This window comes from Equus quagga, chromosome 2, assembly GCF_021613505.1.
Source record: "Equus quagga isolate Etosha38 chromosome 2, UCLA_HA_Equagga_1.0, whole genome shotgun sequence".
Classification (NCBI taxonomy): Eukaryota; Metazoa; Chordata; class Mammalia; order Perissodactyla; family Equidae; genus Equus; species Equus quagga.
Window position 1 is genome coordinate 14,913,076 of NC_060268.1, and position 72,089 is coordinate 14,985,164.

The 72,089-nt window shown below is 43.8% G+C and overlaps 1 protein-coding gene across 1 annotated transcript; it reads left to right on the forward strand.

Moving 5' to 3' along the window:
• The first annotated feature begins 5,991 nt into the window (after positions 1-5,991).
• EGLN3 (egl-9 family hypoxia inducible factor 3) lies at positions 5,992-33,583 on the forward strand. The gene is made up of 5 exons (XM_046653919.1): positions 5,992-6,701; positions 26,894-27,013; positions 28,542-28,678; positions 30,428-30,501; positions 31,331-33,583. The coding sequence occupies exons 1-5, from the start codon at positions 6,345-6,347 to the stop codon at positions 31,360-31,362; spliced, it is 720 nt and encodes a 239-aa protein (XP_046509875.1). The 5' UTR covers positions 5,992-6,344; the 3' UTR covers positions 31,363-33,583.
• Positions 33,584-72,089: the final 38,506 nt, after the last annotated feature.

Sequence of the window (72,089 nt, forward strand, 5' to 3'; positions counted from 1 at the left end):
AACTATGTACTGGGGGGATTTGGGAAGATAAAGCAGAAAAAACAAAAAAGATTGGCAACAGTTGTTGACTCAGGTGCCAATCTTAAAAAATAAAATAAAACTGTTCTAAAATAAAAGTTATTTTAAATACATTAAGATGTGAAATTCTAATAAATATATATAAAGCCTGTGGAAAAGGCTCTATAAAATTAAGCATGAAAGATTCTTTAAAAACTCTATATTAATAATTTGACCAATTGTTTTAGGAAATGCTACAGATAAATTTATTAAAGATAATCTGTTTGCCTGAGTAAATAGCCCACTTACCAAACAAGTTTGCTTAGCAAGACTTTCTTCTGGAGATTTTGTGCAGCCCCAATTAGCTCCCATCTTGAGGCACCAGACTTAGAAAAAAAAACCCCCAAACCTGTCCATATTAATATAAATACACTGCTGTATTTTTGTGATCTATGTCATGTTTTTAGCCAGAGCAAATAGTTTTTAGACATTTTCAGCTTTAGCAAGAGTTGAATTGGAAAATATTAATGAAGATTCCTGATATGTCACACTCCCCAGAATCTGCATGCGGCCAGAATGATCAAACAGCACATGGGAGGCTTAAACTTGTTCATATGCTCAGAAATAATTAAGAACCGATGTAGAAAGCCACTTTCTTTTTGTCCCCTTATGCCTGGAAAGGAGTAGGAAGGCTGGACCCCGTAGGGAATGGGACATAATCAGATGCATCTTTCTCTAAACCCAATTCATAGGCATGAGCTCAGGCATGAATTCCCTTCAGCATTCTCCTCTTGCTTCACCAGCTGCATTTAAATTAAATGCACTTCCTGTGTCCTGAGGGGTGAGCCATGCAGCCCAGTGGACTGAGGTGTGGCTCATTACCAACGACTACTCTCAAGAGACTGTACATCACCAGGTTTACGCAGGATTCCTGGAAATACTGGGTCGTGATTGGAATGGAGCAAGGAACAAACCCTAATTTGTAGTTTGGAAGGTTACTCTTAACATAGTCAACGAAATAATTTATGGTAAGTTTTGCTCATCTCCCTTCTGTACCAAGTATCAGTAAGGAAACCAATAATTAAAATTGTCATTGCAGGTGAGAGTGTTATAATTAAGAGTTACAACAAAAAAGAGTACTTAAGGCCAAAAACATTGCTATACCAAGCAAGTGGCTCAAAATGATGTTTTTCCTTTGATCTTACTACATTGGAATCTCTCAGATTTTGTCAGCATTGTTATACTCTCTCACCGAGTGACCTTGGACAAATTCCTTAGCCTCTCCAGGCCTCATTTTTGTCATCTTCACAATGGGGAAGAATAATAGTATCTATTTCTTGGCAGTGTCATAAGAATTGATAGAAGTAACATTTGTAACACTTTTAGCACAATGCCTGGAATATGGTGCTACGAAAGTGTTTGTTTGATAAATCAATAAATAAGATAGCCCTAGCCCATACTAAAGTCATTCACTGTAATGGTAAACCTCTTGGTGATATGGCACGATAAAAACACAAAAAAGAATATTCACTTACAGCTAGCAAGGAGGGAACCTCAGCCATGGCAGGACATTGAAGGGTCAGAAGAAATGTAGACAGTTTTCATCAGACATCAAAAAGGATGTAATGGAACTCTCCCATATTATTGGTGGGAATGTAAAATGGTGCAGCTGCTGTGGAAAACTGTTTGGCGGTTCCTCAAAAAGTTAAACATAGAGTTATCATATGACCCAGAAATTCCACTCCTAGATATAAACCCAAAAGAACTGAATGCAGGTACTCAAATACTTACACACACACATGCTCAGAACAGCACTATTCACAGTAACCAAAATGTGGATACAACCCAAATGTCCATCAGCTCATGAATGGATCAACAAACGTGGTATATCCATACAATGTAATATTATTCAGCCATACAAAGGAACAAAGTACTGATACACAGTACAACATGGATGAACCTGGAAAGCGTTACACTAAGTGAAAAGGTCACAGAGCCTGTGATTCCACTTATAAGGAATATCCAGTATAGGTGGATCCACAGAGACTGAAAGCAGATTGGTGGGTCCCAGTGGCTGGGGAGTTGGGGAGTAACTGCTCAGTGGGCACAGGGATTTCCTTTGCAGTGCCAAAAATGTTTTGAAACTAGAGAGTGGCTGTGATTGCACAACATTGTGAATGTACTAGATGCCACTGAACTGTTCAGTTTAAAAGGGTTAACTTTAAGTTTTGTGCATTTTACCTCATTAAAAAACATACATACACAAATAGGACAAGAGTGAGGGCTCTCTTCATTCCAGTTGAGAAGACAGAACTTTTCCACTCACCACAGACTCCTTACTTAGGAAAGGTTCCTGCTGTCCAGCCCCTCTGGGCCCTGGTTTCCTCATCTATAGGAAAATGACATTGGACTAGGTGACCACTAGGATCTCTTTCAGTTCAAATTCCAAGGCAAAGAAATGCAGCATCCTTCTTTCTCCCCATCTCATCACAGGCTTGAAAATGACTGCATCTGCACTGCAGATGTACACTGGAAGACAAGGCTGGACTTCAATTACAGGGAAATTAATTTGTTTTAGTTATTAATATGAAAAGTATTTTAATATTCATTATTATAATGACACAAATTAATGGGCAAATAACTAAAACAAATGCACTTTAACAATTAGCTTGGGGCTTGCCACTCTGATGCTCAGCCTCAGAGCCCCTGCACGGCTCCAGCTTGTCTGTGTCCCTCTGTGTCATCACACGCTGTGCTTTTTGCCAGTTGCGGGAGCTCAGGCTCTTCTGCCAAGTGCGGTGCTGGCACCCCCACACTCATTTGGAGGCCCTTGATTGACTAATAGGTGCCCTTGGCAAGCAGGGATGGCAGCGAGGGATTGAATGCCCTTCTAAACTACTCACACTTTACCACCAAAGTAATCTAGAACAGCTTAAGGCCATGAGTGACAGAACCTGTGTTACAACTAGCCTAGTTAGAGCTTTACTCTAAAATCATTGAAATATTATTTGAACAGCAAGCCACGTTTACTCAGCCTTGGATTTAAAGTCCTGGGTCAACATATTCATTCCAGGAGGTGGGTACAAAATTTTCTGTATTTTACTGACCACCACCTCCTCCACCTGCTACTGTAGATTTCCGTTCCCCTGTAAATTCCCTCCTAATTATTCCTAGGAGTGTCAGGCATATCTACAAAGAACCTTCAGCTAGAAAAATTTCAGCCAGCGGCTAAGGTTTATGTCATTTCTCCCCTTTTTAATTCTAGCCCTCTTCAGGGATGTCTACTTCTGAGCTGCAAAAACCAAGCCAGTGGCTGCCCGGGTGGACCCACATTCAGGCTGCCTCAGACCACGCTTCTCCTGGTCATGCCAGTATTCCCAGTGCCCCCAGAGGAGCTCACTAGAGGGGCCAGAGCAGTTCCTGGCTATGCGGGGTCCAAGCAGAGGTTCAACCCCCAAAGGAGCTCCTCCTTTATGGTGTTGCATGTCCAGTTCACTCCTTGCTGCCGATGAAGAGTCTGCAGCGGTCACTTTAGGCCTCCTGCTCCTACCACTCAGCGTCCACCGTGGCTGGATAGGGAGACAAAGCCACGAGACAAATACCCTGCAGGGCACTGAACTGCCCCCTTCACTGGCCTTTCATGTTTTGTTCTGGGCCAGGCTGATCTGCCTGACACGCTCTTCCAGTGAATTCTCTCCAGGGTGGATCCCCAGCCCCTCATGCAAATAGACCCTTCCTACAGGCTTCCAGACAAGCCCAGACATGTCCGGATTGCACGTGGAGGTTGCCAGGGCTCAGGGTCAGACACGAGGTTCCCAGTAACTGTGTATTAAGACCTACTAGGTGCTAGGTGCTGGGGGCCAAGGATGAAGGGCTCCTGTCATCCTGGGACAGGAGCTGTGGGAGTGGAGATGACAGCTCCTTGAGGCTGGCCAAGTTCAGCCTTCACCCTAGTGGGTGCACCTCCTGCTGAGAGGTCGTACTGATGAGGATTTTAGGCTGGTTAATTTTTAAAAACTGCAGATGAGAAGCAAGCTCCGAGGACTGGAATTTGCTTGCTCTTTGAGAGATATTTGCATTTGTGAAGGAAGGGGGGATGACCTTGTAGGGACCTGAAATTGGCCACCCCAAGATATGTCTCTTTGGCATCGGGATTGTTTGGGGCTGATTGCTTTTGATAAACTGGGACAGGGAGGGAGGCTCTGGGGAATGGAACTTGCCCTGGTTGGAACACATTTACATTTGTAAGGTAAATCTCTATCTGTAAAAGGTGCCTCCCTCTCTGTACCAGGAAGAAGAGGAGAGATGACCTTGTCCCTAGAAACTCTTAATGGGGAAGGCAAGAACTTAGGTTGGTTGCTGTCTGGCAATCTCATGTAACTGGTTTAGGGTGGTGGCTTCTAACCTTTCTAACCTTTACTTAATCCGATTTGATTCTTGTCTAAAAGTCATGGGATCACCCAATGACCAGACCCCACCTGCACTGATACCATTTTAACTTTTTTTTCATGTTCTTTCCTTTGTCTTGTAAAGAGATGAATCATATACCTATGCCTTAAATTTAGCTCCAACCCCCAACTTGGGGCAGCAGAAGCTCTGACTGCCCATGGGTCCTGTCCCCATGCTACACTGTTCTCTAAATAAAAGAGCACAACTGCCAGATCTTAAGAGTCTAAGAAAGTTTTCTTTCGACTCCTCGGCTCACCGACACCGCATCAATACCAGTGGTGCTAACTAATCACCGTCTTAGCGGAGAACCTCCTCTCAATATAACTAGAAGTTTCACCAAAGTGTCACTCCTCCTGAACATTCGTCAGCTTCTTACGCGACCGTGGGCCTCTGTTTGCTTCTTTGCATCATGCAGCAGGAGGGTCCCCTTCCTATCCCGCTCTTCATTCTTGGCCCCGACTTCCCTCCATTTCTGCCTCCCTATTTCTCCCCTCAGATACAGAGAGGAGAGGGCGGTGGGAAGGAGAATAAAAGTGGAAAAGCTGTCCGGGATTGTGTCCAAAAGAAATGATACCTGTCAAACCTGTCCATTCATTTGTTCCACTTAACTCAAGAACCTGCATGCAAACTAATGTAAAATTAAAAATACGTAAATGGTTTTGTATGCCATTTGTGAATCTTTTTTTTTTTTTCCTGGTTCTGATCTCTGGTGTTCCATAGTAAAAGGATTAAACAAATCCATAAAGCCGTCAGCTTACCTCTGGATAACTACAAATTCTCCTAGATGGTGGCCATCCCTCCCACTAACTGCAGCTTCTTGTGGGAAAAGTGGGGAGAAACCTAGAATACAGTCTGCCTTTTGGGGGACACAGCTATACTGGCTGTTCACGAGCACGGGAGTAATTGGAAGGCAGACTTTCAGAATATCACACTTTAGTAAGAAGCTGGAAAGACAAGTGGATGAAAACATCCAGCAAAGCAAAACACTGCGTTTCCAGGGTTCAATCGGGTGACATCCAGTCTGTCTTCATAGCGCACATGCCCCCTCACGGAGCACATGGGGCCTTGCACGCAATGGGAGTTAGAGAAATGTTTGTTAATTTTAGTTAAAACTGGGTTCCACTCAATCTCTCAGTGGCTTAAACCTCCTGACCCGGGTCAGACAGCAGAGGAAAGGGGAATAAGGAAAGGCACCAGGTAAAGCTAGAAGGAGATCTCTGTTTGATATATATATTTGTTCCTGGGTTTATTATTTTGTGACCAGCCCGGAATGTGGCAGTCAACTATGCTGGTAATTTTATTTACATTTTCAGGTTGGGATCCAGGTTTTCAAGTTTGTTGTGTGATTTTATGCAAAACATATGCAAATCGCAGCATTCTAAAAATTCCGTCTGTTTTCCAGCCCCTCCCCTCGTCGTGAACAGACCAGGCTGGCGCCGCGCTCTCCGGGCTCCTCTCGGAGCGCGAGACCCTGCGGGGCCGAAGGGCCGGGGGAAGGGCTGACCCGGGGGCGGTCCCGGGGCGGAGCCTGGGCGGGGCCGGTGACGCGCAGAGTCGGCCGGCTCCGGGGCTGGACCTCAGCCTCTCCCGACCCGGGCCGCCGCCGCGCCAGTGGTGGCTCCGCGTCCCCAAAAGGGGCCCTCCGACTCCTCGCTGGTCCAGTCCGGCGCCGGTTCGTGGAGCCCCGTACAACTCCTGCTGGTCCCCAAACGGGATCCCTCCTTCCCCGAGTTGCGAGCAACTTTCCCCTCTCCCTGTCGCTGCGGTGGCTCGGGGACCGTAGCCGCCGCAGGTAGCTGAACCCGGGCCACGCTCCCCGCGCCTCGGCTGCGCGCGCGTCGGTCGCTGCTGCTGTGGGTGCACGCTGGGGGTCCGGCGCGCTCGGCTCTGCGGGCGAGATGCCCTTGGGACACATCATGAGGCTGGATCTGGAGAAAATCGCCCTGGAGTACATCGTGCCCTGTCTGCACGAGGTTGGCTTCTGCTACCTGGACAACTTCCTAGGCGAGGTGGTGGGCGACTGCGTCCTGGAGCGCGTCAAGCAGCTGCACTGCAGCGGGGCCCTGAGGGACGGCCAGCTGGCCGGGCCGCGCGCCGGCGTCTCCAAGCGGCACCTGCGGGGCGACCAGATCACGTGGATCGGGGGCAACGAGGAGGGCTGCGAGGCCATCAGCTTCCTCCTGTCCCTCATCGACAGGCTGGTCCTGTACTGCGGGAGCCGGCTGGGCAAATACTACGTCAAGGAGAGGTCCAAGGTAGGATGTGCGCGGTTGCCGCGCCGCTCCTGCAGCCCGCGGGGACCGGGGGCACTCGGAGTCCGTTTGTCTCCTTCGCAAGGCTGCAAGCAAACTTTAGCTTTTAATCAAGAAGCAAGAAGTTAGTCTGATTCTCTTTTCCCCCTCTCCTCTGAGCGAAAATCCATGCTAAGGGTCTCAGGTATATAATTATAATGGCCTTCTCTGTTAACTTTGAAATAATGGCTCTGGTGGCTGGTACAAGCCGGACAAGCTGTGACTTTTTGGTCGAAGATATGGGAGGTTCTCGAAGGTCCAAACGAGAGACAGGTGATTAGAAACATTGTGTATTATCCGAGACACACGTGAACTCGTGATCTTAAATGTCTACTTGAAAGTCACATAACATTGCCCTTCAATTACGTTCAGAGCTGATGCCTACAAAAGCACTCTTAAAGAATTCTGGAGACGGTGTGCTTTTGCGAAGTGGCATTTGGTTTGTGAAGTTTGGCAGGTGCGGGAAGAGTTTGACCCGTGAAAGAGTCAAGCTCCTCTTCACTTTTGAGAGCTGCCCTTGGCTTGTTGCACCCAGGACACTAGTTAGATCATCTGCTTGACTGAAAATTCTCTCCTGCTGCTGAGCCCTACATCGCGCCACCTTCCCTTTCCTAACTATCAGTTGATGGGAAAATCACTCAAAAACAGCCAGTTAAGTGATCAGGAGAGGGTAGTCAAGTACCTCTGGAAAGAAACCGTGTTTTTGTTCACACAGTCAGAAGTGACTCTCTGGGTGGTAGTTTATCTTGGAAACGTTTCCAGGTAGATTGGCAGAAATATGGGAACATGTACCACCGTGATGTTGGTGCGTGTACATTACTTTGGCATAGACTAGCTGATCACTGTCTTTCTCCATATAATCCAGCCAGCTTTCCAGTGGCAGTTCTGAGTAATTTGCACTTCTTTTATTGTGGACTGGTCAGGGGGCCCTCAGACCTCTAGGAACTTTAACACAATGAGGCAAAGCCTACCAGTGTGAGAAGGAAGGTGAACAGTCACCTATGTACCATTCTTTAACAACGTTTGTGGTATTTCTCAATTTAAAATTGATCTTGTGATAAAACATATTATTCTTCTGTCTTTTGTCTCATAAGCTGCGAGGAACACTCTTTATTAGCGGCAAGTGGTGGAGACTGGACATGTGTAGAAATGAAGGGGTGGGAGTGGGTGAATGGGGAGAAGTAGATTGCTGTGCACCTTTCAAGCCAGGAGGGCATGAATAGAATCCCTGAAAGCATGCTATTAATCGGATGAAAATAGACTAAATCTTAAAAGAAAATGTGGCTTTCTAAATTTTACTTTGATTTGGGGAAAATTCAGTTAGGTGGACTCTGTAGAAGATTGATGTTAAAATGTTTCTTTACTCTTCTTCCATCGTTTTGGTGGTGGCTAAGAGCCATTTGTCTTGATTAGTTTTGTTTTGCATTAACTGACCTTGCCTGTCTCGGGCAGGCTGGGGGAGGGGAATGGCTAGCCTCTGTGTGGCGAGGTGCTTGAGGGTTCCAACCTGGAAGAGCAGATGGCTTCTTATCAGTTTTTTAAAGTTTCTTTTAAACTTAAGTGTTAGGAATTCCACCCCCCACGCCCTCCTCCCAGCACTCTAGGAACAGAAGTTGCTCTGAGGGAAGTCAGAATGAATCGGTAGAAAGAGGTCACTAACATCTGAAAGTTAAGGATTTCCATTTAGCTTTGACTTAGTAGACAGTGGTAGGGTTTTAGGCTAGAATTTAACTCCTCAAATTGAATGAAAAGCCCTGCGTATGTCGGGCTAAAGAAGAAAAACGATCCGTAGATAGGACTCTTCAATTATGGCTTATCTTCCCGGTAGAACAGATCACTTTTCAGCTAACTTTTCAGTTAACCCTTTCAGCAGGTGACTGTAAATTGAAAAGAGAAAATTCATCTTTTGTCCACTGAAGAGATTTCTTCCATACCCAGATTTCCAGCTTTCCTTCGGCTGTTTTGGCACAAAGCTCTTCATTCCTGCCCTTTAGAAAAATCACCTCTCGATTGGGATCTTCCCTGGCCAGCTAAACCAAATGCAAGCTAGGTTGAGCAAACAATTATTACAGTGAAAAATAAGAAAAAGCTTGATTTGTTTGTATAAAGAAGTTTCCTTAGTAATGTCTTGTGGCCTTAGGTCTCTTGTATGAAGTTCATTATTAAAGCATTGCAGAAACACTTCCAGATTTATGTGAGTTTCACCCTAATTTAACCTTCTTATTTACTTCTCTGCCCTCAGCTGAGCGCCTTCCTCTGTGCTGCTTCCTTCAAGCAGGTTTTCAGTAAAAACGAAATTTTTAAAAGGCAGAATTTGTGCATTTATTTAAAAAATTTGTTTCAACTTTTTATTATGGAAACTTTTGACGTAAGTAAATGTGGAGGGGCTGGTATAATGAGCTTCCATCACCCATTTTCGTATACATTTATTTTAGACCAGTTGTTTTTAGGTACTTTAAATTTCTTGGGGTTATGATTATTAATGTGTTGATCCTAATTGAGTATTTTTTTTCTAGACTTTTAAAGATCCTTGAATAATGTAATCATGTGCTTTATCTGAAAGAAGCAATAGCAACAGCATTGGGAATAAAATAGGAATGTATACTGGACCTAAAATTGAATTGTGGAAGCGTATGGAAAGCAATATTAAAGGGTTCCCCCTCGCTGCCAAAAAAGTTGTCACTGGTCAGAATTTATCTACGTCCACTTTGTTGGAGAAAAATCCAAAGGAGCTGAAGACCCTTTGGGAAAGTAGTTTCCTATAATGTACAGCAGTATGGCGCCCCCTAACTGCAAGCATGGTCATTGCTCTCAGACAATCGAAAGATTTCTTATCTAACTCCCTTTTGGAGAATTTAGACCGTATCCAAGATAAACATTGGTTATAATTTGCTGCTTTTGCTTTGGCTGCCTAGATCATGAAAATGGCTGTTTTCCAGAGAACGTGTAATTTACAGAACCAAAAGTCCTTCTGCTTGGAGCATCTCACTGAAGACTCCCTAGCTTGTAACTCTGGTGATACTAACTACCTTTTCATAAGCAGCTTGCTCTGTCTGGAACTGTGCTAAGCACTTTACAAACACTGTCTGTCTGACTTGGTCTTCAGAACCACCATCTTCAGCAAACTAAGTGATGAAATCATTTGCCCAAGGTCACAAAGTTGGTGTAAGAGGCAGTTTATCATAGGGGTTATGGGGCTTGGGGTTCCCAACCTTGTGGCCTTAGCTAAGTTACTCCGTTTTCACCAAGTGTAAAGTGAGGGATAATAATGTCTTAAAGCTTTTTTGGGGGAAGGGCATTAAATAAGATGATGTGCGTAAAATTCTTAGCAGACTTCTGAGCCTTCATAAATGTTATGAGCCTGTAAATGGGCGATTTGGGATTGAACCCAGTTCTATCTGACTCCAGAGTTTGGGTTCTTGACTGTTAGGCTCCTGCTTTTCATCCTTGCATTTATTTAGCAAGTGTCCGCTCAGTGTGGGGTGCTGTGCGTGGGCTGGGGACACAAAGGTGAACGGGCATGATGCCTGCCTCCCAGAGCTCACATACACATGGACTTCTGAATTGTGGGATCCTCTAGTTCACACTTGATTAATTCTAAGGCTTAAAAAAAGAAAAACAACAAAACGCAAACTCTGAAGCGGGTCAGTTAAGTACATTTGAAGAAGAAAACGGAGTGCTGTGCTAGTGTTTTCCTACTGTTATTTACAGGAAAAGTATCGTTAATAAGCTTGGTTGTTAGGGTCCCTGCCGGAGTGGTTCTGGACGATGGGGTGGTGGGGGTTGTATTGTGAACAGACAGATCGGGTGCTCCCCTGGAAACAGTGCTGAGACGTGATGAAACAGCAGTAAGTTATGAATAAAAGAAAGTGTGTTGCAAAGTGGTAGGTTTGTTCCTTTGTTGTTTAGCAATAACAGTTTCGGCCCACCCGGAATCACATCAGGAATATCCATTACTCAGTGGAGCTTAACATGGTTGCAAACTACTTGAAGCAAAAATGGGATAATGTATTTTGAAGACCAGGATCTCTCTTGGTATCCACGTGCAGGAAGTGCAGTCAGTGTTCACAGAAGGCTGGAGCCGTGACCTGGGAACCAGAAAGGCCTTAACATCCAGGAGTGCTGGCATGTTAGTTCTTTCTCTGGCCCCTTCTGGCCTCCCTCTTTCCTTCTTTGCCTGTGCTTCTCTGCTTTCCCTCCAGCTTTTCTGCTTTTTCTTGCACATGACTCAAGGTGGCTGCCGCACAGTGGCTGCCTCAGCCGCCGTTTGACATCCTCAGAGTCTTGACTACCATTCGAGGCTCCCTGTTCTCATTCCCTGGGAGAAAGTGTGATGGTCTCACTTCGGCTCAGGAGACCGATCAGCCTTGGTTGGGGTGGTAGTGGAGCATGTAGTGTCACACGGGTGTCACACATGTGTCACACGTACGGTTGCTGGGGCCCATGAGAGGTGCAATTCTTCGAGCCTGGGGTTCGAAGAGTTTGACACCATAAAAGGTGTCTTTACAGTTAAAATCTTAAAAATCTTTCTGTGCTTGAAGTATTTTAGGGGGAGGAGGCACTGAGTTTGAAGTGCTGGAACATCTTTCTGTAAGGATGTGAGGATTCCTATAAAAGGTTTTGTATTTAAAAATAACTTAGCTCTTGGAGGAAGGAAATTAATCCAAGGAAATAATTTACAGAATGCAGCCTCAGTGACAGTGAAGTAAGTTCCTCCATTGGGTGAGTTTTCATAGTCTTCTTTGTCTATTTTGTTGAATGACACTTGGGAACAAAGAAAAGAAGGTAGGGGTGTGTGTGTGTGTGCGTGTTTACTTTGTAATTTCTTTTGTTCCATTTTGGACCATTGGTCACTCCAGTACAACCATATCTGCTTGCAGTGAAGTGGGAAATCGGGGGTATTTAATTTATTCATTCACAAATCATTAAATGTCTTCCACCGTGGTAAACGTGTACGTGGATGAGGAAAGGGAGGTGGAACGAGATTATAAAACCATCTAGAGGTACAAACTTCCAGTTATAAATAAGTCACAGGGATGTAATGTACAGCATAGAGAATATGTCATAATATTGTCATAACTTTGCATGATGACAGACGATAACTAGACTTACCATGGTGTTCATTTCGTAATGTATATAAATATCGAATCAGTATGATGTACACCTGAAACTAACATAGTGCTATATGTCAGTTATACTTCAATTAAAAATAAAAGAAGTAAGCTGAAAGTCGAGTGGTGTGAAATAGTTGTCACCAATTTTGGTTTCTCTTTTTCTGGTTAAACAGTCCTGCTTTTACACTGATTAGTCATTTTTGTTTCTCTTCTTCAGACTTTCTCCAAGTTCTCTATTTACTTAAAATGAAGTGACCAAAATCATACAGGACTTTATTTCCTTTTTTTTTTTTTTTTTTTGAGGAAGCCTGGCCCTGAGCTAACATCCGTGCCCATCTTCCTCTACTTTCTATGTGGGATGCCTACCACAGCATGGCTTGGCAAAAGGTGCCATGTCCGCACCCGGGATCCGAACCGGTGAACCCCGGGCCACTGAAGTGGAACGTGCGAGCTTAACCGCTGCGCCACTGGCCCGGCCGCTATACGGGACTTAATGATACAGGTTTTTAGAGCTAGAGAGGTATCAGAAATCACATTCATCAATCCCTCAATCATTCAGCAGTCAAGTCATTTTTATATTTGGAGAGAGGAGGTCTCGAGAAGGGATTGAGGTGAGTCTCGGGCCTGAGCAAAGGTGCTTTAAAGAGAGGGGCTTCCCTGGCTGGGGTTGCTCCATAAGTCAGGTAGATTGGGAGACGCAGTTGGTAGGTTAATTCAGATGTATCAGCATTTTATTTGGGAATGTTAAATATCATTCTGACTTGAAATTGATAAACACCCCTTAGGTGGAATTATGTAGCCTATCTGTGCTTTGGACTTTTGGGGGTTATGAACTATTTCCCTTTTTGACCTTACTCAGCTCAAGGAAAAATTGGAAATTCTTCCCTGATTCTCAACTCTGGCTAGAAGAATTTCAGATTTTGTAGATAACAAGCAGCCTTGCATGTTACAACTCCATCCTGAAAACACACCATGTATGGAAGATGTCTCTGATGAACTTCAAGTAGGGGGTGGGGTTTAACCCATAATGAGCTGAGCACATCTGAGAAGCATCCCTGAGCGCCCAGCCTCCTGCACATCCAGCATCCGGCCAGTCAGGGTAAAGCTCAGAGGGCCCCTCACCCGTGCTCAGTTTGGCAAGACCTCTGCTTTTGATTGATCTTTGTGCCTCTAGTAAATTAAGTGACATTCTGACCCATGTCTATTGAACACCAAGGAGCAGCCTGCAGGTTAGCACTATGGGGCAGGTTGTGAATACTTTGTTAATTATGGCAGCAACAGACTTGATGATTCCTTTGTAGCTGTTAACTAATGTTGCTCTGAGAAATGGGTGTCGTTTTTTCTCTAGGGTTTGTCAAATGCGCGTGTCCTAACAGTAATGATAGTTTAGATGTGTTCTGCTGGGCAACTGCCAGGGGTTCCCAGCGGGTAGCCGAATCCAGAGGCACTGGAATTGTAAATGCGACAGACAAATCATTTTACAATGCCAGACTAAGGAATTCGGCTTTGGCAGTTGGCCAGGAGCCGTTGATTTGGCTCAGATTCAGAGCTGTGTGTCTGTTTGCCAAGCACGATTAGTTAGCCTGCTTCATTGTACATAGAAGGGTACCCTGTTTCCCTCGATTATTTCAATCTTAAACCAGTGTCGAACTTACTTTAATTTTGTATCTTCTTTTGATAGTGATTTGTTGGTGAGTTCCTCTTCTTGCTTGTGGTGAGCTGCTGGTGACTGAGTGTCTCCCCCCCGACCCCCGCCGTCCCCACCCAGTCCCAGCCTTACACACACATGGGTTTGCAGTTGTACCATGCAGGTTTTCAGATCCTGTGCTGGACTCCTTCACTGCCTCCTCACCCTGTCCTCACTGCACAGGAGTTCACCCTCATTAAGTCAAGCCAATGTTTGATTCTTTAGGAGAATAATCAACATTGATCAACACTTCTCAAGTTCTGGAGTAAAGGTACCTATCCCATATTAAATATTACTTTTCCGTCCAAAATGAGGCCAAAATACTATTACCACATAAAAATAATTCCAAAATACAAAGATTCAAGTAATAGGATAGTAGTCTTGATGATTTGCCAGTGGGAAGAAGACAAAATGAAAAACTCAATTCCAGGGGCCGGCCCCGTGGCCGAGTAAAGTTTGCATGCTCTGCTTCGGCGGCCCCGGGTTTCGCTGGTTCGTATCCTGGGCGCAGACATGGCATCGATCAGCAGGGCATGCTGAGGTGGCGTCCCACAGAGCACAACCAGAGGCACTCACAACCAGAATCTACAACTATGTACTGGGGGGCTTTAGGGAGAAGAAGAAATAAATAATAATAATAAAATAAAATCTTAAAGCCAAACAAAACTCAATTCCGGGTGTCAGTGACGTCTGTTTTTGGTTCTCGTAGGGGGACTTGAGGTTGTTTTGAGTATTCTGAGTAATACTCATCTATCTGAGCACCGCTTAGAAGGAGTCGACTGTTTTCAACAGTCTGAACTTCGTGTGGAGCTGGCTCTGTCCCCCAGACGCATGGAACAGAGATGCTGCCCGTGCCCTCCCTCCACCTCCGTTCCCATTTCCACTCATCTGTCTGGTCAACCTGAGGACGCTTACTCAGAAAGCTCAGTACCCCACACAGAATGGACAGTGAGTCTTTCTTTTGGATGGCTTTTTTCCTACTCATATTATTTTGTAGGTTAATTTGAGTGATTTGAGTGAATAAATAACACCTTTTTAAAACAAAAAATCTTGAAGATTCAGGCAGGAACAAGCAATATTATTGGTCAAAATTTGGCCTATTTTGTGCTGTTTTGGCTTTTTGGGTTCACTGTGGAACCTCAAGTTTTGTCTTTTTTAGAACTAAATTTTATTTTGCTTTCCAGTAGAAATCCTTGAGGAGGGAAGTATTTTAAAGAGACGTACTTCAACCATAAATCCTCCTGCCTTTGGTTCCCCCTTCCCCCTAGAATCTATTTCAGTGTAAGTTTGCAAGGGTATATATAAGTGGTCCAAAACCCAGCTCTAATCATGCAGTCTCCATGCTTAAAAAACCCAGCTGCCCTCTCTCCCCATTGTCTACTGTACACGCTGTGAACTTCTGAGCATGTCATTTAAGGCCCTCCACAGCTGACCCTATTTGACCCCATCTGACCCCATCTGACCTTTCTATCCTTAATCTCCCGCTGACTGCCTTCCTTCCCTCCCATTCCCTGAAATGCTAGAAACTGATTGCCAGGCATACTGAGCTTCCTATTGTTTTCTCTTCAAAATCCATCTTCATGCCTTCTCCGTGAAGTCTTCCCTTCTGCTCCCTGGAACTCTGTTGGTGGCTTAATCCAGGCTGCTCTGGTACACTTATTTATTCGGCTGCTTACCCTAGCCTCGCTTTACTTATAAATCCTTGAAGGCAGAGACTCTTGGGCTTGAAATATACTTTTAGTGCCTCGAACAATCCTTTACAATTCATACGTGCTTATTGACTTAATTTCATCTTCAAAAAGAACTTTGATTTCAACGGATGTCAGGGTGTCAAAAAAGCTATAAATAATTTGTTAGGCCAAAAAAAAAAAAAAGAGGTTTTGCAGCATGGTCCCTAAGTTGATGCCAGAATGTTTAAATATTTTATTACATTAACACGCTATGAGGGACTATCTCAAAGGAGGGGCTTTGGCTTTCTAAGGTTTTTTCCTCCGTTCTGAAATTCTCTGCTTGGCCCTAGAAAGGACCAGAGTCACACACAGATCCTGGCAGCTTCTACGTCCAGGTCTGGCTCACAGAAGCCCGAGAAGCCTGGGGCCAGGAGGCTAGAGCCCCTGGTAGGCAGTATCTCGGGACCTCCTTTTCCACTTCTTTAGGAACAAGGTTGATTTTTAGTTTTAATTTTAACTTAATGTAGTCAGCACCTGCTGCTAGGCACTAGGATCCACATTTCGCCTGGTATCTTGTCTCACTGCCATCTTGGGCAAGTCAGTTCTCTGAGCTTCCCTGTCCTCATCTATAACGCGGATACAATAATAAGGATCTACCTCCAGGATTCCAAGGAATTAAATGAAAACTGAGGCTAAAGTTTCATCTGAGAGGGCAAATAGGTGGGTTCAGTACCTCTTATTGGATTCCCGCAGAGAGCAGACTGTACCAACAGTCACACCCTGACGCTGACAGGACCCGATCCTCAGCAATGCTACAGAGTTACAGCTGGAACGTGTCCTGCAGGCTGGGCTGTAGGGCTCGTGCTGTAGAGCCTGTGCCAGGAGCCGCCCCAGGAATTCCTCTCGCTTCCTGCTCTCCCTCCCACCTCCTGTACCCCGAATTAACTCGTGCAGCTGACTAATTGACCTTTACCCTTTCTCATTTAGGGTGAGGCATTACATACAAACTCTTGGTTTTGCCACGAAGTAGCCACAGTTTGCAAAGTGTAGTTGTTGGACCAGCAGCATCAGCATTACCTGGAAATCTGCTGCCAATGCAAATTCTTGGGCTTCTCCCCAAACCTAGTGAATCAGAAACTCGCAAGTCCTCCAGGTGATTCTCATACGTGCTAACATTTGAGAACCATTGAATAAGATGAGTAAGAGGAGGCTACGTAGGGCTGGTGCTGTATCTTCCTACCTGATATTATTGAGAAAATCGGAGTTCAATCAGTTGATCGGATCTGAGCTCATTCATTGCGAAGACGAAAAAATGTAAGTGTTTTCAGTTCATTTGGGACATTTGTGAGAAAAACCCACCACCTATTAACATGTTAAGTACACACACGTGCACACAATTTTTGTATTATTTGTACCAATAAAGTTAATTTTCCAGAACTAGAATTAGAGCAGAATTTGGAATTGATTCTCTCCTGTTGTGTTGAATGAAGGGGAAAAGTCTTTGTTAATGACTCAGAATTGCTCCCCTTCGTGTATCCAGCACGGAGTGCTTCAAGGAGTGCAAGCTGAAGGCACCAGGAAGGATGGGAAAGAATCCTAGTGACTTGGGATGAGCACAAACTGGAAAACAGCGCCTTGTAGCAGTTGAGTCTCTCTGTATTGAGCATCTATTATGTGCTAACTGTGGACCGCACACAGAAGCCTAGGGGGGTTTCTGGCCCTCTGGGGTGAGATGGCTGCCTGAGGGAGGCCCAAGAAGGCTCAGGTGTGGGGCTCTGGGGGGAAAAGCTGACAAATGAATCCAGCTTGACTGGAATCAAAGGTCTGACTAGGTTGAGGTCAGATCACAGCTACCACTTGCCTTTTCCTCCCTCTGCATGGGGGGCCTTGATTTCCCAGTTAAGGGTTTGAGCCTGTATTTGGTAAGCCACGAGAATCATTGGAGCGTCTTGCATTGTTGAGTCGAGGGAAGACAATTTCGTTCATGGGCGGTCTGGAAATAATAGCACCTGTTTTCAGTTAACAGTTTTTTCCTCATATTTTAGAAGCAGGGTTTAGTGGCAGAAAGACCACGCTTAGTTCTATGATGTCCCGAAGTTACTTTGTGTCTCTGACTCTGTTTCCACATTTGTAAAATGGGGCTTATATCTGTCTTGGAGGAACATGGGGACAATTAAATTAACCATCCCTGCTCCCTAGACTCAGAGCCAGGCACTCCTTTATTTCCAGTCCCTTGCTGCTCCCCAAATAGTTTGTACATTTCTCTCGGAAGAACCTTTTTACTTTCCTCTAAGAGGTCTTCTGGATCTCGCCCCTCCTGCAAGACACAGTGGGTGTATACTCAGTGTCTTCTAATTCGTGTTATTTTAGAAAGTTTGGCCTTCAGTGAATTCTCATTAATGTGGTAGAAATAGAGATAAGACGTCTCCTAAACAAGCTTTGCATCTGAGTAAGGGAAATTTATCTCGTCCCTGGGAGTCCTTTGAATTTACCAGGTGCTGGATCTTGTCTTCCCAAGGGAAATGCACTCATGTATTTCCTTTAAAATTTTTTCTTCTAACTTTGAAACAAGCCTGAAAACCTTGGCAGGTGTTGACCCGAGCTAATAAGGAAAGGTCCTGGAGAGGCTCACTTCCTTCCCTAGAAACCTGGGCGGGCCGGGGAACGGCAGCCTGGCGACGAGGCATGAGCTCGTTGCAGACCAGTCGCCTCGGAAGCGGATATGGGCCCTGCAGGCGCCACAGAAAGTTGAGAGTGGGGTTGAGTGTCCTGTAGTGGGAGTAACCAACAAAGACACCTTGGACAGCTGATGCTTAGGGAGTCAGATACTTCAGGCAGAAGCGAAGGAAGGTCTTAGTTCCCTCAAAAGTGGGGTGGGTTGGTTCATGTTCGACATTAGATCAGCGTGATGGTAAATCATGACCATGATGAAGGCCTCACACTCTGCAGTTGGACTGAGTTCGACAAGGCAAGTTACCTACCCTCCTTGTGCCTCAGTTTCCTCATCCGTGAAATGGAGATAATAATGGCTCTTGCCTCTTGCGTTATTAGGAATTTGAATGAGGTAACATTTGTGAAGCACAGAGAACAGTGTCCGCACGTAGTAAGCACCATACCGAAGTTTGCTTGGTCCATAAACGTGCCCACTGAATTTTGTGAGCTCTAATTTTAACCAACTTGCTGTGTGTCATTTCTTTCCTTCAGCAGATATGTTTTTCCAAGGGCTGAAATGCAAATGTAAATACAAGATCTGGTTTCCTGGAAAGTTCTTTAACTTTATATTTTCCAACATAGTTGCAGAGTCCGCTGTTAATACTCTTAAAATTCACTGGGAATTGCAGGTAAAGTGTTTTCCTGGTTTTTCTTATCTGAAGACTATTGGCTTCAAGGCATTTTTCATGACGTGTTTTGATAGGTGACTATTTTTTTTGTATATTACCCATTAATAAAACCTTGTCTCCTCAATTGTAAGTTATCATGGATTCCCTCAAGTATTTTAGGATTCATTTCAGATGAGAGTTTACAGACAACCGGTTTATACTGAATTCTCTGACAGTCCTGCAGTCTCAAACATTCTTTTTGTCTGTTAGGCTCAGAGCCGTTAGAGAGCTACAGGTTTTCTTTTTCTAATAGGGCTGTTTCTCACATCAAAAGAAGTTAAATATTGCGAATTCCTACCTCCATCATTGCCTTAAGGATTACTCCTGAATGAGTTTGTATAGGAATAAGATAACGCCTAGGTTCGTATGATAACTTCCAGGGTTAATGACTTCTCCTGAAGGCGTGTGAGCAGTGTGACTCGGGGGGGGGGTGGCTGCTGCTCACCTTCCCCCTAACCAGGAAATTCAGTGGGACCATATGTGTAAAGCGCCACCATAAAGTGCCACCTGGCTACGTGGGTCTTCAGAATGGCAGCCATTATGATTTGGGGAAAGGTATCAGAATGGATGTGGTTAAATGCCTGTTTTAATGTCCTTACCCCTGGGCCTGGCCGACTTTTGCTGATTTCATAATTGCAAGGAAGCCCTTATTAAAAACATTTCTCTGGTAACTGGAGTGGTGACGGGGGCGGGGGGCTCTCCTGTGCCGGTTCCCTCTGCGGTCTGCCCCGCGGTGTGCTCTCGGGTGTGGGCTGGCTGCCACCCTCACGCAGCGCACGTAGCCCTGTCACTCAGCCGTCACTCTGCTGGCGGAAAGCCAGGCCTCCCTGGGAAGGGCCGCCTTCCCAAACCCAAACAGCCTGTATTGATATGTCGATGTTCCCGGGCCTGTTTACTGTGCTTAATTGCAGGGCTCTGGCTGAATCCCCTCCAACGAGAGGAATTAACCACAATTCAGAAAGGAATGATAATAGTCTCTTTAAATTCCTGGCCTTTGAGAGTTTCAGTGGCTTCTTGGGGGAGGGTGATTCACTCAAGTTCATGCACGAAGTGCAGGATCCTCTGGAATAGAAGCTTGGTCTAGTACAGCTAGACTTTACAGGCCTGTGAACCTTCTGTGATTTTATGAGGACTTCTGTGTGTGTGTGTGCGTGCGTGTGTGTGAGTGCGCGCATGCGTGAGGCCAGCTCTGTAATGTAAGAGTCTCAAGGAACTGTTATCACTGAGCTAGGAGAAGTTTCCAGCGTCTGGGTAGTTGTTGATGGTTGCTTGCATGACCCTGAAGCTAGGACCTCAGAGTAGACTAAAACGGTGAAAAGGTCGACGTGAGGACAGGTCTCCCAGTGAAGATGGCAGATCCCTTGCCCTTGCGGGCACGATGCTGTTGGGGGACCAGAAGGGCCGACAGACCCCCCTCTCCAGAGCAACTGAGAGGGCTATAACTTCTTTTCATTCTCAGAATTACTGAAGTTCCTGCATTACTACAAAATTCAGGTATGGGGGCGTGAGGATTATTGTTCTAAATTGGAGGTGAGGTTATAGGTAGCAGTGTTCTGGGTACCTAGGTTCAAAGAGAGGAATTTTTAGTGTGGATTTAGGGCAAATGAGGAAGGCAGAAGTCGTTCTCACTGTAGAAATAGAATAGTAGAAGACATTTTAATGAATGACTTGGGGTTTGTTGAAAGGCTTGCCTACCTGACAGATGTCTGACTGTCATTCTGAATCTGAATTGTCTGGTCAGATGCTGAAACTTTGGGAAGGGGAACCTGGTAGCTAGACACAGCTCATGTTATTGCCCACCAAAAGCCTATTTCCCATTTCCCCCTCATTTTGTTACTTCAGCCTTTCACTAGAGGCACCAGGAGGAAGGAAAAGCTAGGCTTGCTCTTAACCAATAAGATAGATAATAAGTGAGATGCCAAGATAACTGTTGATAGTTTGCACAAAGTTTCCTACTTTTTTCTTGAAAGCGCTTACATGATCTACAACTGATTTCTTTATGCCAGTCTAGGTGAAGTTAGAATGAATACATAAAAATCCTAAAGCATTTTTTTCTCTTTTTGTTTTTTTTTTGAGGAAGATTAGCCCTGAGCTAACATCTACTGCCAATCCTCCTGTTTTTGCTGAGGAAGACTGGCCCTGAGCTAACATCTGTGCCCATCTTCCTCTACTTTATATGTGGGAGGCCTGCCACAGCATGGCTTGATAAGCAGCATGTGGGTCTGCACCCGGGGTCTGAATCAGCAAACCCCGGGCCACCGAAACAGAACTGGCAAACTTAACCGCTGTGCCACCTGGCCGGCCCCTTAAAAAACTTTTTATGCATCTGAGCTGTTCGTCATCACATGACAGCTTACTTTTTGGTTCAATGTCATAGGAAAGATGGGACGGGCAGCAAAGTGAACTTTGTTCAGTGGCATTTTCTTGAACTCTTGGAGAAAGCCTTGCACAGTTGCTATCATCTTGTAAAGATGCCTTATGAATATAGTGCTTTAGGAATTTAAGTGACATTGGTGGGTCCCACAAGATATCCTTGAAGATTACACACTCCTGAACAGGAAAGATGAAGAAAGGCTAAAGCAATAATTCCAGTTTGCTTTCCATGTCCTCTGGATTTAAATTCGTTGCCCCTGTGAAGGATTTTTGGAGTTCTCTTATCTCATCCCTTGTCGGAGCCAAGTGGAAAATAGTGGAAAATGACATTTTGGCTTAATTTATCTTTAGATCTTTTTTTTTTTTGGTGAGGAAGATTAACCCTGAGCTAACATCTGTGCCCATCTTCCTCTATTTTATATGTGGGACGCCTGCCACAGCATGACTTGATAAATGGTGTGTGGGTCACGCCTAGGATCCAAACCTGCGAACTTGGGCTGCCGAAGCAGAGTGCGCAGACTTAACCACTATGCCACCGGGCTGGTCCCTAGATTTTTTTTTAAAAGAGCAAAACTTGCAAAGGTCATTCTTCTTCTAGTTTTTCTCTCACTCCAGCCTCTCCTATGGTGCACCTGCATATAGCAGTTTGAATTCTTAAAGATTTTTTATTTTTGTTTTTCTTTTTAAAAGCACACCATATGTGCCTTTTTTCCACTTACTAACAAACCGCCCATGCCCCCTGATGAATTACCAAATAGTGTCCCTTCCTCATGGATGCCTTTATGAATATGGGACATAAAGGTACAACCATGGGGCTGCTCTGCTCACTGTCCACATTAAATGTAAGTGTTAAAATATGTGTGAACACAAATGTCCCAGAAAAATAAGCCTGGGAGTATAGCCTTCAGCTCCTCCACCTACAGCTGATTAGAAACATTGGAAGTTTGTTACCTAGGCTGTTGTCACCCGAATATAAATTAGACCCATTTCTGGCCAGAAAACTTCGGCTGTTACATTCTCCACTCTGATGAGTTGCTAGGCTGTTTCTCCAAGCCGAAGAAGGTGCGTGGTCTCATGTCTTTCTTCTCAAGTCTTTACACATCTAATTCGCTGCACAGTAAGCGTCTTATGATGGAGAGGAGAAGGATCTGGGGTCCCCATTGCTCTGTCCAGAGCAGACATGAGGGAAGGAGTAGAGGGGAGGGAGGTGTGGAGGAGGCGTGTGGAGTGCGGATGGCGCTGGAGGATGGGGCTGTGCCTTGGGACAGGAAGCGTCTGAGCCTGGTGAGGAGAGACGGGGACGGTGCCCACTTGGAGCTCCAGAGCTATTGCAGAGTAGCCTGACTTCTTAGGAGACCTTAGACGGCGATCTCAAAATTCGACCGGATGTATTTTTTGTGGCCCTGATTTAAAAATTGGGGTCAAAAATATTCAGGACAGTTTATATACAGATCCCGTTCGGTTGCCTGCTACTCTGCTAAAATCTGAAGATTTTGTAACACTGGGCCCTCACTGCAAAGGGCAGCAGATTCCCTGGTGTGGTAGCATCGCACGTAGTTCAGAGTTCTGACTCATAGAAACCTGATTGGCTACAGGCATTTAGGTTACTTGCCAACGCCCAAAGCTGTTGGAGTTTGCCAGCCTGGATTTGAAGTCACAACGCACTTAAGTAGAATTGGATTCCTGAAGGGGAGACATTCTGGAGCCCCAGGTGGGGGGAAGACAACGAGCATATCATCAGGTTTAACAATAGCCAACGTTAACCAGCAGTTAGTGGGTGCAGGCCTGCACTACACATTTTAATGGATCGTCTCCTTATTCCTCATAAACCCATTTCACAGATGAGAAAACTGAGGTGTAAAGAGGTTAAGTACAGGTTATTCTGTACTCAGGTTGCATTTTATTGAAAGTATGTTCTGCTCGAGACCATTCATAATTCAAAACAAATCCTTACAAATTTTGCCTGGTATTTCTGCTTAGCAGGTAGAGGGGGCTAGCATTTGGCAGTGGACCGAAATACCAGTTGAAAGGTCACTCAATCAGACAGCTTTGAAATTATGCTATTCTTGACAATTTTTAAAAATGGATTCACATTTATTGCAAATTTTGCAAATAAAATGAGAGCATTAAAATCAGCATTTTAATTTACTGAGTTAAAATTCACGTAAATGCCACCTTATTATAACTTGTTTAAGGTCAAGTCATACTAATGAATCTGACTCCAAAGTCATGAGAGATGTAAAATACAATTCTATAAAAATCTCTTGGGGCCAGCCCGGTAGCGCAGCAGTTAAGTTCACATGTTCAGCTTCGGCCGCTGGGGGTTCGCTAGTTTGGATCCTGGGTACGGACACGGCACTGCTTGTCAAGCCATGCTGTGGTAGGCATCCCACATATAAAGTGGAGGAAGATGGACACAGATGTGAGCTCAGGGCCAGTCTTCCTCAGCAAAAACAGGAGGATTGGTGGCAGATGTTAGCTCAGGGCTATTCTTCTTCTTCAAAAAATCTCTTGTTGATTGTTGTTAGATAAGTGCTGAGTCTAACTGGAGGCTGGGCTGGGGCACGTGTACCCCTTCCCAGCTGTGGATCTAAAATGATCGTCATTGCTGAATGGACAGTGGAGGTCACCGACACCAACTTTTTGAAATGGTTTATACATGCGATCTAGCATTGGAACGGACATCCTGGACTTTAATTTTTCAACTTTACCTTTGGGATTAATGAGACATGGTTTTTTATGAAACCAGCTTGACAATAACTGTAACAGATCCACTGTTTTCCACCTGTGGCATTTGGGGAGCAGATTTTGTGACTTGGATTTGGCTGTATATCTGTGGACATCTTCAGAGAATCCGTACATGTGCCCTGCCTCAACGTGGCTGCCTAGGTGTCTGGAGCACACATCTCTGGTCTGGAGCCAGCCTGGGAGGGGTTCACCCCTCTGCTCATTTCCTTTCGCTACAAAGCTGTGGAGAGGCCTCTGGGGATGGTGGGAGGGGGGGTCCACAGTGAGGTCAGAGGAAGGAATGGTGAATGCATAAGGGGACCTGTGGATTTATCTGTACATCCAAGTACAGGACTATATTGTATAGTATATGTGCTATTGTAGGTCACACTAACATGTTATTAAACCTCAGTGAATTTCAAATATTAATCCAGTCAGGAAATTTTGGCAAATAAACAGTCTACAGTAGATGTGGCATCCTTCCTATCCTCCTGATCAGTGTCATTGTTAATTGCCTGGCATATTTATCACATGATCATTGAAGTAGTCTGGCCCCCGTTCTTACTGTTCTGAAGCATTCTCCTCCTTTATACCGTCTGAATCCCTTCCTGGACTCGTTGAGGTCTCGATAGCAGCGCGTTTGACCCGATCAGTTTCCGGGGTTTGTTTTTGCCCCGTGCACAAATTGGCACAGAAGTGTGTGACTCGTCATTGAAGTGAGTCTTGCTTCTCAGTGCATCCTTAGCCTCCTGGTTTTGGACTGTGTCAAAGACCAATCAGTAGTTGGGAATGTGCCCAAGCCAAGACCCATCTCCAATGGCTCTTGTCCAGAAAACACTGATAAAATTGGCCTGTGTCATTTTGACAGGCCCACCGAGGCCCACAATGATTTCCTTCCATTGTTTCAGACTTGATGCTGTGGCTTCAGGAACAAGGAGAACGGGTGAAGATTCACTCTGGCCAGAAAAATTCTCTGTTCCTCTCGCTTAAGCAATCAGATACTTTGCTGACAATTAGGAGTTTTAGCCTCCTAATAAATCCCCTGGAATGTGCTAGCTCCTTCTCTGTGTGTGTTTTATAGATGCTGCAATTTGTAAGGACTATATTGTTATGAGTTTGTATCTGTTTTTTCAGTGTTTAAGCTGAGTGCTGAGGCAGATGAATACTTCACAGTGCCCTGAGGAACTCTGTTGCGTTTTCTGGGGCTGATGCTTAGATCAAGTCTTAAATCTTCTCGGACTTTCAGAGGCCATATAACCCAAGCCCCTCTTTATACAAAAGAAACCGAGCCTGGGTTCACACGATCAGTTGCAGAGTGAACTAGATGGCAGGCATCCAGACCGCTGACCTTTTCCTTAGAGTGGAGCTGTTTAAGAATGTAAGATTGTGTAGCGTTGATGGAGCACTTTTTCTTTTCAAGCCTTCACAGTGGGGAGAGGCTGAGATGGTGGGGAATCCAGGCTGTAATTGTTTGTGGCTTAAGTGACTTTCATTATTGGCTCAGTGGTGGCTCTTAGAATCCTAATAGCTGCTTCCAGGGATGGGTAATTACCGCATCCTCATCCTCACAGGTGACTTCTTTTATCTCTTCTTCCCCAGCTAGGCCCATCATTTCTGTCTGCTGCCAATCACCTTTCCCCAAGCCATCCTTTGCTTGGTGGTACCATCATTTGTTAAATCTTGATTGCAGTAGCCTCAAAATTCCACCTTCTGGAAGATGTTCAAGCTAACAGCCTAACTTCAGCTCTAAGGCGACATTGCATTCATGTTTTAGATGTTCAAAGGCAGGATGTGGGGATTGCTAGCTGAATGGGGGTATAAAGTTTGAGAGAGATGGTGATTTAAGCTTTAAGTTCATTGCAGAGCTAAGTGACCGTTCAGCCTTATTATTCCAGTATGCAGTGTGTGTGAAGCCTTTAAAGCTCCATGCCTAGTTCAAGTTTTCAACGCTACCATGGGAGTGGCCCCCACAGCATCGAAGCTGATTCATAGAGCCATTAGAGCACAGCTTTGGGCCTCTACCTGACTGATCCTTTAAGCAATGAGACTGCCCTGGCATTTATAAGGGAAAGTACAAACTGGATTGCTACATGCATGTTTGAAGAGATGTTTTTAAAATGACAGAAATCTCTATTGATCTAGGTAGAACGTAAACTTACTCTTTAGAGGAAAGAGTCATTTGCTAATTCATTTATTTATTTATCTATCAGATTTTAAACAGACACCTTCCATGTGTCAGGCACTGTTCTAGTAGAATACATCAACAAACAAAACGGGAAAAATAGCCCTTTCCTCATCTTCTGTTGCCAGTTCCAGTAGTTCCAGTATCTTTCCTGCATATATCTCATGCCTATAAAAATATTTTAGAAATAGGGCAGTGTCCTGTGAAAAGAACTAGCTTTTTGCACTTTGCCTATATTTCTCTACTCCTTGCTGTAATTTTTCCATGGAACAATTAGAGATTTGTTACTCTCTTAATAGTAATCCTCTGATAGTAATTTCCGGAAGGATTGTTGGTATGGCTTCCTCCACCATTGTTCTAAGACAGTGGGTGATTCAGTGATTCGGGAGTCCTTGTTGAGTAAGCATAACCCCTAAACTCCATATGGAGCGATTCTGAATTTGTGGGTCTAGGGTGGGAACCCAGAACCTGCTTTTTCCAAAAGGAGCATTGAAGAAAGCTCCTAATGACAATGTAGATGCGTTACTGTCTAAAATGTTTTAGAGCTATGGAAATATTGTTGACCCACTTTCCACTGGGCTGAGCCATGAGGTGTTACTTGGCTGTTAATCTTACATGCTGAGGAGTCCAAATTTATGTACTGTACCTGCAATTAAGAAGCCAGCAGGGGGCTGGCCCCGTGGCCGAGTGGTTAAGTTCGCGCGCTCCGCTGCAGGCGGCCCAGTGTTTCGTTGGTTTGAATCCTGGGCGCGGACATGGCACTGCTCGTCAGACCACGCTGAGGCAGCGTCCCACATGCCACAACTAGAACCCACAACGAAGAATACACAACTATGTACCGGGGGGCTTTGGGGAGAAAAAGGAAAAAATAAAAAATCTTTAAAAAAAAAAAAAAAGAAAAGAAGCCAGCAGCCACCTATAAATGTCCCATAGCACCCAAGGAGACTGTGTTACTCAGCTGTTCACCAGTGGGAGAAGGTTGTTTCAGCTTTGTTAACCAGCTTTCTTGGGATTTCTCCATAGGCAATGGTGGCTTGCTACCCGGGAAATGGAACAGGTTATGTTCGACATGTAGACAACCCCAACGGTGACGGCCGCTGCATCACCTGCATCTACTATCTGAACAAGAATTGGGATGCCAAGGTACTTTGGAATAATGGGAGGAGAGTGTGGGGTTAGAAACTGTAGGAAAGGAACTCAGATGACTCAGAGATGGGTTAGGAGTTCATAATTCCTGCTGATAAAGCTTTTCTATTTTACGTTTTCCTTTTTCCCCTCCCATGGTATTAGTACTTAAGCTGATGAGATGAAAATAATGGATATAAAGTTAATTTGATGGAGGGTACGTAGGGTCGTTATTAGGTTAGAAGAGAATTTCTTATTTTAGGAATGGCAATCAATGTTTTTAGTCTTATCCAGAGCTGAGATGACTGTCAATGCAGAATAAGATATATACTTTTCCCTTCCAGCAGCAACATTGAGCGGATTCCACAAAAATAGAACTGTGGGCTATAAAATCATCCCCAAGCGAGGTTTCCCACACAGTCCGTTCTCTTGGGGTGATACATCTCATTGGTGGCTGCTTGCCATGGTTTACTACAGTTGTGAATGCCAGAGGCTTTATGGCTGATTTTTATATTTTGGAACTTATAGATAGATAGCGATATGAAGTCTGGTTCCACGCTTACAAACGTTTGTCTGGAATTTGTATGCTTTCTGAAAGTTAAGGATGATTTAGGAGTCTGAGAAGTCAGAGAACTGTTCAAGCTTATTTGGCTTTTGGACCTTCTGCATCTCCATTTCCTGTTCATTAGGGCAGATGCTAATAATGCAGGGATATTTTATCTGGGGTCAGAAAAACTAAAGCTGGGAAGCCAGGGAATCAGTGACAAGGCTCGTCTTTTCTCCCTGTTTCGTAACATGACTGGAATATATTCCTTAGTTGTCCTGTAAAATCTTGAAAGGTGATGTTATAGGCAAAAGAATAGAGTTGTCAGATCAGTGATAATAAATTGCAAAGTTTGAAATCGTTGAACAAATATTTGAGTGCCTGCTAGAGCCGGGCCCTGAGCCTGAGGCCTGGACTCTCCCTTGGTGTGGGTCTTCCATTAGGACAGATCGGGAATACGTGTAAAAAAAGTAATTCAAGAAAGACAGTGATATATGTAATAAGATGCAGATAAGGAAGCCTGAGAGTTCAGAAAAAAGAACATGTAACTTCCAACTGATGAGATCGCATAGGAGCTGGAGGAGTTCAAAAGAAAGCTGTAAATTCTACTTGAAGGGGATGTTATGCGTGATGACTACCCTAGAAAGCTGTTAATGTTAGATTGAACCGTATGAAATTGCTGGGGGGTTTTGTAGGTCAAAAACAGTCAAATACTGGCAATTCTGTCTGATTCCACCTAATAGTACTCCATTTTGTATCCGTGGGCTTCATGATTGTGGGGGTGGGAAGGCTTCATTTGGTCTCAGGTGAATAAGGAGATGGGTCTTGCCAAGTCTGAAATAAAATTTAGTACAAAGTAAAAGGTTGAAGTAAAAATTTGGAGTAGTACACACTTGGAGTGGAGGTTGAAAGATGGCATGGTTTCTAGACGAGGCTGAAATATCATTGTTAATTAACTATGTGTAAGGCCAGGAAATAATCCACCTTCTTTGTGGCCCTCAGTTACACGGTGGGGTCCTGCGGATATTTCCAGAAGGGAAATCATTCATAGCGGATGTGGAGCCCATTTTTGACAGACTCTTATTCTTCTGGTCAGACCGCAGGAACCCACATGAAGTCCAGCCTTCCTATGCGACCAGGTAATAGTCGGGGCCACGCTTCCTCTTGAGAAGCCTCTCGTACAAACCCCAGTCCCCGGAGAATTCTCTAAACTCATGTCCTGTGCACATGAGGGACCAACCACACCCCAAAGCTGAGAGCAAACCTGTTTGAAATCAGTAAAAATTGAACGGGAAACTTTGGGTTCTTTAGTACACAAAACCTAACGTCAGTTTGAACTAGCAACACATCGTTTTCCATTAGTGAGCATATTGGATTCCAAATTTCCCGGGATGTTTTTCTCTTCTCTCCTTTCTCCCCCACCACTTCTTGAAACCCCCTGGAATTGAACTACCTCCAGAGAATGTCAGCGGTCACAGATCGGGAATTCTGTCTGGTCAACTCTGGATGAGTTTACAGGTTGCTGTTGCAAGCAGAGAAGGAACCTTGAGAAAAGAAAGAGGACTTCGTCCTGACTTCTTTTCCTTTTTACCCTTTCCTTAGCTTAAAATTGGTTTGGGCTCACTGTATTCATTGTGTTCCAAGAATTGGATTTTTAAAAATCCTTTCTTGAGATCATGCACGGGAAGATTTTAGGAGTAACGGAACAACTTAGTATTGTTTAGTATTAATCTAGAGACCCTTGACATAATCTTAATTTCAAATTCTGCCTCACACTTACCTTTGTTTTATGGCCAAAGCTGTAAACCAGGAGGTATTGGAGGCCGGCGGTATCTGGTGCGGCTTGAATTGGGAATAGTGGTTGGGGGCAGGGAGAGAGAACTTGCCTAGAAGGATAATGACTAAACCTTAACAAGCCTAATTAAATTAAAATCACATGTGTAACGTGCCTAAGATTTATAAGTATCCCCCTCCAGAAATCACAGATCTGAGCCCCACACAGGGTTGCATATTAAATGTCAAATTGGAATGTGCCCTAGGTGAGCAGGTAACTAATTCTACCACCAAATCTGCTTGTGGCTTGTTTAATGGGGTACAGTAATTGGACTGTGTCATTCATGCCAGAATTCCCTTCTTGTTCCTAGTCCTTTGATGACCAAAGTCACAAGGGAAACGTTAGGAAATGTTGATGGGAAGCCCTTGAAAAAAAAATCAAGTGCTATAGAAATTCTAGTAGCTAATAATAATTGTAAAATGAAACTTTTTGAAAATTCACGCCTGAAATGATGGCTATTACAGTCTTTCTTATAGATGGAATAAAGGAAGTTAATGGGAATGCAGTAGATAGCTTGAGGGCATCCGTTACTCCATTGCATCTTTGCCTCAGTGTCCAAAACTAAAGAAAGCAAGCCATGCGTTTTAAGGGTCCTGTCATTTAAATAAGTTATTCTTCAAAGCTTCACCCAGATGTCACCTCCTCTTCTCTGTGCTCTCCCCACCAACTTGGGTTTCCCAGTCTTTGGCAGAATGTCTCCCTTCTAGTCCTTTCTGTGTAGATCATCTTGACTTGTTACATTATTTCTTAAGTTGCCTGTCTCCCCTGCTGGAGCCTGTGCTCTTAGGGAAAGAGGCAGATGTATTCGCGTGGTCATTTGAATTCCCATTGCCCAGGATAATGCCCGGCACATACTTGGAATTCCTTACATATTTTATTACATTTAAATAGAATTGAAACCAGAGAAGTTTATTTTAAATTAAAATTAGGATGGACTTCTAATAATAGAGAACACTTTAAATGTTGGCTTTACAAATGACTCTCATGTGAGACTTACAGTATTTTTAATTTTTTTGGTAATATTTTTAAACATATATCTGCTTATTTTTCACAGATACGCTATGACTGTTTGGTACTTTGATGCTGAAGAAAGGGCAGAAGCCAAAAAGAAATTCAGGAATTTAACTAGTATGTGTTTGATATTTTTCTGTGATTTTTGATCAAATCGTTCCATTTTATATATATTCTAATATACTCTGTTCAGTCTCAGCTGTGGCTTAGCTTCCTATAATGACATCTTGATGGGCTTAATCCTGAAACTCTGGCCTTAGCTCTGCTGGAAAAATCAGACAAAAAGGACATCCCCCGTGAATGCCCACTGATTGGTGACCGTTTATAATAGATGGGAAAGAGTTTACTTGTTATCATTAATATTCACCTATCAAACATAACATTAAATTTTGCTCATGATTTTGGCACATGAAGGAAATACATTGGAACCCAGCTATAATGGTTAATTTGTTATATTGGTATGGGACCATACTCTCAATATAAAAACTGGGCTCGTGTAATGTAAACTGCGTATGATCTAACACCATTCCTGTCCCATCCAGTCAGTATCGTAAGGCCGCATTTCCCAAATGGTGCTGTTAATCGGGTAAGTTGATTTGCAAGAAGATATATTCCTGGTCTCCAAAATGTGGGAAATATTACATACTGTATCCCTCTCTTGAAGAGTCACAGTGCTCATTGGCATATTAATCAAGAAAAAGGAATCTAAGAAATCCTGCAGTAAAGTTATAGGTCACCTTGCCTAACCCATGACTCATTTGTACTGAATATCTATTAATAACAAAGAAAACACTTTTTGCTAAGCCCTATCAGGAAGCACTTTGCTCAGCTTTGTTCTGTAAAATGGGAAATATTTACTGGAGGCTTTTGGGGTGACATTTGTGACATTAAACTCATCAGATCTGGCTCCTTACCCTCTTCATTTTCTTTTCTGTCCCCAACCCAGGAAAAACTGAATCTTCCCTCACTGAAGACTGACCGAGCTCTGAAATCCGCTGGCCTCATTCCTTTTAGTAACAGTTCCTGAATTCCCTTTAAGAGTTGAGATCCAAAGAAGGCCTCTTCAGTGACTCGGTGACAAGAACCCCCCCTATTGCTTGCATCATTCACATCCCTGTCTTGCCAATGGTACTTTGGGTTTTCTTGCCAAGACCTCATCCACCTTCAGACACTCTCTTTGCCAGATGAACTCATTTGCTAACCCCAGAAATACCTGCAGACGACCTAGCTGGCCAGTGGTTTAACTGATAGCTTTGGAAATACTGGCCATCAAAAGAAGCGCTTGGAACCACGGGCGAGGGAATGAATCCTACTTGCACTTTATGTATGCTTCCTGATTTGAAAGGAGGAATTTGCAAAGAAGAAAAATGGTGACAGATGCCACCAAGAGGCATCATTGAAGCCTTAACAGCAGGAAACAGAAATTTGTGTCATCTGAACAATTTCAGATGTTCTTAATCCAGGGCTGTTGGGGTTTCTGGAGAATTATTACAACTTAGTGACGTTATTACCTCTAGAAAGGGCTGCTGTCATAGTCATCAATTTTTAAGTATCCTGTGGGTAGACACTCCTTTTTCTGGTCCTACAACCTGGACTTTCTGTCTCTGCCTCATTTTGCTGAAAATACAACTTTCTGATCACAGATGACAACACCATTTATTTTCTGTTTTTACTTCTTACTTAGAGAACCTAATTCCCCAGAGGCAAAAACTAGACATTAGTCGTTTTGCTTGCTTTGTTGAAATGGAATTTGAATTTAAGTTAAAGGGAAAAAATCTAGCTGGTAGTTTAGAGTCAACAAGCTCTGATGTCAAAAGACCTGGGTCTCCCAACGTACAATAAACATGTGCATCTTGAGCAGTTTGAGAGTGGAGATGGAGTTGGGAATGTGGGCATTCCTGTTTCTCAGTTTTCCTTTTTGAGGAACTCACCCTTCCCTTTAACAAAATAAGAAAATAACAAAAAGTAGGCTGTTGTATTTTAAAAAGGAAATGGAAATAAAACAAAAAATCCTGAAAAGCTGTTGGAGTTCTTCCACGTTTTCTGTCCCCAATAGCGTTATTTCAACAGACTTGACTCTCCAGATCCACTGAGATTGGCAGTGTGGCCAGAATCTTGGAATTTGCTAGAACTGTGGAAGGTTCTACTATTGCGGTAAGCACAGATAATGCTGCCTCAAAAACTCTGTGTCAAGCACCTATTTTATGAAAGTTACTCTTCCTAGGTTTCAATTCCATTTTCATATTTTCAAAATCCCTTTAATTTCTTGCTTGAAAAATCCCATGAACATTAAAGAGCCAAAAATATTTTCTTTTGCCCTTTACAGCTATATAGACTTTCCAAGAAAGAAGCTTATTTTTTCTATTTCTGGTTTTGGAAAGTTTCCAGATAAGACTTGTTTTGATTTTCACGATGGCTCTATTTTTTCCCATAGTGCTTATCAACTTCTCACTTACTATGTAATTGACTTATTTATTATGTTTATTGTGTTGTATCCTTCCTCTAGAGAGTAAGCACAATGAAGACAGGGATTTTTGTATGTTTTTAATCAATGGAATGTATTCCCAGCACCTAAAATAGTGCCTGACACACAGTAAGGGCTCAGTAAATACTTGTCGAATAAAGTCGCTCTCCTTCCTTAGCGTTGTAATGGTTTGCTTCATTTCCTCCATCTTTGGCAGGAAGGGCTTGCTAGAATTTTTGCATACACATGTTTCTCTCATTGTTGACTTACAAATTTAAACTCAGAGTTTTAGAATGCTTTGGACATAGTGTCATTTCACATTTGTTTACCTGTTTGAACAACGGTCATTGACCACTATGAATCTGAAAATGGAACAAAGGAGAATTCTGCCCTTCGCTATCCTGGGACTGGAGGAGTGATGTGAGAGTAGCTTCAGATAGGTCAGAGTACCTTCCTCCTTCGGAACAATTTTGAAAAACTTCAATAGGAGAGAAAGAAAGAGGGTTGTTTATTAGGAATTTTATATTTTGTAAAATTGTAACTTTTTCCCCACAATTACTAGTGTCATGAGAGTGATAGTGACAATGTTCTGAAAGAATATCATGTTCCAATAGTATGTCTTGTATCTTTCATTTTAGTCAATATTTTCCCTTGCCAAAAGATCTGACCTCTTAGGCCTCGCTTATTCCTTTCAGATAAACGTCCTATAAACTAATAAACAACGTAACAAATCAATTTTTAATGCACTGATTTTTCATGGCTGACTTTGAGTCCTGGAAGATGAATCTGGAAAATACGACTCTGATAGTGTCTGCTTTTTGCTTCTCTCTTTGACAGCCCACTTAGGGGAGGACTTAGCCTTGCCGAAGAAACGTTATTTGGCAAATAATCTGATCAATTTCCTGTATATTCCTGGCAATGAAATGTTAAGAGCCTACCTCAGTGTTACGTCACCTATATAGTGCAGAGTCCTTGGCAGGAGATTAAATTTTGAACCAAAGATCCAATTTCATGGAGATAAAAAGTCTTACCTAAGTGCATTAAATAGATCTGTAGTAGAGTAGTTAATACCAGTTAAATGCTGGACTGTCTGAATCATGAATTATCCATTCAGACATGATTTTGTTTTTCTTCTTTAACTTGGGTTTTTCAGAGGCTGGGTCATCCTAATTTCTTTTGGCTTCTCAGTCTTGAAATTTCCTGTGTTTTAGAAAGCAATGGTGGGAAACGCCATGCTGGATCAGCAGTTTGTATAAAATAGGAGTTTGGACGTGTCAGGTACTTTTGTGTTTTATCAACTATGAGGACAAGCACAAGGGATGTTCTTGGTAAAGTTAAATAAAAATAATATAAAATTGACATAGCTGCAATCTTGACTCTTTTGAAAGGCGTGAAAAGAATACTGGTTAGCAAGGTGGTTAGAGACTTGTCAAAACAGAGTGAAAATGAGTAGTTGTATTCAAAACGAAGCTGGCTATAATTGAACTCTGTTGGCTAATAGATGCTGCTTTATATTAAAGACCCCCTAGGGACTGGCCCCATGGCCAAGTGGTTAAGTTTGTGCACTCTGCCTCGGCGACCCAGGGTTTCGCCAGTTCAAATCCTGGGCGCGGACATGGCACCGCTCATCAAGCCATGCTGAGGCGGCGTCCCACATGCCACAGTTAGAAGGACCCACAACTAAAAATACACAACTATGTACTGGGGGGCTTTGGGAGAAAAAGGAAAAATAAAATCTTTAAGAAAAACTACAAAAAAAGACCCATTCTGCTTTCAGACCGTCTACACCCATCCAGATGTGACTTTTCATACGCTGCTGTCTCACCATGTTGGTAGTTTAGGCCCTTTGCGAGTCTGCATTTACCATGGCCTATCTCGTTCACATTTGCAAGGCCAGGATCAGAGGTTCATGATATAGGACGATTGGTAAGATGATGTCACATACTCAGAGCACCTATTATGCCAGCCTGTGCTACGTGCTCTCAAGTGTTTATTCTTTGCAGCCACCCTGAGACGGCTCTTCCTCTTTCCAGATGAGGAAGTGTGCTCAGAGCAGTTAGGTGGCTGGTCAAAGGTTACACGGTGATGGAGCAGCAACCAGGCTTTGATTCCAGACTTCCAGCTCCTCCATCCTCATTGTCTTTGATGTCTCCTTCCTGCAGAGGAGATGCCAAACAGAAGAGCAGGAATGAGTGGTGTTGGGAGAGGGGGAGCATTAAATGCTTGCTGCTTGATATTTTTACATTATGTTTTGGTTATCAACAAGGGTTTCATGCCAGCATCCTAAAGGAAGGTCAATTACTCAAAATAAACCTCATGAGCAGAAAACACCAACTTCTCAGTTGAATTCTCACTTGACTTTGTGATGGGGTCTTTCCTGCATGCCTCACAGGATTGTGGGGGAATCTGGGCTATGCGGCCAACACTGGCCTCTCAGGCTAATGCTGAGCAAGAGCTGGATGGGGTGTGCCGTCTCCCACAGAGCACAGTGAAGCAGTGTGGGCCGTCTGGAAGCACAAACAGATTGGGATTTCCTGGGTGCAATTTGGAGGCCTCTCAGCAGATCGCAGCACATTGGGACATTCAGACGGTGTGCAAGTGGCCCTGCTCATGTCCCTATGCCAAAGCACTCGGAGGGGAGGCAAGGCAGCAGATCTTTGTTTCTTATTGATACACCTAACCTTCCAGTTCAGGCTTGGGGTAGAGCTGAGGTGTCAGTGGAGTTTTGATCCTGACAATTCTCCACCTGATAAATGGAAACTAAGGGGAGAGACAAGGCGTGCCATCTTAAGGAATACTTTATCACCACTGAATGACAGCAAGTAGAGATTTATAAACACTGTTAATTTTCAAAGGCATGAGGGCAGTTTCTACCCACTCTTTTTAAGGTGGCTCCTAGAAGGATATCATTTTCATTTCTTTAAAACAAACAGCTCCGGGGCTGGACCCGTGGCCGAGTGGTTAAGTTCACGTGCTCTGCTTTGGTGGCCCAGAAGTTTGCCAGTTGGGATCCTGGGCACGGACATGGAACCGGTCATCAAGCCATGCTGAGGCGGCGTCCCACATGCCACAACTAGAAGGATCTACAACTAAAAATATGCAACTATGTACCGGGCGGCTTTGGGGAGAAAAAGAAAAAATAAAATCTTAAAAAAAAGTGATAAAACACAGCTCTTTTGCTCCCTTAAATACTGTGAAAGACTATGAGTGTTGAAAAAGCATCAGATTTCTTTCTTGAATCTTGTTAGTTTGACTTTTGGTAAACTTAGCACTTAAGAGAGTCAGCTTTTTTGGAAGTAGTTGCTGCTTATGCTCCTGAATGCTGAGATTTCTCAGAAAATTTATAAAGACCATTTCATGATGTCTCTTTAAAGTTAAGAGAAACATCTCACAGAATGGCTGTTGTGTTTTATTGTCACAATTTTGCATACAGACTTAAGAGCAGTTGTGAAGTGAAATTCATTATTTTAGGAGCAGATAAACACTGGGCCATTAACAGTTTAACAAGTCGTCTTTGTTCTGTGCCTGTTTCTGGAGGGAAATTGGCACCTCCCTTATGACGGATGCGGATGTAGAGCTGGAGACAACTTGGGGCTGAGGAATAGTGGGGACTTCTCACTTGGCATTCCAAGAGCTTCCAGGGCAATGGGAGTTAAGAGAGAACAGGTCTGGGTGTGGTAGGCCCGTTTGGAAGACAGCTTTGGAAGCATCCCAAATTCCCGTGGGATCCCAGAAGAGCTGTAGGTCTACAGGGTGGGGGATGAGGGGTGGGGCTGGGGGGTGGGTAGCTGTTCCTAGTGGCCAAGAGCCGGTTGAGGATGAAGGAAGCAGTAGTGAGCTGCTGAGGAAGGGCTTAAGTATTTGCCAATTACCTGGATTTTGAAAAGTTCATTGGAGGCCAGGTTACCTGCCTTACAAATGCCACGAAGTAGGAATTCCCCAGGAACCTTTTCCATTGACCTTTATTTTTCTGAAAAGGTAATAAATGCACTTGGGGAAAAAAATCAAATCATTTGGAAAACATTTAGTGGGAAAAACATCTCCCCACCAACAACAGCCCCTTGGTCAGTTTCTTCTATATCCCTTGAGGGTTATGGGCCCGTCCTGGAAAGTGAGCACCTCCAGACGGGCCCTCCTCCCGCACGGTTGGCGCTTTGCTGGGTCATTTCCTCTCATTTTTATGCTTATTCATCCTGTGGCCTGTGTTCTCCTTGACATGCCCTTTTTTTGTCCACCCTCCTGTGGGGAGAGATAACATTCTCAGGACTTAATTCTCATCTGATAAGTTTTATTTTTAACCAAGCTCTACATCCTTTCCTCTTTGCCTCTCGCTTTCATGAGCCCACACTCTTCTCGGCCTTTTCTGGCTTTCTCCGAAGGTGTGAGCAGAAAGTCTGGTTGCAGTATATCCCGCCAGGGTTCTTCTGTCCCCAGCAGCCCCTCAGGGTACTGGAAGCCTGGATCTGCTTCCAAGCCCAGGGAAGCTTTCTCCTCGGCACACATTCTGGTTTTTCACTGGCCAATTCCCTCTTACCTTCTGCCTCCCCTCTGGGCTGTCTGTAAATTTCCTTTTGTCAGGAAATTCACGTTATCTTGATAAAGGAAACACGCTTTAAAAAACAAGACAGCTGTGACCCGCAGTGATGAGCTTGGACTGAGGCTCCTGTCAGCAGTGGCCTTGCAGCTCCTTCAGGCTCCCACACTGTGACAAAGCCATGACTTGACCTGATGATTCTTGGATTGAGATGAATGGAAGCAGCCAGTGTCCACCCAATGGAAGGGAAAGGTTTTGTTTTGTTTTGGTTTTTTGCTTTTGTCATGAGACCTCTGACTGAGCCTTTCCCAGACAAGTATGTTAGGAGTAAACTGTGACCTCAACTACGTAAGTATATATATATATATATATATATATTCTTTTTTTTCTCTCCGACTTTTGACACACCACTCCCCCCCCTCCCCAAATAGGACCAAATATGGTTATGGCTGAGAGTTTTCCAGCCAACACTAGGGTGAAGAGGAAGTTTCTAACCTGGAGAGGGGAGCCGAGTCTGCGGGGACTGGCCGCATTCCCCAGGGAGGGCTGTGCATGGGAATGCTGCTCGGGACTTGAACTGCACGGCCTCCAACTGCATTTCGTTCTCAGTGGACCCGTTGTCTCTCAAGTATCGCTTAGCTCTGTCGTGCCTCATGTACACAGTCACTAATAGGCACTTGGAAACAAAAGCTAAAAAAAAAAAAAAGATCCGTGATGTAGCTTCGCAGGCTGGAAGGCTACTAGCAAAGGATTTAAGAAAACTACTAATAAAATGTAAGCACTTTTTCGTAGTGTACCAACCAGGGGCCCAGCAGGAAATGGATGACACACACAAATTAGGATATTGGAGGAGAGTTCAGTAACAGGACTTTTGCCCAAGGTGGGGAGGGTATAGGGAAACCACGCGAGAGAGTGCGGTACCCAAGGCTGTCACTGCAGGTGGTGCCCCCCCAGGCAGGACAGCTTGTGGAAGGAAAGGGAGGGAAGCAGTAACTGAAACAGAGAGGCTGCCTAGGGAAGCTCCCTCACAGGATCTGGGACCTTCACAGGAGGAACCCAGCTGCCCCACGGGACCCTGCAAGAAGGAAGCCAAACACCCCGCTCTCTTGCTTCTTTTTCAGAGCTCCTGGAGCACACCCTTGGCTAGGCACACCTAGAAGTCACAGTCAACCAAGCCCATTGACAGAGGCACAGGTCAGGCTCTGGTGGCTCAGAGCAGGGGCATACGGATAGAGTGGGGACGAAAAGAAGATTGTCAACACAATTGGCCTCCAGAATTCTACAGGATGCAGCCCTGCCCGTCCCTCAGAGCCTGTCTCTTACTCCTCTTGCCCTTGTTTGCTATGTTCCCACTACACTAACCTTTTTCTGTTCCTCAAACAAGTCAGGCTGTTCCTGCCTCAGGGCCTTTGCACTTGCTCCCTCTACCTAGAGTGTTCCCCTACTGCTTTGCATGGGCAATGCTGGGTCATTTAGATCCCAGCTCCTTCAGGAGGATTTCCACTCCTAAAGTTCCTCCCATCTCACTCTCCAGTCATTCTATCTCACTATTCACTTTTATCTTTACATTTAAAAGAGTAATGGAACAGTTTTATTTTTTATTTACTTCTTTTGCTGAGCAAGATTAGCCCTGAGCTAACATCTGTTGCCACTCCTCCTCATTTTTTGCTGGAGGAAGATTAGCTCTGAGCTAACATCTGTGCCAATCTTCCTCCACTTTACTTGTGGGTCGCTGCCACCGCATGGCTGACAAGTGGTGTAGGTCCCTGCCCAGGATCCACACCTGCGAACTTGGGCTGTGGAAGCAGAGCATGCCAAACTTAACCACTACACCGTAGGGCTTGCCCCTGGAACAGTTTTATTTTAAAATGTCAATATTCTGGGGGCCAGAATGCATTGATCTGCAGAAGGCGCGAGTGACCGCTCCACTGGAGAGGTGGTGTTCTTGCGCTCTTCACCATGGCCACCGGCACCGTATTTATCTATAGGGCCCTACAAAATTTCCCCCAGGAGCTTCAGAGGGGTTTTCCCTCTGCTCTGATCGCCATACCCTGACTCATTCTCACTCATGTGGATACAGAGCAACCAAAATTTGAAGTGACGACTTTAGTTCCCCACCCAAGGAATTGGCTTGTGGCCCACACCAGTGGATTTCCCTTGTCTTTCAGAAGGGCCCCACCGCACTCCTTTCAGGTACCATCGAACAGGGAGTGAGCCTTGAAGAGCCAAGTCTGGGTGGGAGCAACTTGAAGACTGTATCATCCTTGATAATTCATAGTGAGCTTCTGCAGCATGATCTCATTTAGGAAGGGGCCGGAAGCTGTTCGTAATGGCCTTCCTCCAAGGACCGTGACTTCCTGACATCAGCTGGCAGCCAGTACACATCTGCCACCATCGGACAGGGCAGACCTCCATTCTGATGAGTGGGTCAGAATTTTTTCATGATCATCCTGTTTTTGAGGACAGACGGTTTTGGGTCGGGCGCCAGGATTTTGCTCCAAGTTCTGCTGCTGACTGGGGGGCCACCATGCTTATCTTCTAGATAGGGCTTTCATAGAGCTTGGATTCAAGGGGAAATGCCACGGACAGCCAAGAACAGACCAAGAACAGTGGAAGGCTCCCTGGACTAGCACTGGAAGCAGAGAGAGCAGCCAGGCACTAAGAAACTCTCAGGGCAGCCCTCTGCCTCTCTCGCCCCACTGAGGAGTCCCTTTTGGACCACAGTACTTTAGCTATACAACTTTCCTGCTATATAACTTTCGGACTATGTGACATTCCAGCTGCTTTCCTGTTTCCCCATTCCCAAGAGAAGAAAAGGATTTTCAAAGTTCCTCTTTTTGGTCCAGACCAGAAATCTGGGCTGACTGACCTGTGGTCAGGTGTCCACCAGGTTCTGGGTGGAGGGGCTGGGGTCGATTCACACTGTTCCCTATAGGGCTGTCTCTCTCAGAAGAGGATGTGGGCAGGACAGGCCCTTCCAGATCACACAGGGCCACGTTCACTCTTGGTCTTTGTTCAAAGCAGAAGTGAAGTAATTCTAATTACTCCACACTTAAACAAAAGGTGAGAGCTATGTTTTACTAAAAATACACTTAAATGGGGGTAGGCTGCCTATTGGCCTCTTTGCACGTGCACTGATTTATGAGTCAGATTCACTGTTTGACATCCGGGCTCTGAGACATGAGACGCAGGAAATAGGTTTCGGTCAGTGGAAGCAGAGCAGAAGGAGGTGGGCTCAGGGAGCTGGGACAGCGGACAGGGGCAGAGGGCCGGCGCCCTGCTGGGTGGCAGCAGCTGAAGGCACTTTTTCTCATTTCACACCCTTTCCCTCGGTGGGCTCTGCCTCGTGCCTCACTTGCCTCGTGGGTAAAGTGGAATGAGAGTGTGAGTAATGCCTGACCCTGACGAGCACTGAGAGCTGCACAAATTAGATCATGTCTCTAAAACCCGCACGGGAGGCTGGTCTAGGGGTGACCCATACAAATGAAAGTAATATTGTTATGAAGTTTCATCTTCAAGGAGAACAGTTACATCATGATCATTTCTTTCCCTATTCAATTATGGCCAGCTGCTTCTTAGGAAAAAAAAAAAGGACTGCATTTACTGTAGGTCCTGCTTTGTATTTGCCCCAAATCCCAGCCACGTGTTTCTCCTGCCCACAGTAGAGAGCCATGGAAATAGACAGCATCATAAAACAGATATTTCAAGGCTGTGTGAGCCCCGCCCCACCCTTTCTGGAAGGCGAGGCATTGGCGACCTTTAACCACCTGTAAGGGCTGAGCTCCTTCACAGCTGCTGCTCCTTTTCTGAACAAACAGCCAAGCTCAGCTGGGAGGCATCCTTAAAGGTCAGCTCCTCCTCCCTCCAAAGCTTGAATTTCTCCCCATGCATCACTAGTTGTGCCTTTTTTTTCCTGCAAAACCAGTCACCACACTTGAAGCAGACTGAGCACCCACTGCCCATGGGGTAGGAAGAGTGGTAATACAATGGCTGGAGGTCTGGCCCCATGAGCTGGGTCCTCCTGTAGTATTTTCAAGCTTGGAAAAGGTACAGCACTGAGATAAGGGGAAGAAACCCTAGCCACAGAGGTGAGATGCTCAGTTTTGACCTTCTTGGGTAAATGGTGCTGCTTTTTGGATGATAAACAGCACCGACAGGCAGGGAATGCTGCAAGCAGCTGAACACAACTATGGGCGCTGCGTGTCTGTGAGATGTGGGTGATTCGCTCAGATGCTGAGACAGCACTGGCTGCTTGGGGTCTGACAATTTATTTGTCAACAATACTTCATAGCAACCTGACAGCTAGTAGAGAGGCAACATGGCATATTGGAAATAATGTGGACTTTGGAGTCAGGCCCGATTTTGAATTCAAATTCAACTGTTTCTAACTGGGCAACTTGTGTAAGTTATCTAACCTCTATGTGCCTCAGTTTCCTTTCCAATTACCTTGCCTGCACTCCCTCTAATGATTATATGATAACCCATTTACAAAGTATTTCCGGTCCCCATGAATCTGGGCTCCACCAGCTTAGAGGACAGATGCTTCCTCCATCTTGGATGGACAAACGCTTCCCCGAGGAGGCACAATGATATTTCTATTGAATCTGAATGTTGGGAGAGCCACTTGACCATTTGTGGCGTCAGAAGTCATTACCAGGTAAACGGGCAAAAATGAATAACAATACAACCCAGTGTAGACTCGAGTGATGAATGAAACTGTCAAGGGGGAGTTAGGGTCTATGCTGCCCAAGAAGAATTCAGAGAACTATGGATGGCAGATATCCAGAGCTCCCCCTGGGGTCTGTCTATGGACGACCATGCTGGTAATAAAGGTTAACAGACAGCTCTAGCCACACTCCCCAGGCAGCACTGCCTGGGGCTCAGCCCTAGTGAGAACGCGAGTTTAGGGTACTGCGCCGCGTGAAGAGCCCAGACAGCTGTGGAGCTGGTTGAAGGAAAAGGCGGTGCCATGGATAGTGAATAAGTTACAGTTACTACTAATATACTGCCTCCCAGCGCCAACTCTGCCCGTCACTGCCTTGATAACGGAGCGAGATTCTGTAAACATTTCTCCTTTGCTGTCGGCCACAATGCTAAACTTTGTCAGTAGAGGGCGCTGGAGGGACATTGCAGGAGGAAAAGGGCCCCTTCTGTTTACAGTGTTTCTGTCTTGCTTGCCCCATGGTTGTCCCAGGAATACGTGTAGGACACTTGGTGCCACTTACCCTCTAGCAAGTTTTATTGCCAGTCCTCAGCCCATTGCTCTGCCTGTGGCACCCCACGGGAGGCTTTCTGCTCAGTACCGTCGGCTCACCCACTTTGGGCCAGCTCTGGCCCCTGCACCTAGGGCGCTTCTCCATCCTGTGGGCTGCAGCCTGGTCCTCAGGAAGGAGATGTGAACTCCAGCCTGGGGAAGGGGCTGCTCTTCCAAGTTTGTTCCTTCCTTGGCTACTCTTCCTCAGCTTCAGGGTATTCCTTATCCATTAGTATATTCTCTCTGTAAATAGTTCTTTACATTAACCTTCCCTGATGAAATTCCTATGTAGTTTCTGTCTCCTACTAGGACCCTGACTGATAAGGAATTGGTACCAGGAGTGGTCCCAGAAGATAGATCCCTCCCTGACACACACCCACTACACTCACCCCCCCTATGGTATTTTGGTATTTGTCTGGGCTTAAGCGTAGTGCTCAGCTGCTTACTGATGGGAAATGAGATGCTAGTAATCAATGGGATACTGGTAACCTGTGGCATGCAGTGGAATCACAATTCATCAGGCTATCACCTGTGGTTAATTGTGATGCAATGTCAATTGCTTCGGAATCCTGAGCAACTGCTGGACTTGACTGTTGTGTCGGTAATGATGACTACAAGGACCGTGATGTGGGGTGGGTTGCCCTGAGTACACTAGAGCATTTACAGAGAGAAAATGTCAAGCTCAGGTCCTTTAACTCTCAGCTCAAGTCATGGTCTGACTACAGAATGTAAGAGAGCTTCTGTTACAGCCCTACAAGAATTATTTCTTGTAACCACAAGGCTGATATTGCTGAAATCAGATGAAAAATTTAATTATGTGGGTTGTTGAATTACAATTGCTAAATTCAGAGTGTTGCCACATTTCTTATGTTAAAGTTGAGGGCATTGACTGGGAGAGAGTGGGATTCTGAAACTTGGATTGGGAATATCTGGCTAGACTTTGATAAAACTCACAATCTTGAGGGGCCAGCCGGGAGCGTAGCGGTTAAGTTCGCTCACTCTGCTTCAGCAGCCTGGGGTTGGCCAGTTTGGATCCCAGGTGTGGACCTACGCACCACTTATCAAGCCATGCTGTGGCAGGCATCGAACATATAAAATAGAGGAAGATGGTCACAGATGTCAGCTCAGGGCCAATCTGCCTCCACAAAAAGAAGAGGATTGTTGGCAGATGTTAGCTCAGGGCTAATCTTTCTCCAAAGCAAACAAACCTAAAAATCTTGAAACCCCCAGCTCACCCTAAGATTCCCCAGCCAGCGGAGTACGTTACCCTCTGCTGTCTGAGGAGACATGCTTTCCTTTGCTTGAAAACCCCGTAATAACCTTATTTGGAGGCACATGCCTTGAAAGGGGATGCTCATTCTCCTCAAGACCCCACACTCATCCCTTGTTACCGTTAATTAGCTTTATGACTAGGGTCGATTCCCAGCATGCTCCAGGGACAGGAATATGCTGTGACTTGGGAAGAAATAACTTACACACTAAACGAAAGGTAAGCCTTTGCTAATCAGGGGAAACCTGGAGAATATGGGAGCGGGTTCCAAGGGTGTTAGACCTACTGTGGTTACAGATTTTCCTCCTTCTTATATTTTTACAAGGCTTTTTGCTTTATGTACTTTGAAATTCTGGGGATAATGCGCAACTATATGTGATTTCTGTGGATTGTAACTTTTTGAAAATAAAAATATCCCTCTTGTTTTCTCTTCGTGATTGTTACCTTGAGCTCTTTTATTTGAAATTAATATTCTACTCACCTTCTTCTAGTTAGCATTTTTCTGGTATATGTTTTCTTCGTCCCTTTATTTTCGACTTTTTGGTGTCATTTTACTTTAGGGGTATCTCTTATAATAGCCCATAGCTTTGCTTTCCCTCACACAAGTGTCTGTTACAGTCACTGAGATGTTCCGATCGACACCCCACAGTTTACCAAGCTTCTTGCTTTCTTGTTCGTTCCTTTCCTGTCTTTGATCACTTTTTTTGTTTGCTTGCTTTTGTTTTCGTTCCTGTCTTTTACTCTAGTGGCTTAGAAACAATAAACTATATTTTCCTAGTAGTTAACCTTAAAATTTTGATGTGTGTCCTCTGGAGTTAATAGTTTCCTATCCTGTAGAGTTAATCAGAATCTATAGCTTCCGCTTGCACAAAATAATCATGTTTGTGTGCCTTCCGTTCCTTCTTCCTCCAGCCCTTCCACCTCTCGTGTTAAGATGATAGATATTCATTCTGTATATTCAGATTTTTTTTCTGTAATGAAGAATCTTTAGAGGTTTGGTTTTAGTTTAGTTGCTTTATTGATTGCCATTGTTTTTTTGTATTCTGTGTCTTCCTTTTGGGTTCATTTTTTAACAAGAGAACATCCTATAATTTTCACAAGGTGTTCATGGGTGCCAAACTTCAGGTCCTTGACTGACTGGATTTTTTCCTTCTCTACTCTGAATGCTGTTTTGGCTGCTTGGTCTATCAATAACTGAGACTGGGGTTAAAATCTCTCACCACGAACGTAGATTTTTATATTTCTCCTTACAGTTGTATCAATTTTGGTTTATATATTGAAGTCATTTTTTTAGACATACAAAATTTTGGGATTTTTTAATATCTTATTTGTGAATTGAGCTTTTTGAAAAAGCATCATGAGAGAACTCTTTTTCTGGCAATGCTTTTTGTTTAAAATTTGTCTTGTCTGATATTTATAGAGCTGCCCCAAGCTTTCTTTTTTAAAGATTTTTTTTTCCTTTTTCTCCCCAAAGCCCCCCGGTACATAGTTGTATATTCTTCGTTGTGGGTCCTTCTAGTTGTGGCATGTGGGACGCCACCTCAGCGTGGCCTGATGAGCAGTGCCATGTCTGTGCCCAGGATTTGAACCAACGAAACGCTGGGCCGCCTGCAGCAGAGCGCGCAAACTTAACCACTCGGCCACAGGGCCGGCCCCCAAGCTTTCTTTTTTAAATCTTCATTTTCAATCTTTTGGCATCCTTAGGTTTAAAAGTGGCTCTTCTGCATATACTTGAATTTTTTCCATTTATCTAGTATAACAATCTTTCTCTTTTAAGTGAATAAAAGTTTCAGTGAAATTTTCCCCAACTTTTTATTTTGAAAAATTTCAAATCTGTAGAAAATTTGCGAGAATAATCACCAATTAGATTCACCAATTAACACTTTGCTACATTCTCTCTATATATGAATATGTGTACATGCAAATGCATATGTATAGATACATAAAATTCATAAATATGTGTATGTATGCATATATATATACACACACACAGGGACTTTTTTGAGCTGTATGAGAGTTGAGACTTTATCAAGAACATGAACATTCTCCTACCGCAATATAGTTACTCACTTCAAAATTTTAGCATTGATACAATATTATCATCTTAATATACAGTCCACATTCAGATATACTCAATTGTTCCAATAAGGTCTTTAAAAAATTGCCCCCAACCCAGTAGCCAACCAAGGGTCATCAACTGCATTTGGTTTTCACTGTTTGTAGAACAGCTCCCAGTTTTTTCTTTTCTTTCCAAAGAATCCAGCTCAGCTGGTTTGCAGGATATCCCTCTGTTCGTATTTCTCTGACTCTCTGCCTCGGTCCAGGTCAACATTTCTGTCAGGAGTACAACACAGATGAACAGTGTTGCGTTCTCCTCAGTGTGGTGTCTTAGGGGTGCCTAAACATTATTACTAAATTTGATCACATGGTTACAGTAGGTGTCTGTCAGATTTCTCCACATTCTGCTCTTATCCAATCTCTTACGCAATATTTTTCATTCGCTGGTGATTTTTACTGTTGTAAAACAATGATTTTTCATTTCTGTCATTCTTTCTACACTTACTTGTTGACATTCTACTCTAAGGAAAAGCTTTTCCTTCTCTCCTCTCTTGCCCCATCCCTTTTAAAGGAAATTTTTAGCATCAGGGTGGATTCATGGATTATTTTGTTTATTCAGTGTTACAATCTATTCCTGTCATTATTTACTTTGAGGTTTAAATTATCCAAAATTTGGCCATTTCGAACTCTTTCAAGCTCCCATGCCAAGGAGTCCTGTGTCCTTCTGATAGTATCCAGCAGTTTTTGAGCACTTGTTTACTCTCTGGTACAAGATCTTCCAGCCTTGCTTTTTGCTTTCCCTATCTATGTCCTGAAAACAGTCATTTCTCCAAGATGTGATGATGTTCCTCTGTAGTGGAGAAAAGGATTCAAAGCTAAGATCTGGATGCTAGGTGTGTTCCTTGGTCCAGAGATCTAATTGCTCCCAGGTCCTTTCCGTGGAAAGAGCTAAGAAATCTCATTTATACTGATGATATCCCTCATACCATTCTAACATCACAGGATTTTTCCTTTCCTGCCCACATTCAATATCTGTACCTCTCTCCCCCAACAATGAGAACCTGGGTTCCCAACAATATATTTGCTCAGTCCTGTGATAAACTCAGAATATTTCATAATTCATCAACAACAAGCTTACTAAGTCAAGTTTAAGATTTCTTTGCTATTTTCTTTTTGTCCTTAGACTAAACTGTATTCCATTGGGGTGTATTTTCAGAGTACTGTGTTCAGAAATTATTTAGATTTTTGCTTCTGTGTAATTTTGTATCGACGTGATATATGGTTGGGTTCTTTTGTTTCTATTTGCATTCACTTTTAGAGTTTTCCCCATTCTTGCTTCAATTTATTTTTTGAATGCATACAACATCAACACAGTTCGAAAGTCAAACCTACATAAAATGGTATATTTAGAAGTCTCATTCCCTTCTCTACTCCTTCCACACCATGGATACTAATCACCTCCACCCTATAAGCCACTGATTTTATTTCTCATTTATCCCTTCTGCTTAATTTTGCAAAAATAAACAAATGTATTCCTATTTTTCCTTTCTTACACAAAGAGTGACATAATTTTTTGTATCTTGCTTTTTTCACTTAAAAATATATCCTGAAAATCACCCTATATCAGCTCATGGAGATTTTCCTCATTCTTTTGTACATTTCAATTAAAGTAAGTGTGATCACTGCTTTATTTGGGCTTAAATCTAACATCTTATTTTGTGCTTTGTGCTTACCCTGTTTTATTGTATTCTCTCCTTTCTTGCCTCTTTCAAATTTTTGTATAATTGCATTTTTCCTCTACAAGTTCAGACATTATACATTCTTTTTCTATTCCTTTTAGATGTTATCCTAAAAATTACAACATGTATCAAAGTCTAAAGTTAACTTCACCCTCCTTCTGGAAAATGCGATGACCCTTCTATATTTAAAACCTGCAAGACCTAGTTGCATTCGATGTTTCTTTAGATGAACTTACAAAGCTTTCTCACATCTCTGATCTTCAATTTTGAATCAGACTTTCTTCTACCTGAAGGAAATCTGTTATTTGGGTGACAAACTCTGTTTTTCGTTTTCTGAAAATGTCTTTATTTCACCTTGGTTCTAGAAATATTTTCACTGGGAATAGAATACTAGGTTGACAATGATTTTCAACATCCTAAGAAAAGCTCATTCTACTGTTTTCTGTGTGGTTGCTGTCAGTCCAACCCTCCTTTGAAGAAAATCTGTTGGTTTTTCTTGGCCTTCATTTCAGAGTATCCTCCTCGTCTTTGGTTTCCAGCAGTTTTCCTATGATGTCTCTAGGTACGGACTTATTTCTATTCTGAATTCTGGAATTCATTGAGCTTCTTGAATCTGGATTGGTTATGGGAAAATTCTCAGCCATCATCTCTTCAAATGTGGTCTCTGTCCCACTGTCATCTTCTTTGGAGGTCCCAGTGGAAAACTCTTGACTTTGCATCTGTACCTCCTGCTTCTTACCAGCCCTTCTGTTTATCTCTCTGGGCTACATTCCGAATAACTTCTTTTGATTTTTACCCCTATTCATGAGTGTGCCGGATCTGTTATTAACTTAGCCAGTGAGTTCTTGACTTTGTGGATTATCACATTTTTTAATTGTAAAAGTTCTATTTGGTTCTTTTTCTCATCTGCAAGATCACTTGGTCAAAGTTCTCTGTTCCCTGCAGATATTTTCCAGCATAATCTTATATATTTCTTTAAATGTAATAAACAGAATTCTCTTATAGTCTGAATATTTTGTGGATCTGCATCTGTGCACTTGTGTGTGCACACGTGCATGCGTGATTCTTCTTTTCTCCCTCAAGGTAACTTGTTTTTACTGTGCATCCTTACCACTGATTCTGGACTATTACACTTGGAACCTTCTCTAGGAACGTGGAGAACTAGAACAAAGCTGCAGTCTTCCAGAGAGTGTCTGAGTTGCTTCTGCTTGGCACCTGAGGGCAGTTCCACTCCTGGACCCCCCTAAACCTAGTTCAAGGTTTGAGGTCTGGGTCCATCTAGGAGAGATTTCACACGAGGCCTGGATTCCTCTGGTTCATCCTCACCTTTGGGTCCCTGGCTTATTGAGGGGAGAATGTCCAATTAGACGTCCCACCTCGTTGAGTCTGAGCTTTGCTATATGTCCCTTTTGCAGCGAAAGTCATTCACATGCAAGCTTAGGTCTAGGGGAACAACAGATCCCCTCAGAACAAAAGCAGCTTCTGTGTCCATCTATCTCTGGGGTTCCTTTTGTTCTGGTTATTTCTAACTATGTTGTTAGCTCCTCTTACTTTTGAGAAAGGTATGTCTGTTTTTCTTTTATTTTGGGTTTTTCTTTGTTTTGTTTCCAAGAGGGCTCATCCCGATATTCCAGCCCAGAGAATCTGAAGTCTTGCAGTTTCCTCTGACCATTTATTTCTGCCTGTTTTGACTTTTGGAGGGTGGATATTCTTCTGATTTTGGTCTGCTCGTAGCAGTTTCTTATTTCGCACGGCTGTGTGGGTATACACATAGATAAAATGACAAAATGAAGCTGTTCTGGACCAGGCACCATATTAAGTGCTTTGTAATCACTTCTTACAACAACCCCAGGAGATGGTAGAGTTGGTGGTGGCTATTGTTTTTCTCATTTTTCCATTTTACGTAAGAGAAAAATGAGGTTAAGTAATATCCATAGCCTCAAGCCAGGGTCTAACACCACAGCCTGGGCTCTTAAACACTTCACCCTAGAAGTCCCCATTTACAGCAATTTAGCAAGTTACTGTAATCAAAATCATTAGAGATGATTAGATTAGTCAATTAGATGATTGACTTAGAACTCAATTTTGACTCAATATGCACAGAACTAATTTTCACTCAATATGCACAGATACTGTAATACTCACAGCCTTGTTAGTCAAAGCCATGATTCCTACCAATCCTTAGCTTGTGTGTATGTGTGAACACAGGTCTGCACATCTCACTGAACACCATCAACACAGACACCAGTAAATCCTTGGCCAGGGCAACATCATTTCCTTTTTATTTCTTCCCTGTCCCTCTAGACATTTAGTGCAGAAGGAGGCAGTAGGTTCATTAACTAAGTCTGCCATCATGCTGCAATCTTGTGTTAACTAATCATTTTTTTTTAATATAAAAAGGTATTAAGGGTATGAATTTTCCTCTCTCTGGTTTTGGCCATTGCCATGTTTTTTTCTTTGTCCTTTCTTTTTTTTTTCCTGAGGAAGATTGTCCCTGAGCTAACATCTGTGCCAACCTTCCTCTATTTTGTATGTGGGACGCCACCACAGCATGACCTGATGGGCGGTGCATACATCCTGGGATTGGAACCTGTGAACCCTGGTGGGGGGGTGGAAGTGGAGTGTGTGAAATTAACCACTATGCCACTGGGCCGCCCGCCATGGGTTTTTGTGTGAGATTATACAGTGCAGTGGTTAAGGACGTGTGCTTTAGAACCAGGCTGCCTGGGTTCAGATTCTGATTCTGCTGATTACCTACATGACCGTGGTCAAGCCGTTTGACCTCTATGTGCCTCAGTTCCCTCCCCTGAAAAAGGGAGATGATAACAGTATGCATCTCCTAGTGTTACTGTGAGGATGAAGTATAAAGGAGTTAAATTGTTTGACACACAATTGAATGCTTACTCTTAGTAATTAATATTTTCATTATTTCTGAGTAGTCTCTAACTTCAGGGTTTATTTTTTTCTAATCCAAGAATTTTTTTTGTGAAGATTTTCACGCAGTTAGTGTAGGCATGTTTGTTTTTGTTTTTACTTCCAGTTTTATTGTATATTGTAAGTGTTAAAGGATTTCAGTAATCTAATACCTAAACAAATTTTGTTCCAGAAGCATTTGAGAGTCTCTATTTTCTAAAGAATACAAAGTTATTTGTGTACATATAGATTGCTATTAAATAATCTTTGCTAATGTTAATTTTCTATATTTGTTAGTTTACTAGGTCTGAAAATCAGAAATTCCCCACGATATATTTAGATACATGTATTTTGGATTTAGGTCGTTTTTGTTTTAAAGATTTTATTTTTCCTTTTTCTCCCCAAAGCCCCCCAGTACATAGTTGTATATATCTAGTTGTGGGTCCTTCTAGTTGTGGCATGTGGGATGCTGCCTCAGCATGGCTTGATGAGCGGTGCCATGTCAGTGCCCAGGATCCAAACCAGTGAAACCCTGGTCACCTAAGCGGAGCGCGGGAACCTAACCACTCAGCCACAGGCTGGCCCTTAAGTCATTTTTTTTTTTTTTAAAAAAATACTGCTCTGAGTTAGCGGATTTTTCCGATCTCTGCTCAGGGAAATATTTTTCTATTCAATTATTCTTTTTTTGTCTCTTTTAGAGAATCTCTGAGATTTTCACAGAATCTCTGAGAGTCAAATTTTAGTTTAAGATTAGGAAGCTCTTTCTAGGAGCTGGAGGAGCCCATGATCGAGTGAGCGAGCTGAGGTCGCTGTCACTGCCTTGGCCTCGGCAGAAACAGGGACTGTCACGTTGAGATACTGGAGAGAGAGGGTGGTGGAAACAGATGCAATTCAGCTTGCTCTTGCTTATTTTTAAACCATAATATTCCTTTGATTTCAAATAATCCAGCAACTTTTCTCTTCCTCCTGGCAGCCTGAGGAGAAAGCCCAAAGAACTAACCGGAAATAAGATTCTGTCTGAGGAGCTAGGAGGAGGGAAGAGCACTCTCCCAAACCTTTGGTGGGGGGCAGCCCGCGCTGTCACAGGGCAGCTCTGCAGAGATGGTGCTGGGAAGTTCGTAAGAGGTGACATCGCAGACACGGTGCCTGCTCGCTCTGGGCGGCCGTGAGAATGCTCCCTCTCCACACTCTCCCTGTGAAAGTTGCTAGGCAGCAAGGAGATGAAAGTGTTAGAGGATGTGACCGTTTCCTTGCAACTCTTTGTCTGTTTCTACCTACACAGAGCAAAGCAGCTTTCCTGTGGGGATTTATCTTCAAAAGCAATGCATTCTTGTCTTTGCTTCTCTGCCTACATTATTAGTCGTAATGGAATGGCCCAGTTTTCTAAGGCTACAAAATCAAGGGAGCACTACATTTAACTGCGTGCGCCGCACCTCCTGCCTCGAATGTCTTCCCCTTCAATCGAAGGACTTTCAAGGTTGCTCGGTGCAGAGTGCGGTACTGCACGGGGGAAGAAGCTGATTTGCTGCCAGACTTTCTCTTGTGCAGCTCTGAACTTTTATTCCCACATGGGCGCTGTTCTGTTTTTTGTGTAACAGTGACATCCTTGGTCCACCATGGGCTGGATTTATCTTTCTGAACCGTTGATCCAGCGGTGGTGTGGGTTTTTTCTCACTTACTCTTGATGTAGCAACTAGTATATCTGAAAAACAATTAGCTGGTTTAGGAGGAGAAACTTTGGCTCTCCTATCCTTTACCTGCCCAAATCTTAGGTGTTCAAGACAAAATTAAATACTACTTCAATTTTATCCTTGGTCTTAATTTCCCATTACACTATGTTGTGAGTTTCAAGGAACTCATCACAAACCGCCTTTGTAGCTATTAGTTAGCGTGTTTTATTTTGCTTGGTTTTGTATATATCTTTGGGGAAATAAAGTAGCGAGTGGAATACCTTTTACAAAGCAGTCTCTTTATAGCGGTTGCATGAGTGAGTGAGGACAAATCTGATTCTGATCCCACTTCTGATCACCACTGTGATTCCGATGCCAATTCCAAATTCCAATGTGTGTGATGGGGCCACCAAGCAATTTCTGATACAGCCAGGTGTCTTACAGTTTAACTCAATTCTCACTCTGACACTATCTACCTGGAGATAACGTTGGATCCCACAGGTTAAGGGCACGGTCCTACAAGAGTGTCACCCCTGCCCGCTTCAGACACTAACTGCAAATCCAGATTGCCGCTTGGGCTCCTGACCAATTGGCTATAGATAGGAGGTTCCAACAACCTCTTCCTTGGTTTTGATTAATTGGCTAGAACAGCTCATAGAACTCAAACGTTTTACTTTATTGTACTTACATTTACTTACTAGATTACCGGTTTATTATAAAAGGATATAACTCAGGAACAGCCAGATGGAAGAGATGCACAGGGCAAGGTATGGGGAAAGGGCACAGAGCTCTCTTCCAGCGCACCACTCTCCTGGCATCTTCATGTGTTCACCAACCAGGAAGCTCTCTGAACCCTCTCCTTTTGGGTTTTTGTGGAGACTTCATTACATCATCATGATTGATTAAATCATTGGCCACTGGTGATTGAACTCAATTTCCAGCCCTTCTGCCCTCCCTAGAGGTGGGGCGGGGTGGTGTGGGACTGAAAGCTTCCAACACTCTAATCACTGGTTCCACTGGCAACCACCCCCAACCTTAGGTGCTTTCCCAAAGTCACCTCATTAACATAACAAAAGCTACCTTTATTGCTCTCTTCGAGGGAAATTCCAAGGGTTTTGTGTTCTGTTCCAGGAACAGGAGGAAGACCAAGTATAAATTTCCTATCACAAATATCACAGCAATCAAATCTGAAGGGTTGTTGCTGCTGTTTAGCAATGTACTGTCACCATCTGAGCTAACCAGCCCCTGGACAAAACTGTATTTCCATTAGCTTCCCTCTTAGGGCTTGTGTGTGCATGTATAAAATTTTTGTTTTAAAGTATGATTTGGGGTATCTTTCCCAGGTGTCTGAGGGCTGGGAGTAGGTACTGCCAACATTTGCCTCTGACATTCTCCCTCTTCTGTTTCCTGTGGCTTACCCTCTTCTGGTGGACTATTTTCACTTAAGTTGTAAAGACCTACCAACAGGGTCTACTCACTTCTTACAGGCCCAAGGGGCATTCTACTGCTTTGACCATCTATCTCAGCCATTTTTCATTTCTAGTTTAACTTGTCAAAGGTCTTGGGTGCCAGTACACTGTAGCCCCCAAATAACAGCAGATATTCCTATGATCAAATTAATTAACAGATTCCACTTTCACTTATAGTCACTTCTACCATCATGTGGAACGAAACTTTCGTCTCTTTAAGCAATGACTTAGGAACCTTGTCGAGGTCTCTATTGGCTGATCACTTAACCAGGATTTTTTGAGCATGATCATTGTGCCTTGTACCACTATGCACATTATTGACTATACGGAAGAAGTAGGTTCCCTGAAGGAGTGTCCAATCTTGTTGATTAGGTAACATATACCCATATGAAATGCTCAGTGAATGGGACGGTGGTGTATGAATCAACACTATCAGCTACTCTAAAGAGACTCTTCATCAGTGCTCTTTGTGCTGCAAGTCTGCTTGGAAAACAAACTGGGGTTAGGAGAGCATTGGTCCCCCCAGTGCTGCTCAAACAGTGAAGCTCCAATGTGATTTCAGCTGGGAATCAAGGAGGACTCTGTCATTTCAAGAGTCTGGAAGCCTTGAGAACAGCAGCCAGCACTCAGGGAGCCTCAGGTCCACAGCATTGTGGCACCATCTTCCTGTGGTGTGTAGGATGCCGACATCAAGGAGGAGACTGAGGCAGAGGGCATGAGCACACTTGTTCCTGAGCACTATGAGGCTCCCTTTGGGTCGTCCAGGAATGAATGAGGAAGATGAGATTTGCACCAGTAGGTGGGGTGATAGTCCAGGCAACCTGGGATATTAATGTTGCCTCAGTGGGAATTGAGTCCACAGGGGGTGCCTGAGGACATTTGGGTTAAAATAAATTATTTCAGGAGATCCCATTTCACCTTTCCTACTGATGAGGATCAAGGCTGCCCCAGGGAGAGAAGCCCAAGGTGACCTGCCCTACATACCGATCTATATCATCCTCCGGGAAGCATAGGACGCCCTGACTTAATCCAATCTGATTTTTATCTAAAGTTACAGGACCACCCAATAACCAGACCCCACCTGCACTGATACCACTCAATGACTTTTTACATCATCTTTCCTTTGTCTTGTAAAGAAATAACTCACATACCTATGCCTTATAAATTTAGCTCTAACCCTCAACACATTGCAGCTCTTACAGCCCACGGGCCCGGTCCCCAGGCCTGCAGCTCTTACTGCCCATGGGTCCTGTCCCCATGCCTGCAGCTCCTTACTGCCCATGGGTCCTGTCCCCATGCTACTCCATGCTATTCTCTGAATAAAAGAGCACTACTGCCAGACCTTGAGAGTCCAAGAAATCTTTCTTTCAACTCCTTGATTCACCGAGCCCGCATAGTTTCTACAATTCTTTTACCCTAGTGTTTAAGGGACCGATGTCCAATGCAAGAGTTTTGTGAATTAGTATGTCCGTTCCATTGACACATTTGGAAGGTGGAGAAATGACCACTAGGTAGCTCCATGGACCCAGCAGACCCACTGTGAGATGAGTAGGATTGGGTGAGAAATCCATTTATTACCTGATCCCAAATACCTCTGCTCTAACAGGAGGTCAGAATGGTGCTTTAGTTTTCTGGGTATCAATGTCACCTTGGACCTTGGGCACAGCAGCCCTTTAAAAGATCTGTGTCCTCTTCGTCCCTCCAATACATGGCTATCTGAGTAAATGAACATAGACTTCTTTTAGGAAGTACTCTGGGAATCACAACTATATACAACTGATGTGGTATTGAAGCTTCCTTTCCTATATATATATTTAACATTTACATTATTTAAAACTGACAGAAAAGTTGCAAGAGGAGTATAAAAAATTCCTGGGTATCTTTTACCCGCATCCTCCATATGTTAACATTTTATTTTTATTTTATTTTTTTTTAAGATGAAGTTTTTTTTTTTTTTTTTAATTTTATTTTTTCCTTTTTCTCCCCAAAGCCCCCCGGTACATAGTTGTGTATTCTTCGTTGTGGGTTCCTCTAGTTGTGGCATGTGGGACGCTGCCTCAGCGTGGTCTGGCGAGCAGTGCCATGTCCGCGCCCAGGATTCGAACCGACGAAACACTGGGCCGCCTGCAGCGGAGCGCGCGAACTTAACCACTCGGCCACGGGGCCAGCCCCTTTATGTTAACATTTTAATATATTTGCTATATCCTTCTCTTGATACATAGATAGATAGATGTATATATGTGCGTGTGTATATATATATATATATATATACATTTTTTTTCCTGAACTGTTTGACTAACTTGCAGCATGCTTACCCTTTATTTCTAAACACTTCATTGTATGTTTTCTGAAGACAAGTAATTCTCTTAAATAGCCATAGTACAATGATCAAAATCAGGAAATTGACATGACACTATTATCAGAAATATAGACTCTATTCAGATTTTACCAATTGTCCCAATAACATCCTTTATAATAAGAGAATATCCAAGGTCATGCATTGCGTTCAGTTGTCATATCTCTCTGGTGTCCTTTAATCTACAACAGTTCCTGAGTCTGTCTTTGTAGTTCATGAAATTGACATTTTGAAGAGTACAGACCAATTATTTTGTGGTGTGTCCTTCAATTTGGAGTTGTTTGTCTCGTGTTTGGATTCAAGTTACGCATATTTTGGCAGAACTACCACTGAAGTGGTCTTGTTGCCTTCTCGGGGCATCATAGCAAGAGACATGTGCCATAGATTAGTCCCATTACTGGTGATGTTAAGTGTGATAATTTGGCTGAAGAAGTACCTGCCAGGATACTATTATACACTCGGTAATTAATAAATATCTTAGGGGGCAGTGATACTTGAGACTATGTGAATATCATCTCCTGTTTCTTATCAAACTGTCATGCACTGTTTTGGCAATCACTGGTGATTCTTGCCTGGGTCAAGGTGCTTGTTACATGGAGGCTTCTGATTTCGTTATCCCTTCTACATTGATTGGTTGGCTTTCTATTGCAAGAGCTTTCCCATCCCTCTTATTTATTTATACCATTGTAGCGCCCGTGGATTTTTACTTTATTTAATATGTTTTAGTTCCTTACTATCATTACTTTGATGCTCAGATTTGTCTGTGCCCCTGACTTGTCTGTCCTCTCTTTCAATCAGTGGATTCTGGTTCTGAGAACTGACTTGGGTCTGGAAATTGGGCAAAGGATCATGACTTCCTATTGGGGCAGCTGATCTCAACTTTCTGCTCCTACATTCTTGGTCTCTGTTAGTAACACTAAGCAATACTCCCTTGGCTATCGGTATATCCCGTCTCTAGGGACACCACGCTCTATAGATCCATATAGGTCAGCCACCACTGGCTACTATTCTGACTTTGCTGCCCAGGGTGGTAATTATGATCACTTAGCTCCTTGTAGTTAAGCGCTGCTACCAGCCCTCTGCTGTTTTGGAGTTCTACGATCCCCACAGCTAGTCAGGAACCAACATCGAAACAGCATCCTCTGCCTGCAGAGGACAGTTTACAGAGGAATGCGACTGCTAAGCTTCTTGATGATGCCAGTGACCCCCACCCCGTCACCAGCACACTTCATATTGTCTTGATAGCCAGAGTGATCTCTGGGCTTTCCCAAGGAATATAGTGGGTTTTCTGGTGAGCAGATTATAATCAATCCGTTTTAGCATGCCCGTTTCTCTGAGCCTTTTCATCTTCCTCCAGAGTCTGCCACAGTGGGTCTGGTATCCTCCTTCCTTTAACGTGGGCCACTACATTTTCCAGGCTTGTAAGAACCATTCCAACAAGGGATTAGGAAAAGTCCCTGGGGCCTTATCAGGGTGTTAAATCTTGTGTCTTGGAAGAGCATCCCCATACTGATGAACTCCCTTACCCAGCTTTCTATTCTACTCCCCATGATTCAGCATCTTCAAGATCCACATCCAGTCAAATTCTCGCCTTTCTTGGGGTATACCTTTGCTAGCTCCTGCAGCTCCTTCAGTGTGTAATCCTTCTCATCCCTTAGCGTGCCTGAACTTCTCCCAGTGGACCATGTTGAGATTTGACCCCAGTTCTTGGTCCGAGTTGAGCTGTGGGAGCAGATCCTGGGGAGGGCAAGCTTTGCCCAGTAAGGTACCTGCCTTGACTGAAGATTCTGCATTGACTTCAGACAAGGGGTGGCTGCTATCCTCTAATAGGGGAAATGAGCAACTTTTACAGGCCCACAGGGTTCAGGGAAATTTGGGGTTCAAGGCTGTCAAGTGTGTCTACCCAGATAACCCCATTACAAGTCTCAGGGTTCTCCTTCTTCCTATCAGGGCCCTGACTTTGGTGTAGAAGATGTGTCAGGGCTGAGAATTCACCCTCCTGGTGAATTTTGGTAGTCTTACAATTAAATCCTGAGCTTGGGGGCAGGGAGACCAAAAGCATGTGAGGGTGATGGAAGATGAGGTCAGTGTCTGCAGTAGCCTAATTTCAGAGGCTTCATGAATAAGTTTCTGGTTGGTGTGTGGCTCTGAGATACCAGCATCCACAGGAACCACAGATTAGATGCTGGCCGAAAGGCCCAGAGTTGGCAAATTCCTCAGACTGGAATCTGGCTCCATTCTGCCTTTCTAATGTTGCTCCCCAACTCAATACTCCTGTAGCCAGGCTGAAATCTTCCCGGTCTGGTCACACTTGCCACGCTCGATGTGGAGCCATTCCTTCTTTCATGCTGTTCTTTCTCTCCAGAGCTGCTGTCTTCTTTTTTCCCTTCCAGCCTTCTGAAATCCATCATCTTCTTTTAAGGCTGAAAAAAATGGATCTCTCAGCTTTTTCCTAGGCATCGTTCCAAGCTGGGATGCCTCTCTCCCACTGGACGCTGAGCTCTGTGGTCAAGCATTTCACTTTAAACAGAACAGGATTGAGCAGAACTTGTCTTCCTTCCACCTGGCTAGATCCCAGCTTGCTCAGTTGCCCTTAAAAGATTTTTTAAAAAACATGATGATGTTTAATTGATTATATGTATATAGTTTTTAGTCAAATTGTCCCCTGTCTGTTCCCCATTCAGACTTACAACAGGTAATTATTTTTTGACTTTTAAAGCTGTTTCTTTGGATATTTACCTCCATATTTCTAGATGGCATACCTATACTGCTATTTCCTATTTGATTTAAGTTTGGAATATTGTTGGATTCATACTTTAAAAATGGAGATTTATACCATGCCCCTCCCCACATTTACCCTTCCCCCGCTCTCTCAACAAATTTCTATCAAGCCTTTTGCTTGGCCCAGTGTTCAATGGTTTTGTTGTTAAGCCTGTGGACCTGTTATTTGAGCCACGCCATGCGGTATTCCATGATTACATTTTCACGCTTCTATAACTCTTTGTTTTCCCTTGAGTTAATAATTGTTACTTTTAATTTTCTATGAACCTCTGAACACTCCAACAGCAGGATAAATCCCCTCTCAATGTGTCTGAACATAGCTAAGTAATCATCTTTTTCTTGGAGACAGACCTCCTGAGAGTCGTCCTTCGGCTCCCACCTGGACTGGCTGTAGTCAGGTGGGCAGCACCTGGGCATCCTTGGATGCGTGGATGTCCTTTCACCGCTAGCCTGGGGATTCCCTGTGCTTCTCCCTTCAGCTGGATTCCTGGATGTGACATCTTCCTCTTTCTTGGTTTGCTCCATTGCTTTGCTGAAGCACAGATTCTAGTAACTTCCTGAGGAAATTTACAAAGGAGGTCAACTTTTTGAGACTCACTTAGCTGACAAAACTTATTCTGCCCTCAGACTCGATTATTTGTCTGAGTATAGAATCCCAGGCTGGAAGTCATCTTTCCTCAGAACTTTAAATGCATCGTTCCCTTTTATTTTAACTTCCAGTGTTGAATATATCAGATGCCATTTTAATTTCAAATTTTTTGTTTTGATATTTCTCTTCCATCTCTGGAAGCTTTTAAAGGAGCTTTACGTCCAACATTTTAAAAAAATTTCACATTGTATCTTTTTTCATTCATTCTATTGTAACTTGATGTGTACTTACAATCTGGAAACTCCTTTATTTAGTGAACACTTTCTTATTTCTTCCATCACTTCCTCCCCCTTTCTTTTCTCTAACTCCTTATATTTGGATGATTGACTTCTGAGACTAATTTCTAGTTTTATTTTTCTTACTTTGTATCTCATTTAATTTTGTTCTGTTTTCTGGAACATTGTTTCCATTTTGGCTTCCAAACCTTCTATTTGAATTTTAAAAATTTCTCCTATCACTTAATTTTCCCTTCTTTTTCTCTGAATGTTCTTTCCTTTTTTTTTTTTAAAACATCTTGCTTACAGCATAATAGATATGAAATGTTTTCTGAAGATGTTAGCTATATTATTTTAGACTTCTTTGCTAGCTCCTGCACTGTCTCTTCTTCTCCAGTCTCTTTGTTTGTTTGACTCTCTTTTTTCATGTTTGAAGCTACCCTGAAATAGCTAGTGATTCTTGGGCTATCCCTTCCTATTTAAGAGTAAGGTCCATCAGATCTGACCAGAAGCTCTGTTTGTAGGCTGTGCTCGTTGCCTATGTGTATCCTTAGGTCTTTTCTGTTTTATGATCCTTTTTTTCCAGATGGTACCGTTAATCTCTTGCCTTTAAAATATACACGTAGCTGCTAGTGATCTCGGAGACAAGGAAAAAGGGCACTTGAGGGATCTAATTTGATGTGAAGATTTTCGTGTAATAGCCCTATGTCAGAAAACTACTTCGTGACCTCGGCTGTGTTTGGTGTCCCAAGTCCAGAGCTTCAGACCTGGGCAGGATTAGGGAGGGACGTGGGGTCAGCCCTGAGGGGGCTCAGGCTGCTGCTTAAATTGACATTGGACCTGTGGAAGGCATTCCTGCCTTCAACTCTGCCTGCTACCCCTGCTGTCAGAGATCCTTGTGCCTCCAATTCCCTGAGTGTGTTTTTGAGGGCAGTGGTCCTGCAGAGTGGGCTGGCTTGCTTCTGGGTTTCACCCACTTCCAGCCTAAAATTATTATGATTATTTTTTGTTAGCTTTTTAAAAAGCCAACATTTCTTCTTTTTAAAATTCTCAAGAGACTTTAAAAAGGTTCAGAGGCCTAAAGATATCCAGGTTTCGGATAAGATAGGCAGATGCTGACAGTTGGTTTCTCTGTTGCTGAAGCCTAGACTTCTACCTGTTCAGTTCCGTACAGCCATGATTCTTCTACTTGGGGAAAGGCGAATTTCCTCAACTTCTAACCTGCGTCAAAGGTTACCACTCCAATAACAATGACAAAAACTGGCAGTAGCAATCATGTAGTAGCAATCGGGAAGGAACGAATATGTTCAGTTTGTCATGTTTAATTGGAAGCTCCTTTTCTCTAAGACTTTTCCTAAAGATTCCAGCCCAGATGAGCCTCTCCTTCTTTATAAACTCTCAGAGCGCTTGTCGTCTGTGCTTGTTCATTCTGCATTTATTCACATTCTCTTAGAGTTTTCTAACAGTTTTGTGCCCGGAGGATTTGCTTCCCTAACTAAGTGCATTATGAGAAAATATTCAATTGACTGGAATGATTTTTAGATTTTCAGGAAGTAAGGTTTTTTTGTCTATTATAGGTAAACAGATTTTAAAAAATTAAGATTAGGGTTTGACACACTTCATATATTGGTGTAGCAGTTCCTATAGGCTGTGGACTTAGCTCATGGCTACCTCATTCAATAGATGTGAAAACTAGTCTGTAAATCAAATGCTTTACACTTAGGATCATATTTTCAATGTTAACAGAGAAACATCTTTATATAAAGCAGATCATCAACCTCACTTTATACTAAAATCTACATTTTCATATACAATATTTTTGGTAATCAATTAATAAATGCTTTATATTGCTGCATAACAAACCACACCCAAACCTAGTGGCTTTAAACATTTAAACAACCACCTTATTATTTCCCACAATTCTGGGAAGTCCTGCTGCTGCCCTCACCTGGGCTTGCTCCTGCAGTTGCATTCAGCTGGTGGGTAGGCTGGGAGATAGATGCTGGCTGCTGGGGGCAGTGAAGACAATCTAGGCCTTTCTCTTAAAGACCTGGGCTTCTTCACAGCATGGTAGCCTTGGGCTTGCAGAGAGTAAGCTGCCATTTGCAAGCATTTTCCCAGCTTCTGCTGACATCGTCACATTTGCCAGTGTTCCACTGGCCAAAGCAAGTCACGGGCCAAGGCCAGAGTTAAGGTGGCAAGGGACTGGCAAAGGTGTGGATACTAGGAGGTATGATTCATTGGAGGTCATTACCGTAAAAATCTCCCACAGGATACAGAATATCTATGTGTATTATAAACATAACTTATTTATCCCTAAAGATCACTATAAATCTCCTAGTTTATATATGTGATAGAAATACAGTTCCTTGGGATTGCTACTCCATTATTGTAGCATGATGGAGAAAATGGATGTACTGCCTTCAAGTCCCAACCCACTGAGGACAGTTAGGCTTAGTGCAAAAAGACACAGCCCATTTATAGTTGTGGAGCCAGGCCTATGAGACATCAGGGCAATGGTCTACCCCGGGCTGTAATCCAGCTCGGGGCGTCTGGGGCTTTGGTCACTGACGTACACCTCTGGCCCCTGCATTGCATCACTGCTTTCATCAGCTTGCAGAAGCACTGTCGTGAGCCCACCAGGCTGCAGGGCTCTGACACATACAGCTGCCTTGGGAGAGGGATGTGTCTGGAACAGTTCAGACAAAGGCCCTTTAACATGCTGGGTCCAGGGCCAGAGCCTCTGATCTAAAGGCAGTATCCTGCAATAGGCAAGGTTTAGCTATTCCGTTGCAACTTCACTACCAGGTTACAAAGAAGGCAAGTTTTCTGATCAAATTGTGTCAAAAGGTCACTTTTTAGTAAATTGACACAAAAGCACCTCATTCGTAAGCTCTGTGAGCATCAAATGTTTTGATTATTTTGACCTCTGTTCTGTCCGCCCCAGTGCCTACAACAGTGCACGATGCCTGGGTTAAATGGGTCACTATTCCAACGGCAGGATTCAGCTAACGAGGTCAGGTGGTTCTATTGGGAGCATAGCATCCACCAAACCAGTGACCTGACCCCAGACCATTTAGGGATCAAACTCAGGGCACCATCCCCACAGTTAAAGGGTCTTTGAGACCAGTGCTGTCCAATGGTAATATAATGTGAACCATATTTAAAGTGAAAATAGACAATATAATTTGAGTAATACATTTTATATAACCCAGTGTATCCAAAATATTATCATTTTAACATGTGGAAATAGCAACATTTCAATTGCTCAATAGCCCCATATGGCTAGTGGCTACCATATTGGACAGCACAGTTCCTAATTCTTAATCCCCATTTGTTTAAGGGTTGGGAATGTCTCTAAAATAGTTCAGCTACTGCACGTATATTGGATACCATTACTTTCACTAATGAGAACCCAATCTGAACATCTGTTGTATTAGCAAAGTGTCAGGTATTGATGAGAAATGGATAAGTGAAGAGCTTGTGGTAGCTACTTCTGGAATAGAGACTTTTTGATAAAATGTTTAGCTAACAGCAACTGGGGTGTATATTCCTGACCGGTGCAGCTAACCCTCTGGGTGAGACTTGCAGTAACGGCGTAGAGTTTATGCTTATGGACAGTATTTTAAAAATAGTTTGATGTTGATTTGACCCTTACTTGTGAAAGAGTTCTAAAGAGCTCTGAAATAGATCTTCAAAACTTTTATACATATACAAGCATAAATATTGTATTGTTCCAAAATTGTATGTTTGTGTGTCCATGCACGTACAAAGGATTCACACTTTAAGTCAAACTCTCCTGGGTGTCTAACTAAAGCTCTTTCCCATTAGCTGTCCGAAAATTTTAATATGCTAGCAGCAGGAAGCCAGAGGCAGCATGGCCTGTGATGGTGAAGCAGAGTGATGTTTTGAGATACTCACTTGAATTTTGTTTGCTGAACATTGTTTTTCTCTCTTGAATTTTAATAAGGTAGCTAGACCCCTAGTATTTTCTGCCTGAGGGGTTTTTGCAGAACCAAGAAGCAGAAGCTGCTTGAAGTCAGTGCCTCTTCTTCCCTTTTTCTTAACATGCCAAGCTTCTTGAAAAGATGATGCTGTGCATCCGAGAGGTGAGGGGAGAGAAGGGTGTGCTGGGGAGGTGAGGTGGCCCCGAGGCCAGAGGGAGTTGAAAGTTGGCAGGTGGATGAGAGAATAGCAAGCACAGGAACAGTGCTTGGTGGCATTGCCCCAAGGAGCCTGCAGGACCTCCGCTGACAGCTTTGGGAGGATGGATCCTGGGGCTTTGATGAGGGTTTCCAGCCTCATCAAAGATGCTCATGCCTTGGTGATGACCAGTGTGGATTGATAAGGGGGGCAGTAGGCAATCTTTGGTGGTGTATGAAACTCCCAAGAACTTGGCCCAACCATGGGGTGGGAGTAAGGGGAAGGAAGCCCCACTTATTATTGAGACTGAATAACAGCTTCAGTAGGAAAACAGAAGGATTTGAAGAAAATAGAGCACTGTGCTGCTTTTTCAAACCTGAGTTTGGACCGAGTCATCTTGTTACAAATGGCTCTGCAGACAGACTAAGAGATTTAGGCCTAAGAAATGGAGAGTTTCCTCAGCTGTCATCCTCTGGTCCAATGGATCGCAAATGGATCAAAATGCACTTGCTAATTAGCAAAATGAATTTAACAGTCAATCTAGAAACAGGAAGCCTATTTGTAGCCATGGTTCTGCCTCGAGCAAGTCACATCAGTTTTCTGGGCTTTCTTCTGAGCCCCAGGATTTTATCAGGCATTCATGGGGGCACCTTTTATATGAAGCATACCAGGCAGGAGCTACAGCTCTGAGGAAGTCGACACGTCTGGAAGGACATGAGCTGCTGAGATTTTCCCATTTCCTACAGATTTTCCTAATAAGTTAGAAATAAGCCTTGAAAAGGCACTTAGGTGAAGAAAACAGCTTAACAGACATAAACGCCTGTGTCAATAGAGGTCTGTGAGTGGCTCTGCGCGAACACTTCACTGCAGGGCTCTGCCTTCTCTGCCTGTGAGAAGCTCCATGTATCCTAGTTCTTCGATTCGCTTCCAGCAGGGTGTTGACCTCTGCCTGTCAGCTCTGCAACTGGCTGCCCAGGTCCTGAGGACTGGAAATAAGTTTCAATTCTCCTGAAAATGGCTGTTGGGTCTCCTTTCTTTCTAACTTCTGAGCATTTTCTCTGACTTGGGAAAATGAGCAGCCAGAACCTGACCAGTTGCCCTGTTGTACAAACAACCTTGACTTTGTGCAACTTGTTGGAGAGTAGAGCTGGGTGGGCGGCCGGGCCCCTGGAGCTTGGGGTTCGCTGATATTTTTCTATACGAAGTGGTTCATAAGTGGTGAGTTTTTATGATATTTTGGATGTATCTTTTTTATCCCTAATTTTCATAATCCAAATTATAAATGTTTGCCAAAGGCTTTTCAGCATTAGACGAGATACAACCTTTAACTTTGGTAAAACCTCAGGGCCTGACAACTGCGCGTCCTTGCAACTGGGTATCCTAGAATTCCTAGAATATGTCGTTTTTTTGAGTTTGCTCCTGTAGTCATGATAGCTCGCTAAGGCTGGGCAGGGTTTTACAGCATGATTTCATGTGATAACAATTTTGTTTGACAAGAAAAACATGTTAATAGTTATTAAGAGTTTTCTGTGTTGTATCTAGCGTTATGTTAAGTGCTTGACTTGGAGCACTTCAGTTATTGCTCACGATACCAGGGAGATTGTTGTTACCCCTCATTGCCAGACAGGGAGTGGGGATAGAGAGCCGAGGCACCTTAGCTATGATCATACAGCTCAAGTGGCAAAGTTGGGTTTAAACTGAGGCCATATGACTTGGTGCTCATTCTCTTCTCCCCAGTTCATCTGTATTCACACACACAAACATAGGATACCTGTCCATCAAGTAGCTGTGTGTATACTCCATACATAGATAATGATTCACTCCATCAAGTATTTCTCGACTGCCGCTACTCTGTGCCAGGTGCTATTCCAGGTGCTGGGTGAGAAGCAAGAAATCTGACAGCCCAGGTCTTGGCCATCAGTAGGGAGACAGGAAGGTCATTCCAGAAAACGAGGCTATGAGGAAAATAAAATAAGGTGCTGTGATTTAGGGTGAACCACTGGGAGGGGGTTTAATGCGGTGGTTGTGGAACGGCTCTCTGAGAAGACGGCATTTGGGCTCAGACCTGAATGAAGAGAGAGAATCCTTCCTGCTAAGATCTGGAGGGAGAGCTTTCTAGCTTGAGGGGAAACTCTCAGGTGAGAGCAAGCAGGGTGTGTTCAAGGAACAGAAAGAAGGTCAGCGTAGCTGGAGCATAAACAGGAGGAAGAGTGGGTGGAAATGTGGTCCAGGGGTAGGTGGAGCCAGATCTCCAGGGCCTGTGGCTCATGGTTGATAATAGGGAGGAGGAGGAAGAGAATACTACGTATGTGCTGGCTTCATTTGGACAGGTGATAGCCAGGGGTTCATACATATTTATCTCATTTAATCCTCTTAACAACCCTGGGAAGTAGGGACTCTCATCTATACGTCATAAAGATCAGTTGTTAAAGATGAGCCCGAAGTATCTCTCACTTCCTTCAGCATTTCAACAACTACTGCAGAATTGTGCAAACCCAGCCGAATTCACACCCAATACGATCAGAACACCTACTGGATGCTTATGATCAATTTTGTTGTTAAATTGATATTCCTACGTTTTTCTTCAGTCTAGCTTTACTGGTGGTCCTCTGAAACGTTCCCTCTTCTTTAACACTGGAACATATGCTACAGATCTTTCATTTGTCTATTCTGTCTAGTCTGTTAACATTTGTAATCAAAATATTTTCTTTTTATCATTAACAACAACATTCCCCTCACTAAGAATCCTTGGAGTTGCTCGTGCAATACACGAAGATGAAAAGTCTTACTTTCCGTTCAGTCCTCGAACGTGTCTTTATGGACCAAGCTCCTGGTCAGGAATGTTGGTGCAATGTCTCCACTGGGACTTCCAGTGGCAGAGCTGTGCTGGGAAGCCTGGGTCTTTAGTGGTTTGCAGTGGCTCAGGGGACACAGGCTCAGCTCACCTTCATCCAGGTATAAGCCATTTTTATTTGTTATTATGTTGTAAAGAATTTTGTACTAAGAGTTAAAAAAAAGCTATTTTGAATTTTTGCTCAATCATTTTCCTGCCATGTGACTGTGGGCAGATCACAGAACCTCTGTAAGCCTCAGTTTAAATGCATCTTTTTTTCAGCATCATGGTGATTACTAAACTAAACAAAGCGTGTAAATAGGCCTTTGGCCCCATGCTTCCCTCCAGTTATTGTCCCTTTTCTCCGCTCCCTTTAGAGCAGAATGAATTCTATTCTGTCTCCAGTTCATCTCCTTCCATTCTCTCTTGAACCCAGTCCGAATAGGTCTCACCTTTCCATGAAAATCGTCCTTATCAGGAGCCCATGACCTCCCTCCAGCCCACACAAGTGGTCCTCCTGTCTTCTCACCTGGCTGTTTCTCACCGTTAGCCTGGAGCTCTCACAGCATCTCCTCAGACTCTCCCCGGCCACCCATCCAAAATGGCTGCCTGCCCCCCTTCCCGGTTATGTTCTAACCCCCCCTGCATTCTTTTCTTCGTGGTGCTTCTGTTAGTTTCCTGTGGCTGCTGTAGCAAAATGCCACAAACCTGGTGGCCCAGAACAACAGAAATCTATTCTCTCATGTTTCTGGGGTCAGAGGCCCCAAATCTCTAGGCTACAGTCAAGATGTGGGCAGGGCCCCGCTCTAAGGAAGAGTTCAGTCCTGGCCTCTTCCGGCTTCTGGGGGCTGTCCACACACAGTCCTCGGCTTGTGGCTGTGTTCTTCAACCCCTGTTTCCCTTGTCACACTGCCTCTTCTTCTGTGTGTGTGTGTGTGTGTGTCACATCTCCCTCTGCCTTCCTGTCATAAGGATATGTGCAGATGATTTAAAGCTGACTTGGATTATCCAGGAAAATCTATCTCAAGATCCTTATTTAATCACGTCTGTGGCCCTTTATGCCGTAGAAGGTAGTGATCACAGGTTCCAGAGATTTAGACATAGATCGTTTTGGGGGGACATTTTTCAGCCTACCATAATACTTAACCCTCGAGATTGCTCAATTTATTTACTTAATAACGTACCTTATGGCTCTCCTTCTAGGTAGTAAACTTCAGGTGCAGAGGGAGTTTTGTTTTATATACCTTAAAATATGAAGACTGTCTGTAACTTTTTTTTTCCTTTGTGGAAGATTAGCCCTGAGATAACTACTGCCAGTTCTCCTCTTTTTTGCTGAGGAAGCCTGACCCTGAGCTAACATTGTGCCCATTTTCCTCTACTTTATACGTGGGATGCCTACCACAGCATAGCGTGCCAAGCGGTGCCATGTCCGCACCCGGGATCCGAACCGGCGATCCCCGGCCCACTGAGAAGCAGAACGTGCGAACTTAACTGCTGCGCCACCGGGCAGGCCCCTGTCTGTAACCTTTTATTCTGCTACACCTCTGGGAAGAGAACCGAAAGTCTTTTTGGTTTCAGGTGGAATGTGGTATAAACAAAGAATATTTGTGCCATGTGTGAATTTGAGTTTTCAATTTGCTTGATTTCCCAGGAGCTAAAGAAATGTAATGGTTTATAAGCCTTTTTAAATTTGTTAGACTTGTCACGCGAGTGCGTGCTGCTGTTCACCTCTTACACTCCTGCAGACCATGTTCATCTACTGGTTTGTAAGGTAGCAGTGGGATTGAACCAGTTGGCATTACATGGGCACCACACAATAGATGTTTAATTGGCACATGCCCAGAAGAAAACAACAAATTAAGCATTTGGGTAGAATATGTAACGTATTAAACTTCCAACACGGAAGGTTAAGTCAATGGGTTTTCTCTCTACTTATTATTTTGCACCTGAGAATAGCTCAGGAGAGTCTGTATAGACACAGCTCTCGTTCCTCCTTGCAAAGGCTCATATTGCAAGGGCTTTCACATGGGTCTTCTCATGGGGAAGTTAGATGATAGTCTAAGGGATTATAATCCCCAAGGAAAGTGTGAGTGAGCTGGAAGCTAGAGCCAAAGTCCTACCTTAACCCCTCTCTCCTCAGTTGATTTACAGTTGACCATATCCGTGGAATAGTGTCTCCATGAGCCATCGTCCTTCCTATAGCATGGAGGCCTCTAGGTAATATTTGCGAAACTTGGCCCGTAACACAAGTTTATTTGTCACCAAGAAAACAGTAACGAGAATGTCACTTTGTAAATAGGGGCGTTTATAAAAGATAAGACTTCTGGGACAGCTTATATTCTGAACTATGCTTATATCCAGGGGTTGAGATGGTCAAAACAATTACTAGAACTTCTACAAACCTTATGAGAGGGAAACACCACATGAGCACAAGTATGTCGCAAAAACTGTACCAGGATTCAGGAAACCTGTATAGGTGTTCTTATTGATACCTGTACATCCAAAAAACCAGTCTGTCTTGTTCATTCAGTCATAAATTTGTATTGAGAGAACGCTGTGTGCAGTTGTGATGCTAGATTTGGTATGAAAATATGGTACCTCCCTCTAAGGCTTTCAGGTCTAGTAAGAGACAAAAACAAATAGTCTTTAAAGCACTGTGATTAATGTTTGTGTTGGAAGATGACACTGTCCACCTTCTCCTACCACAACCTGCCCGGAGGGAAGACTCTTCAGAGCTTTAGTGCAGCAGGTCAGAGGCCCTGTGGGTGGATGGCGTAAAGTGGCCCCGTGATCCTCACCCGTGTATAATCCCTTCCTCTTGAGGGTGAGCAGCACCTGTGACTTGACTTTAACCCATGGAAGATGGGAAAAGCAATGGAATGTATATGATCATGTTTATGTGATTATGTAAGATTGTAACATGCATCTTGCTAGAGTCTCTTCTCTCTGTTGCTGGCTTTGAATAAACAAGCTGCCTCAAATCCTATGGCCACAAGGAGCTGAATGTTTCCACCAACCATGAGAACTAGGAAGCAGATGCTTCCCCAGTCAAGCCTCCAGAGAGTACCCAATCCTGGTCGACATCTTGATGACAGGCTTGTGAGATCCTAAGCAGAGGACCCATTAAGCTGTGCTCACACTACTGATTCACAGAAATTGTGAGGTAATAAATGTGTGGTGTTTTTTTTTTTTTAAAGATTTTATTTTTTTCCTTTTTCTCCCCAACGCCCCTCAGTACATAGTTGTATATTCTTCGTTGTGGGTCCTTCTAGTTGTGGCATGTGGGATGCTGCCTCAGCGTGGTTTGATGAGCAGTGCCATGTCCGCGCCCAGGATTCGAACCAATGAAACATTGGGCCGCCTACAGCGGAGCGCGTGAACTTAACCACTCGGCCACGGGGCCAGCCCCAAATGTGTGGTGTTTTAAGCTGCTGAGTTGTAGTAATTTTTTATACAGCAATAAAAAAAACTAGTCTAATCTCTAAAGCCACCTCTCTCCCAAATGTGGCTCGGTCCTAGTATCGCCATTGGATAAGGCAGCAGAGGTAAGAACCAGGCCACGGGGCGGGGGGGTGGGGGGGGGGGGGGGGGGGGGGGAGGAGGGAGAGATAGGGAGGCACAAGGGCGTTCATCCAGGCAAGAGAGTTCACGCTGGATCCAAGAGGCAATGGGGATCTTTGGAAGGGTTCTAAATGAAGGAGTAATAAGTTTAGACTTCTGGGCTCTAATTTCTTTCTCAATAAAAATGAAGGAGAAAGACCTTAAATTCTCTGCACCTGGAGCCCAGCACCCTGAGCCTGTGGTCTTTCCTTGTCCTGGATGGAAGGACTTTGTGGCTTCCCCCCGTGCCCAGGGCCACTGGGGTCTCCTTCACACTTTCCAGTCCCACTCTCCCATCGCTTCCCAAACTTTCTTCTGATTTGCTCTACCGATTTGAAAGTTTCTGAAGATAAGTGGAATGAATACATTATTGGCCTTTAGAAAGTAGCTTCAGAGATACTGCAAACAAAAACCTATGGAGTTGAGGTGATCTAGATGAGTCCTTAAGGGAGTCAGTAGCTGACAGGCAAATGAAGCTTTAGGAGGCGGGTGATCTGCCTCAAGCACACAGGCTGCTGCTCCCAGCTCTGATAACAACTTTGTTTAAATTATCTATTTCTATTATTGTCAGTAATCTAGCTTTGTTCTCACTATCACATTTTCAGTAAATAAGTAAGAGGAATACATTCTCATAACACAACTGTGCCGCTTCAACACTTTATCAATCATCACAATTCTTTTATTTCATTCTTGCTTGGTGCTACTAGTTTTTAAACTTTGTGAAAAAGACCTTATTTTCCCAAACCTTATCAAGTTCATTACTGTTACTAATCAGAATTGTTTTCAGAGTCACCACCGTCTCCCCTTTTCCCTGACTTTTGGTGGTGGTTTTGGTGTTTATCCTCTCCTTCCACTGCCCTCCACTGCCCGTGGATTCCTCCTTCAACCTCTTCATGCATTGTATCTGCTCATCAAGCATTTAAGTGGATTAGTGACCAGGCATTGAGAGTAAAACAGTGGAGGGTCCTCGCTCCCGTCCTCTCTCACGAGACTCTCCTGACTGGTGTTTCTGCACCCTCCTTGTGTCCTCCTGCTATCCAGTCTTTTCACAGAAGCCACAGTCATATTCAAAGCGCACATCTGGTCAAGGCACTTCCCGACTTAACAATCTTCCACGGTCCTACTGTCCCCAGGATGGAGGCCCACCTGTGTCACTCTCCAGCCTTGTGGCTCACAGGTCTCTCTTCCTGTCCATGCCAGCCCTGTGTAGCTGCCCATGGCTTTTGAAGAGACTACACAAGCACTCTCCTCCCTGGGTCTCTGTGCATGCTGTTCCCCCTTCCTCATCTGTACCCATGCCCCATTCTCATCTGCCTGCTGCCCCTTCCCAGGGAATGTCCCTGACCCCAAAACAGGCTTGTGTGCCCTAACTTTTCTGTACTTCTGCCTGTCAGTCCTTATATTACAATGGCCTATTTTTTTCTCTCCTGCTGCCCACCTCCAGCCTAAGGGCAGTATCTTAATGCCTGGTATAGCTCCAAGCACAGTGCAAAAACACAGTAAGCCTAGCTCTTTAACAAATGCAGCCTGCATGGTTTAATGGCTTAGAACTTAGGCTCAGGTATCAGATGGCCAAGTTCAGTTTCCAACCTCACTCGACCCAGGGTAGAGAAGGGCAGAAGTGTGTTTCAGCCTCGAAGGCTTGTGGTTTTTTTAGAAAAACTCAAGACTGGAAAAACGTCTGTTCATATCCTCTGCCCATTTTTTGATCAGGTTGTTTTCTTTGTTGTTGAGTTGTGTGAGTTCTTTATGTATTT

Coding starts and splice junctions, on each gene's coding strand:
- EGLN3 (XM_046653919.1), top strand. CDS start 6,345: ATGCCCTTGGGACACATCATGAGGCTGGATCTGGAGAAAATCGCCCTG. Junction 6,702..26,893: donor ACGTCAAGGAGAGGTCCAAG/GTAGGATGTGCG, acceptor ATTTCTCCATAG/GCAATGGTGGCTTGCTACCC. Junction 27,014..28,541: donor ACAAGAATTGGGATGCCAAG/GTACTTTGGAAT, acceptor TGTGGCCCTCAG/TTACACGGTGGGGTCCTGCG.